At 41.3% G+C, this 72,089-nt stretch overlaps 1 protein-coding gene and 1 long non-coding RNA gene across 2 annotated transcripts; one reads left to right on the forward strand and one right to left on the reverse strand.

Annotated features, from left to right (window-relative positions):
- Window positions 1-41,238: 41,238 nt before the first annotated feature.
- Window positions 41,239-47,916, reverse strand: LOC138360180 (ring-infected erythrocyte surface antigen-like). Its single transcript, XM_069320125.1, has 2 exons — window positions 47,883-47,916; window positions 41,239-41,672 (listed from the first exon to the last, which is right to left on the reverse strand). The coding sequence occupies exons 1-2, from the start codon at window positions 47,914-47,916 to the stop codon at window positions 41,239-41,241; spliced, it is 468 nt and encodes a 155-aa protein (XP_069176226.1).
- A 1,136-nt stretch (window positions 47,917-49,052) lies between these two features.
- LOC123753063 (uncharacterized) lies at window positions 49,053-60,289 on the forward strand. Its single transcript, XR_011226232.1, has 3 exons — window positions 49,053-49,306; window positions 53,008-53,039; window positions 59,114-60,289. It is a non-coding gene; the product is annotated as an uncharacterized lncRNA (long non-coding RNA).
- Window positions 60,290-72,089: the final 11,800 nt, after the last annotated feature.

Below are 72,089 nucleotides of genomic sequence, written 5' to 3' on the forward strand. Positions count from 1 at the left end.
TGTGTGGGGGAGTGTGTTTAGTGGTCGCACTGTACTCACCTAGTTGTGCTTGCGGGGGTTGAGCTCTGGCTCTTTGGTCCCGCCTCTCAACCGTCAATCAACAGGTGTACAGTTTCCTGAGCCTATTGGGCTCTATCATATCTACACTTGAAACTGTGTATGGAGTCAGCCTCCACCACATTACTTCCTAATGCATTCCATTTGTCAACCACTCTGACACTAAAAAAGTTCTTTCTAATATCTCTGTGCCTCATTTGGGCACTCAGTTTCCACCTGTGTCCCCTAGTGCGTGTGCCCCTTGTGTTAAATAGCCTGTCTTTATCAACCCTGCCGATTCCCTTGAGAATCTTGAATCTGGTGATCATGTCCCCCCTAACTCTTCTGTCTTCCAACGAAGTGAGGTTCAATTCCCGTAGTCTCTCCTCGTAGCTCATACCTCTCAGCTCGGGTACTAGTCTGGTGGCAAACCTTTGAACCTTTTCCAGTTTAGTCTTGTGCTTGACTAGATATGGACTCCATGCTGGAGCTGCATACTCCAGGATTGGTCTGACATATGTGGTATATAATGTTCTGAAAGATTCCTTACACAAGTTTCTAAAGGCCTTTCTTATGTTAGCCAACCTGGCATATGCTGCTGATGTTATCCTCTTGATATGAGCTTCAGGGGACAGGTCTGGCGTGATATCAACCCCCAGGTCTTTCTCTCTCTCTGACTCTTGAAGTATTTCATCTCCCAAGTGATACCTTGTATCTGGTCTCCTGCTTCCAACCCCTATATTCATTACATTACATTTGCTTGGGTTAAACTCTAACATCCAGTTGTTCGACAATTCCTGCAGCTTGTCCAGGTCTTCTTGAAGCCTCATGCTGTCCTCCTCTGTCTTAATCCTTCTCATAATTTTGGCGTCGTCAGCAAACATTGAGAGGAATGAGTCTATACCCTCTGGGAGATCATTTACGTATATCAGAAACAGGATAGGTCCAAGCACAGAGCCCTGTGGGACTCCACTGGTGACGCCAGTCTGAGGTCTCACCCCTCACTATAACTCTCTGCTTCCTATTGCTTAGGTACTCCCTTATCCACTGGAGCGCCCTACCAGTTACTCCTGCCTGTTTCTCCAGCTTATGCATCAACCTTTTATGGGGTACTGTGTCAAAGGCTTTCCGACAGTCCAAAAAAATGCAGTCCGCCCATCCTTCTCTTTCTTGCTTAATCTTTGTCACCTGATCATAGAATTCTATCAAGCCTGTAAGGCAAGATTTACCCTCCCTGAACCCATGTTGATGGGTTGTCACGAAGTCTCTTCTCTCCAGATGTGTTACAAGGTTTTTTCTCACAATCTTCTCCATCACCTTGCATGGTATACAAGTTAAGGACACTGGCCTGTAGTTCAGTGCCTCTTGTCTGTCACCCGTTTTAAATATTGGTACTACATTAGCAGTCTTCCATACTTCAGGTAGGTCTCCCGTTTCCAGTGACCTACTATACACTATGGATAGTGGCAAGCAAAGTGCTCCTGCACACTCTTTCAATACCCATGGTGAGATTCCATCCGGCCCAACAGCTTTTCTCACATCCAGCTCCAATAGGTGCTTCTTGACCTCATCTCTTGTAATTTCGAACGTTTCCAAGGTCACCTGGTTTGCTGCCACCTCTCCTAGCGCCGTGACTTCTCCCTGTTCTATTGTAAAGACCTCCTGGAACCTTTTGTTGAGTTCTTCACAAACCTCTTTGTCATTCTCTGTGTACCTGTCCTCGCCCACCCTGAGTTTCATCACCTGTTCCTTCACTGTTGTCTTCCTCCTGATGTGACTATGTAGTAGCTTTGGTTCGGTCTTGGCTTTATTAGCTATATCATTTTCATACCTTTTCTCAGCTGCTCTTCTCACACTAACATACTCGTTCCTGGTTCTCTGGTATCTCTCTCTACTTTCTGGTGTTCTGTTATTACGGAAGGTCCTCCATGCGCTTTTTTTCAGCTCCTTTGCTTTCATATATTCCCTATTAAACCACGGATTATTCCTTTGCTTCTCTGTTTTTTCCTGTTGGGCTGGGACAAACCTGCTTACAGCCTCCTGACATTTTTGGGCACATAGTCCATCATGTCTTGTACGGACTTGGTTCCGAGTTCTGTGTCCCAATGTATATCCCATAGGAATTTATTCATCTCATAGTTTCCCTTTCGGTACGCCAGCCCTTTGTTTCCCAGTTCTCTTTTGGGGGTGATAATTCCTAGCTCAACCAGGTACTCAAAGCTCAATACACTATGATCACTCATTCCCAAGGGGGCTTCCAACTGAACTTCCCTTATATCCGACTCATTTAGGGTAAATATCAGATCAAGCAAGGCTGGTTCATCCCCTCCTCTCGTTCTTGTCGGTCCCTTGACGTGTTGACTTAGAAAGTTTCTTGTTGCCACATCCAGCAGCTTAGCTCTCCATGTGTCTGGGCCACCATGTGGGTCTCTGTTTCCCGAATCTATCTTTCCATGGTTGAAGTCTCTCATGATTAGTAGCCTGGATCCGTTCCTGCTAGCCAGAGAAGCTGCTCTCTCTATTATATTGATGGTGGCCAAGTTGTTTCTATCATATTCCTGTCTGGGTCTTCTGACATTCGGCGGGGGGTTATATATGACTACTACTATAATTTTCTGTCCTCCAGTTGCTATGGTGCCTGATATGTAGTCACTGAAACCTTCACAGTTCTGAATTACAATCTCTTCGAAACTCCAACCTTCTCTTAGTAGCAAAGCTACACCACCTCCTCCTCTCCCTTCTCCCTCTTTCCTCACTACATAGTAGCCCTGTGGAAACACTGTGTTTGTTATGGTGTTTGTTAGCTTTGTTTCTGTGAGTGCTATTATGTATGGGTTTTCTTCTAGTGCCCATTCTCCGAGTTCACTTGTTTTATTAGTAATTCCATCTATGTTAGTGTACATTGCCTTGAAGCTCACTTTCTTCAGTTCATTTTCTTGACAGGAGGGGTGTGGGTTATGGAGATAGGGGGGACATGGAGGATACGGGGTGAGGAGGGATAGGGAGGGTATGGGATGAAGGGGGAGGGGGGACAGGGGGGAAAAGGTGGAAGGGGGGGACATGATGGGAATGGGGAAGGGATGACAGGGTAAGAATGGGGTGGGGGGGGGGGGAGGGAGGGTTGGGTGGGGGCAGGTAGGGTGAGGGGAAGGGAGGGTTTCTATGCAGAGGGGGGTTGTGTGGTTGCCCTCCCCTCTGGTGTTGCTGGGATGCTGGTTTTGGGTTCGCCTCTTGTCTCTAGGACTGTTGTGTTGGGGCTGTGATTTCCTGGTTTGCTTCCTTCCTGCGGAAGGTCTTTTTATTTTTTTATAGTCGAAGGATGGTCGGTCTTTTTATTTTTTTCTGTGAGGGATTTGATCTCCTCCCTTGCTGATGTCAGCTCACTTTGCAGGTTGTTAATTGTAATCCTCATTTCCTGCATCTCCTTCCTGAATTCCTCCAGAACGTGGGTTAACATGTCCCTCGTTTGATCAATTTGGCTGTTCCCTGTGTGTGTCCCTGTTGCGTCCACCTGCCATTTTGCCCTTGTCAAGAGAGAGAGAGCAAGAATAGTCCTAGTGTGAGTGGGTGTGGTGGTGGGAGGGGGGGGGGAGTGTTTTGGGTGATTGGGAGTGGTGGTGGGGGGGAGTGTGATGGGAGAGTGAGATGGGGGGTTAAGTGATGGGTGAGGTGTAGTCTTCAGATTACGGCGGGAGGGGGAGGATTAGCGGCTTATCTGGGTTCCCAATGAGCTCACAGTTGTTGTCCCTGTTACCTGTCTACCACGATTGTATTATTACGATTGTATTATTGAATGGAATGCAATAGTGTCTATGATATGATATTATATAAACCTTGTACACTGTTGGAGACTTATGAGAGACACTTACCAGCCAGCCCCCCACAAGCACTCTAGGTGAATACACGGCGTGACGTCGGTAATCCTGTGAGGTCTTCAGGTCTCCACATGGGTCCCAGCTGATGCGACTGATGCTTCCTCAAGAAGTCGATCTTCACTAACTATCTTCTCTAAATTCACTAAGATAATTCACCACGAGATGTGATCAATGTGTTGCATTACAATGCCACTGTTCAATTTACACTGTCCCGATTCTCACTGCACAGTACACCCGCTCCCTTCAACCCTATTGTTCCCTGGTTAACGCGGACCGCTGACCCTACACGTCTGCTCACGATCAAAGCTGACCCAAGACTCAGTGCGAGTGTCCGGGTGAGTGTGTGTCCGTTTATACCTGTAGGTCCACGAGGCCATCTATGTCCCCTCAAATGATCTCCATTATCACAGTTTGTGTCTATGAATGTGTGTGTCCGTGTGTGTGTGTGGGGGGGGGGGGGGTGTATCAATGTGTCAGTGTCTTTGTGTCCGGGTGAGTGTGTGTTCATTTATGTGTGGTTTGAGTTCTGGAATCATTTGTTCCCCCCCCCCAATTCATCCCTAATCCCCACCGTGGGTTCGAATCCCAGGTGCAAAGACCTGCCCTAGGTCTATTGAGCCAAGATAACCATTCGTGGGCCCAACGGATTTCACCCTGATTTGATTGATTGTTGCCGCCGAAGGCGGCTAGTTTATTGTGCACCCCATACTCATCCTGTGAGCGGTAGCGCAAAAAAGCATTACAGAGGGCACAAAAGGTCTTTATCAGACCTCATCTTAGATTATTACATAAACAATTTCATCTATCCTTCATACCTTATAGTTACAATGTCAGCTAGTTACAGAGAACGTGCTATTTCAAGAGCTATATATTTACAGTAAGTCATTATATATTAATGGTTGGTCTTATCGCAAATACATAATAGTTGGACCAATGAAGATAGTTATAGGGTAACTTCTGTTTATTATTAGTCTTCACAATACACTCTTGTTTCTTCATATCATATGTCGTTTATCTACAGGAAGCGAAATATGAATACAGTGCAAGGATTTCAGGAAATTTATCCACGGTAATAAGACAGGTTGCCATATCATACAGAGTGAGCTTAGATTTATCTCTAAATGGTTCAATTTTACTACAATCCAAGATATAGTGTTCGAGTGTGTGTCCCTGTCTTTGTCCACACACTTTACACTTTACTTCATCTAGATCCCTATACAAGCCGAACTGCCAGAGATACTTGTAGCCAAGTCTTATACTAGCTGTGACAACATCTGTTAGTCTACTTACTTTGTTACTTGCCCCATACACATATTTTACTTCACAAATTTCATTGTGATGAACAATGGACCTGATAGTTCCAGTTTGCACAGTTCTACTTTCTTCAAATCCATCCAGGAGTTCTCGTCTAATGACATTTTTAAGGGACCTATTTGATAACTCAAAATTCCGTTCAATACTGTCTTTATGTACTGCAACCTTAGCAAGAGCGTCAACTTTGTCATGTTCCTGCAAGCCAATGTGAGAAGGAATCCACAACATTTTTATATTTACTCTCTTGCTAAGTATTCTTATATATCTACGTCTAGCTTCCAAGACAGGCACGTTATTACTTGATTGCAAACTGTTTATTGCTCGTAGTGAAGAAAGGGAGTCGGAAATAATTAAGCTGTCTACTTCAGTGTTGTCAATAATTTCGAGTGCTACCAACTCGGCTTGCATTATGGATGCCCAGTTACTAATTCGGATATTCCATTGAATTGTGCTGCCATCGGGCTGATGAGCAATAACAGCACTTCCTGCCCTCCATGTAGCTGTATTGAGTGATCCGTCAGTGTATATGGTCTGTGCTATGTTGTTTTCAGCTTGTATATTGTGAATGCGTTCTATGGTGCTTAATTTAGCAGCAAGCTGAGCATGAGGGTTGTTTGTGATTAGTTTCTTGAAGGGGTATGCAGGGGTCAGGATGTCAAAGGGTACTATCTGCCAGGGTGGAAGGAAGTGCTGTACTCTTTCATCTGTATATACATCGTGCAGTCCCATCATTTTAATAAGAGTGGCTGTTCTTTGAATCCATTTAGACTCGCTGGTGCCATTTCGTACGTGTTCTAACAGTTCAACTGACACAATGTTGTTTTTGTTATCACGCAGAAGCTTTAGTCCCATCATAAGATTAATTTCAAATATTATGTCTCGAATGCTAAGGATGTTTAATTCTTTCTGCATGTTGAGAACTTTAGTAGTTATAGGACAGCCAAGTATAATTCTGAGTGCTTCATTTTACATTTTTTCTAGTCTATCAATACTTTTGCCATTTTGCAGGACCAAAGCTGGTGCATGATAGTCTATCAGAGACCTTATATATAGAGACCTTATATGCCGCTGATGATATCCTTTTGATATGATACGATGTGATATCAACCCTCAGATCTTTCTCTCTAATTGACTCATTCAGAATTTCACTTCCCAGATGGTACCATGTGTTCAGCCTTCTGCTCCCATCGCCTAATTTCATTACTTTATACTTTCCTGAGTTGAACTTTTGTAGCCATTTTCTAGACCATTTCTCCAGTTTGTCCAGGTGGTCCTGTAGTCTGGCTATCTTCATCTGTATTGATTCTTCTCATAATTTTTGTATCATCATCAAACATTGAGAGGAATGAGTTTATACCCTCTGGAAGATTATTTACATATATTAAAAAGAGGATGGGTCCAAGTTCAGAGCCCTGTGGGACTCTGCTGGTGACATCCTGCCACTCTGAAGTTTGCCTCCTCACAGTTACTCACTATTTCCGTTTCTTAGATTCTCCCTTATCCACTCGAGCACCTTACCTTTCACTCCTGCCTGTTGCTCCATCTTTTGTAACAGCCTTTTATTGGATACTGTGTCATAGGCTTTCTGACAATCCAAGAAAATGCAGTCTGCCCAATTCTCTCTTTCTTTCCAAATTGTTCTTGCTTGGACATAGAATTCTTTTAAACCGGTGAGGCAGGATTTACCCTCTATGAACCCATGCTGGTGATGTGTTACTAAGCTATTTCCCTCCAGATACTCTATGAGCCTTTTCTTCACGATCTTCTCCATCACCTTGCATGGTATACAGGTTAGGAAACTGGTCTATAGTTCAGTGCCTCTTGCCTGTCACCCCTTTTTCTTAATTTGGACTATATTAGCTGTTTTCCAGCTTTCTGGTACATCTCCTTGTTACGGCCCTCTCGGGACGCAACGGGGTCCTTACTCTGATGTTGTTAGAGGAAGATATATGTATCCGTTCCCAAGCCAGTATTGGCTATCAAGGGATGAGATCCGTGACGCAAGTAACTTAAAGGGAGTAGGGAAAGAAAGCTAAGAACTTAATATTATATAATGTCCGTCACCAATAAATAATATATAAAACGGTTACACAAGGGGGGGGGGTATTAACACTATACAAGGGGATTAATCCATAATCGTGGTCTTCTGCTGAAGACGCTGGTGCCACACCACTTGGTGCTGAGTCCTTGGTGCTTTCTTCGTGGCCTCACGACGTGTCCTCTGAGAATGCCGAGCCTACCCGGGCCACAGGTCAGCCAAAACGCAGGTCCACTGGGGGCACCGTCGTGGAGGCCGTCAACCACACGTCCAGCTGGTCTGCTGGCAGGTACTGAGCCACCAAGGCTGGTACGGCCACTCCACGAACGATATAAGGGGTACGCCCTAGACAGGAGTCTCGTGTGATATCACAAATCACCCTCCTGTCCTCAATACCCCAGTGGATGATCGTCTCCAACAGTCGGTCCCGGGTAAATCCTTTCACTGCCACTCCACTGGCAGGCTAACACACAACAGTGTTTTTCCGGGGGGACGACGTCACAACAGCTGCAGCAAACTTCACAGTATGGAGACTGGCTGCCTCGGGTAGACTGACTCAACCTTCAACACAGTGGTCCCAGGTCGACTCTGTAAACAGACACGTCATCAATAACTGGGACACTAAAACACCTCACTTACGGGTTCGGGCGCAAACACCTGACGTATCCAGTCCATAGATGGCGCTGTCGTCGGAGCACCACCTCACCAGAGGTCAAGAGCGGCTGTGTTGTGAGCTGCACAGGACTGGAAACTGGCCCTTGTGGCCGATATTCGCCGTCCTCATCCGGTGTCGTCGTTTGTTTGGCGGGGGTTTCGGGAGCTGACCCACAGATGGCGTAGTCGTTACTACTCCGTGCTCGGATGCTGGATCCGGGTTCGTAACACTCCTGTTTCCAGTAACCTGTTATACACCATAGAGAGTGGCACTCTTACTGTTTCTGCACCTTCTATTAGTACCCATGGTATGATTCTGAAAGGCCCAACAGCCTTTGTCACATTCTGCTCCAACAGATTTATTTTGACCTCATCACTGGTGAGGCCAAATTCCTACAAGGTTTCTTGGTTTGCCTCTTCCTCATTTAGTGCACTGGCTTCTCCTTGTTCTATTGTGAAGACCTCCTGGAATCTCTAGTTGAGTTCTTCACACACCTCCTTGTCACTCTCTGTGTATCTGAACCCATGTCAATATGGGTTAAAACAATTAGGTGTTTGCAAGTGAAACTGTTTTCACAGTTTCATCACTTGTTCCTTCCATGCTGTTTTCCTCGTGGTGTGGTTTTGGAGCAGTTTTGGTTGGGTCTTGACTTTACTTATGATGTCATTTTCATACTGTCTCTGCTTCTCTCCTCACTCTGAAGTACTCATTTCTTGCCCTCTGGTATCTCTCCCTGCTCTCTGTTGTTCTGTTATGTGTAGTTTCTCCATGTTCTTGTACTCAATTGCTTCGCTACCTTACATACCTGATTAAACCATGGATTCTTCTTTTGCTTATAATTTTTTTTTTTTGGCCAGGATAAATGTGTCTGCAGCCTCCTGGTACTTCTGGATTATATAATCCATTATATTTTGTACAGTTTTCTCTTTGAGTTATGTTTCCAATGGTATTCCCATTAGAAAATTCCTCGTCTCGTCATGTTTGCCTCTTCGGTAATTTAGTCTTTTCCCCTCCAATCCCATCCTTGGATAGGTTATCCTTGTCTCTACCATATACTCAAATGTCAATATACTGTGGGCACTCAATCTCATAGTGGCTTCAAATTTGACTTCTCTTATTTCTGACTTATTCAAGGTGAATATCAGGTCGAGTCTAGATGGTTTGTCAGTCTTGTGGGTTCCCTGACATGTTGGCCCAGAAAGTTCCTTGTTGCCTCTTCCAAGAGTTTACCTCTCAAAGTATCTGCACTTCCAAGTGATCCCCATTCTCCCAGTCTATCTTTCCATGGTTGAAATCGCCCATGATTAATAGTCTGGATCCATTCCTGCAGGCACCTGAAGCTGCTCTCTCCATTATATTATTGATTGCCATGTTATTCTTATCGAACTCCTGTCTAGGTCTTCTGTCATTCAGTGGAGGGTTGTAAATGACTGTTATTGTTATGTTAGGTCCACCCATTGTCATAGATCCTGTTATGTAGCCTCTGACTAATTCACGGCCCGGAATTTCCATCTCTACAAAACTCCAGTCATTCCTTATCAGCAAGGCCACTCATCTTCTTCTCCCTTCCCTCTCTTTCCTTACTATATAGTAGTCCTTTGGAAACACAGCGTTTGTCATGACTCCTGACAATTTTGTTTCTGCGAGTCCTATTACATCTGTGTTTTCTTCCTGCGCCTTTTCCGCCAATTCACTTGGTTTATTGGTAATCCCATCGATGTTTGAGTACATTACCTTGAAGCTCACTTTCATATATCCATTTTCATCCACCCTCCCCAGTAGTGTAGGAAGCCATTCCATGGGCATGGTTACTTGGGTAAGCTGATCCTCCTGTGGGGTAGTTACCAAGGGTTCAGGGGAGTGGGCAGTGGTGTATGGATGTAGGGCTTAGATCTTGCCCAGGCCTGCTTGCGACAGGAAGAAGTTCTGGGGGTGGGGGAGCAGGGAGTGCTCGGGGTTGAGGGGCAGGCAGTGCTCGGGGTGAGTGTTCGTCCTCCTGTAATGTAGTTAACGGGGGCTTCAAGGGAGGTGGGGCGGGGGATGGAGGGCTTAGATCTTGCATGGGCCTGCTTGGAGCAGGAAGAAGACCAGGGGGATGGGAAGGCAGGAGATGCTTGGGGTATGGGGGGGGTAGAAGGATTTGGGTGTTATGGTGAGCATTGTGTAGGGGAAAGGGAAGATTTGTGCTTAGGGATGGGGTGGGTGGGAGCTCCTATTGGGTGGGGAAGTTCCAGTCCAGTCTGGGTTTCCTGAAAAACTGGATTGAGGTTCCCCATTCTCCTCTGGGATTGCTGGGTTGGAGGCTGAGGTTCACTGGCTCCCTTCCCTCAGCCTGCACCGTTTCCTTACAATTGCGGCTGGTATTATCTCATCCCTTGTCATGTCCCTCTGAAGGAATAGCTTGTTGTATTTCCTTACATTTTTCAGTTTGCTCTTCTTTACTAGAAGGTCCTATTTGGTGGCCTCGTTCCTGAAAACTTCCTTGATCAATCGATTTTTGTCTTTGTTGTACTGGGCAACCCTGATTTTTTTTTGTATGTCTTGTTGAGCACCTACCATTCCTATCTCCTTTAGTATCCCTGACATTGCAGCTTAGTCAATAGCCCTCCATTCCTCCTGCTTGGGACCTTCTTGTTCCTTAATACCTACCATGACTACAGCTCTTTTTCCTTTCCATTAGCTGGCTCGTGCATCTTGCTGCCTCCTGTGAAGTTACTACTTTCATTGCATCTTCTTTGATTGTAGACATGGCTCTTGGGCACTTCCCCAGCATTTCAGCAAAGGTGGCCCCCCCATTGTAGAGGCCACTGTTACATCCCCTGCTACCTGGGGGTTGGTTGGCTGGGCCAGAGTCGGAGGAGGGCTTGTTTTTATTTTTTTTATTTATCTCCTCTTGTGCTGTACTGAGTTCCATCTGCAGTTAATTAAGGTTTCCCTCATGTCTTTCAATTCCTCACTGATTTCCCTCCATACACGAGCAGTCATCTCCATGCATGACCAAGAAAACAGGAACTGTTTTCTTACTATCTTGCTTTATCCCTTTTTTGTTCCCCAGGGTTAGTGTTAATCTACAATGATCAGTGTGTGTATTCACCTAGTTGTGCTTGTGGGGGTTGAGCTCTGCTCTTTCGGCTCGCCTCTCAACTGTCACTAACTATTAACTATTTAATTTCCCCCCCCCCCCCCACACACACACCCCACCCAAGAAGCAGCCAGAAACAGCTGTCTAACTCCCAAGAACCTATTTGCTGCTAAGAAACAGAACAGGGGCATCAGGGTGAAAGAAACTCTGTCCATTTTGTTTCTGCCATCACCGGGGATCGAACCCAGACCATAGGATTATATGTACAGCGTGCTATCTACGCAGCCACCGGCGCCCACAGGTATTCACCTAGTTGTATTCACCTAGTTGTATTCACCTAGCTGTGTTTGCAGGGGTTGAGCTTTGCTCTTTCGGCCCGCCTCTCAACTGTCAATCAACTGTTTACTAACTACTTTTTTTTCACACCACACGCACACACACCCCAGGAAGCAGCCCGCTGACTAACTCCCAGGTACCTATTTACTGCTAGGTAACAGGGGCATTCAGGGTGAAAGAAACTTTGCCAATTTGTTTCTGCCTCGTGCGGAGATCGAACCCGCGCCACAGAATTACGAGTTCTGCGTGCTATCCACCAGGCTACGAGGCCCACAGGTGAGTGTGTGTGTGTGTGTGTGTGTGTGTGTGTGTGTGTGTGTGTGTGTGTGTGTGTGTGTGTGTGTGTGTGTGTGTGTGTGTGTGTGTGTGTGTGTGTGTGTGTGTGTGTGTGTGTGTGTGTGTGTGTGTGTGTGTGTGTGTGTGTGTGTGTGTGTGTGTACTCACCTAGTTGTACTCACCTAGTTTTGTTTGCGAGGGTTGAGCTCTGTCTCTTTGGTCTCGCCTCTCAACCGTCAATCAACAGGTGTACAGATTCCTGAGCCTATCGGGCTCTATCATATCTACACTTGAAACTGTGTATGGAGTCAGCCTCCACCACATCTCTTCCTAATGCATTCCATTTGTCCACCACTCTGACACTAAAAAAGTTCTTTCTAATATCTCTGTGGCTCTGTGTGTGTGTGTGTGTGTGTGTGTGTGTTTGTGTGTGTGTACTTACCTAGTTGTACTTGCAAAGGTTGAGCTCTGGCTCTTTGGTCCCACCTCTCAACTGTCAATCAACTGATAGTAGTTGAAAGGGCCCCGTAGACCGGCAATATTAATTTTTTTTTTCCACTGTCGGTCTATGGCGCAGTGGTTATCTTGAGTTGATTTCGGGGCTTTTAGTGTCCCCGCGGCCCGGTCCTTGACCAGGCCTCCACCCCCAGGAAGCAGCCCGTGACAGCTGACTAACACCCAGGTACCTATTTACTGCTAGGTAACAGGGGCATTCACGGTGAAAGAAACTTTGCCCATTTGTTTCTGCCTCGTGCGGGAATCGAACCCGCGCCACAGAATTACGAGTCCTGCGCGCTATCCACCAGGCTACGAGGCCCCCCTGAGGTGGTGTTTTCGATTTTTTCCCCTGCCAGTCTATCGATTTTTTTCCCTGCTGGTCTATGGCGCAGGGGTGTTTTCACATTTTTTCCCCTCTGCCAGGCATTCGCCCGTGGGGTGTTTTCATATTTTCATATCAGTTATTAATCTCTTCCTTCAGTCATATATTATTTTCTAAAATGGGAATGGAAAGGTACCCTCCTACTCTCTGCCGTTTCGCTCAAGGGGATTAAAAAGGTAGCTTCTGTCGCACTTCAATTTCGTTACCTCGGTGACCCTGCACAGACATGGCTAATGGTCAATGACGTCAGTCAATTTTCATCTCCCCTGGATAAGTCCGTTTTCTGTTATTGTATAGTTAAAACCATTTTCTTAATGTTTCCCTAGTTCAAAGTTCAATTTCTAGATAAGATAGCATATTAAACATAAGAAATGAAATTTGCAGAAGGCCTTTTGCAGGATCTCCTATTTACTTTTCCAATCTATGTTAACTAAAACACCAACTGCTGCTATTATATGACCTGCAGTAGGTCTATTCCTACTAGGAAGGTAGCATTGGAATGAATGAAATCCACCATCACTCATTCGTATGAAACAAGGGGAGCAACACAGAGCATGAACTAACATGTATCACAGCGTTCATCCCTGTTACCGAACCAGTATATATCCAGGTTTTTTTCTTAAATTTAAACTTATTCAATTTATACCTATTGTCTCGTCTTCTGTCTCATGTTTATAGGCTTAATATCCCCTTTGTTATGTCCAATCATCCACTTGCATACCTTTATCATGTCACCCCTTAATTCTTTGCCTTTCTAGAGAATGTAGTTTAAGCTTTGCCAATCTTTCTTCAAGGCTCCCCAAACAAGGGGAGCAACACAGGGCATGAACTAATATGCATCTCACATGGGACAGCGTTAAAATAACGTAAAAAATCAGCCATAGGAACACTACGGAAACCCCAACTGGAGTTGTGGGGAATTCTGGCTCCAGTATAATACTAATAAAATGTATAATTTTAAGAATGCAAAATAATGATTAATTCTAAGATAGCTCGAAGGACCAGAATGAGTAATAAAATGAGAAAATCAGTGGTTTATAGATCTATGATTATATGTGAATATATTCTATTAAGCAATGACTGTAAATTATATAATTCTAGAGCCAGCCTCCCTTGACACATTTTGGGGGGTATTCTATAAGATTAATCTATGTGTAACATATATTATGCAATAATAATAATGAGTATAATATGCACACACATAGATAATGAGTAAATCATGGAATGTAAGAAATACTACTGCCGTGGAAAGATTAATAATGCAGTAATAAAAAAGCAGTATCAGATATATATATATATATATGGACTCTGAATAATAAGGTACTATCTACAATGAAAACTGATTAAATCTCAGCTGTAACAGAGGGACGTAGATGCAGTGCACTGTACGCCAGTCTGGAAACAGTTTGAGATAGTGATACTTGGAGCACGTGAGGTTATGGCGGTCACACGCTTCCTCAGGGGTGTTGCACCATGCTGCAATAATGATAATTCCGTAATTTCCACCTCAAACTAGTATTCACACACATATAAAGTAATATCTAGATGTTTGGAGGGGAAGAATTGCACTCACGTTGGAATTTTTGGTACGCCCGCAGCGTAACGACATGGCTACCTATATTAATCATATTTAAGAGTTCTATAAATATTAATAAAAGGTAAAATGCCTGCCGAACTGGTGTCCGTGATTCTGGTAAGCTGCGTCCTCAATCTGGCATCTAAGGATGTTCGGATGCCGTCTGGATGATAAGATTTGTTGGACCGCTTCGGAACACCTTCACGCTTCTTTATCGAATATGGCGAGAGTCCTCTCTCCTCCTCCTTCCCGAAAGTCGCGCATGCCCAAAAGCTCACCGTGAGGATTCGAGCATAAATTATATTTACTTATTAAAGCTAAATAGGGAAGGAGGCGTTTAGGAACACTTCTGATGGTTTAGATAAATTCTATATGTGGTGATGTTTTAATTCTCACAGTGTAAGTCAGTTAATATAGACTGCACATATAACTTTGTTGTCGAAATAATTTTAGATTATGATGTTATTTACTGGAACAGCGATCAAGCTGGTTACAGGAATTCCAGTAAACTGTTGTATACTAAAAGTAAACCTTTCACTAAATAATTATTCCTAATAAAGGAAAGTAAATGATTACATCTGTGTTAGATCTACAGGTATGTGTAAATTTCGTCTCCGAGTGGCTGATGCAACACTACACAATTCTAGGAGAAATTACATGATATTCCACAACCTAATACAGTAAATTCTTTAATACTAAACTACATATTAGTAGTGTTAGTAAATGATTACGCTTAATACAGGAAATACATCCTGTGGTATTAAGGATTAATAAATGAATATTAGATGTGTATGAAGCCTAATACAGGAAATACATCCTGTTGTATTAGGTATGAGAATAACTGTTCGAAATTTCCAACGGGAGTCTCCAGCTACATGCGAATATTTTTGGTATAACATAATTTTAAAAAACAAGCTATAACATTACTCAGACATTTTCATTTATTCCTCCCATACTGCTAATCCCATGTATGTCTCATTAATGCTCAAAAAACACCTCACACCTCAACGCCTGTAGCATATATCCAATCAAAATACTCATTTAGTGTACATATATATGAACTCGATTGAGTAGAAGCTGCTTCGTAAGTTTAAAATAGGCCTTCTGCAGTTACCCTCATCCCCCAATGCGGTCTAATCCACCAATGGGGTACGCTACTTTTAGCCTCCATAATGACGCAAGTGGTTCCAAGGAGGGACCCAACCCCTCATTAGCACATTCCCTTAATCTCTTAATAGCTCAACTGTTCTCGGGAAGTGCCATCACAGGCTATGCCATGATGCGTTATATCCACTCATATCTTAGCTCATTGTATCATTGTTCTTATTTTTCTGTTATTCAATTCATCGACCCTACCAAACATCCTAGCCTAACCTATAATAAACAAATACATCCTACAGTAATAGGATCTGTTGCTTTAGCAATGCATGATGTCACAAAAGCGGGTTCAGTTAAGAATTAATATTGCCTCACATTAACAAATGTGTGACAGGCTCACAGCGACCTGACTCTTCAACTTTGTGTGACGTCACAAGATGTGCAATGAGGCCTTAGCATCCTACTTATTTATGTAGTGTATTTAATGTTATTATTAAAAAATGGCTAGAATATCCATCCCCAACCTGACCTAACCTCATCACATGTTTGAGAATATACATTTTATACATTCTTATTATTTTATTTGTAATAAAAGTTTACATTCTAGTCTTAACAAAAAAATACAATGGGGGGACGAGCATAATATTTCAGATGTTGGTCATAGCAATCCTAGTGCTTGCTAATTTGCAAGGGAGACTAACTCCTCTACCATATCATATCAGAGTAATTTCCAGACAGCAGCAGCGATTATTTATCACTGTAGATGAATTGTACACTATACTCCATAGGTGGTTATCATACATCTAGCAACTCAGCATTCAAATACCTGTATTCATATGCTAGTCATCTACAACTGTAATCATCCATTATGCAGTGTTAAGTTCAAAAGAAAAATTGCTGCCCAAATGTCGTACAGCAAATGAAGCAGAATTGTACATCAGGCAGGTCAGCGAATTCGTGTCTGTGTTCATAGGTTAGGAAACTGTCCTCATATCCATCAAATAGCTGTCCAAATGTCGAACCGCAATTCATCCATCTAGCAACTCAGCTGGATGCTAGGCACTATATTCATAGGCTAATCATTTCTAGACCTCAAAAATTGTTAATCTTAATACGCAAATCAGCTGACTTGTTTCTAAACCAACAGTCACAAATACATACATACATATATACATACATACATACATACACACATACATACATACATACATACATACATCCATACATACATACATACATACATACATACATACATACATACATACATACATACATACATACATACATACATACATACGTACGTACATACGTACATACATACTTACATACATACATACATACATACATACATACATACATACATACATACATACATACATACATACATACATACATACATACATACATACATACACATACTAACAACCAATACATGCATAGGCAATAGCCTGTTTATACCACCATTGCCCCATTAATCAGATGTAATTTATGCCATATGAATCCTTAAAATGTATTAGGAACAAGATTTCATTAACCTCACAGCTCATTCGCCCAAGGTAATCATAATTATTTGTACTGTTAATTCATATTAATGCATACCAATCAGCCAAGTTATTCATATTATTCCAACAAGTTCAAAGTATTATTAAATACCCTGTTATATTAAAACACATCGTATATTATAATTACATGAAAAAATACCTACCTACTTACTACTCAAATGGATAAACCAGGGTGTATATGTCCCATTGAAATATGTATATATTAGTAATTATTAAGAAAAAACTAAGATTGTGATTAGGTGCACTAAAATTTATTATTAAAATTTTTTAAAGTAACATCATTCACACAAAATGCAACACTTGTACTTACACTAAAAATACACCAAATCAAAAACACGCAGTATAAAACACATACACATTTACACTTAATATAGCATTTAAGCACAAAGCATTTCCACACACATATTCCATTTACACAAGAAATACATCATTTACACACCAGATATTACATTTATGCACAAAATATATTATTTACACACAAAATATATTATTTACACACAAAATATATTATTTACACACAAAATATATCATTCATACACAAAATATGCCATTTAGACAAAATATATCATTCATACACAAAATATGCCATTTAGACAAAATATGTCATTTACATACAAAATATATCAGTTCCACACAAAATAAACCATTTACACAAATATTGCATATACACTCAAAGTATAACATTTGCACAAAGTATGGTATATGCATATATATAACAAATTGCATATATGCTCATAAAATCAAAATGTGTTTTCAGCAAAATTTAACAATTCCATAAACATAATTTTCACAAAATACCCACACATTGTCTCATAAACCAAATACACTTTCACACTTGCACATGAAGATCGTTTTTCAGATAACATATACAGAACTTACACAAATACACAATTCGGAAAAAAATACAGTTGTACCAGTTACACTTCAGAAATTAAAAACACAATCAATACACTATTCGCACAAAGCGAGTATAAAACATGGACAAATATTACACAAATTGTCTAATTAATACACATCTCTGCACAGTTAATACAAGCAAACTTGTTATATAATTACACAACTTTCACAATGGTATAAATAAACAATTCGTCCATATACAATTACACAACATACACTATTAATACACACCTTGCACAATTATTAAACATCTTTCATAATTATTACACAACTTGCATAATTATACTCAAATACATATCTAGCACAAATACAATATATAACTAGCCCAAATATGTAAATACGCAGTCAGTACAAATAGATAGTTCACACAAATACAATTACAACATATAAACAAATAATACACAACTTTCACAAAATATAATCAATACACATCTAGCCCAAATATGAACTATATATAACTAGTCCATATACATTAAATACACAACTACACAATTCCACAAATACACATACAAAAACATGTGCAATTAACACACAACTTGCACAAACAATATACAATTTGAGGGAATATAATGGATACATAATTGCAATCATCATACAACTTATGCAAAATACATAACCAGCACAATTAATGCACAACTTGTAGAACTATATTAATTGTGCTCCTAGTACAAATACAATCACAGCCAACTAGGTCAAACAATACGCAATTCGCATAATTTTTTCTAGGTATATTTAGGACATTATTTATAATATTCTGAGTTTAACCAACTCCCCAAAAGTCAAAATTTCATATGAATGAATGGTATGTCCGCCATCCTATGAGCTCAATATGAAAGCACATACATTTTCCATTAATGTTTCAACATAATTAGTGCTAAACTATTCATGTAACTTATGTCCATTGTTTTAATGGACATAAGTTATTAATACCCCTCTTGTTACATCCTCTTCAATTATGTCACCCATATTTATTTAGGCTAACCATCCAACAGAATTACTGGTTCTAGCCTTAATTATGTTAGGGACAGGTGGGGTTAGGTGAAGTTTGTAATTTCTATGACAACTTAAGCAAATATACTATATCCTATCACAAATGCAATCAATTAGAACCAAAATTCATCTAAATTTAGGAAAAATTATACTTCACAAATTTAACCAAATTCAACCAAGCAAAAGCTAAACTAACTAAACATAAGCATCCCATATCCTCACATACAAGCCTATGTCACCTCAGTCCATCCATTACATGACCTAGCTACAGCTCGAACCCAAATAGGAAAATTTACACTATTTTATGAACATGCTAGTTCATTATTCCAAAGATATTATATATTCTACCCATACACAACTCCACCTAACCTGACCTAGCACATCCAAAGCTATACTTAACTTAATTTGACCAAATTTAAGCTATCCCACCTAATTTAATACAATTTCCATCAAATTTGCACAAATATACCTGAATTTACCAAATTTAAGACAATTTCCAACAAATTTATCCTATCATAGCCCAACTTAAAGCCCAATTTATCCAAGTTTGACCTATGTCATCTGAATTTAATGTATGTTTCCAAATATCCAACATCCAGTCTTGACATAACATACCCCATTCCCAAGTCCACAGCGCCCATATGCTCACATACATTCCTATGTAGCCTCTACCTATCCATTACAAATGCTAGGTATGGCTCTAACCCTAATAGGGTAATTTACTCTATATTCTGAACAAGTTAGATCATTACCATTAAGATATTATATATCCTACCCTACACAATCCTAACTTAACCTGACCTAGCATATCCTAAGCAATATTTGATTAAAGTTGACATAATTTATGCTATCCCACCTAAATTCAACGTAATTTAAGACAATTTACACCAAATGTACCCAAAATGTTTTGTATCATAGCATAACCAAAGTTCATTTTACTTAAGTTTTCACCTATTCCATCCTACCCTATGCAATCTTATCTAAGCTGACCTATCATATTCAAAGCTAGATTTGATTAAAGTTAATATATAAAGCAAAATAAATGCTGGCCAACCAAAATTCAACCTAATTTAATACAATTTACAAAAAATATTCCTAAAATGTTTAGTATCATAGCACAGCCAAAGCAAATTTTACCCAAGTTTTCACTAATTCCATCTAAATTTAATGAATATTTCCGATATCCGAAATCCAGTTTAAGCACAACATACCTAGTTCCCAAAACCATTTCATAGAGCTAGTTCTGTGTCCATCTTGCTATTTCCAATATCCAGATGTGTTTTTTGTAGCATCAATTCTACCAAACCAGACCTAACCTAATAACTCTAACACAACATTAGCTAAATTCACCCAAATTATTGCAACCAAAACCCCAAATTCCAATATATGTACCTATGCGCATCACACACAGAGTGTGAGTTAACTGTTAAAGTTGTTAATGTATGCTCCCAACTTCCATTCCACTCTGGATTACAGGTAATTTAGCTAATATATTATTAATATGTTGTTACAAGGTATTTTCCTCATATTACCACAACTCAACCACCTTGGACCTAGCCTCTGATACGACATATACTCAAAAAACTATCTACCTCACAGTATCTCACCTCAAGAAAAAGTCTACCTCATTTTTGTTTTAGTGTAACTTTGGTAATTAACTATAGTGTAATTATTTTATTAAAGTAAGCTATTGTTTTACATAATTATCAAATGTTATTTGCTATTACTGTATCAATTCAGTGAATCTTCATTTCACTTTAGTTATTTCTGTTATATATATATATTTGCATATTTTTTTCTTTGTTTGCCATAAATAATTGTTATTTTTAGCAGATTAAGTATTTTACTGCTCTGTAATTGTTTACCTTATTGTACCTTGACTCCATTGCATCCACATGCAAACTGATATTTATCTGAACAAAATCTGCTATCTCAAATATACAATAACCAACTCATTGATCATCACCACTGCTGGTATTACACAGCAAACCAGGCAAAAAACAAACTCCGTAATAACACATCAGTTTTCAACCAAAATGTCAGGTCACTTGGAAAACATTTTGATGATATAAATGCACTACTCGCAGCGCTAGGTACTGAGCTATCATTCATTATTTTAACAGAAACCTGGCTAAGTAAAGACCATACACAACTTTTTAACTTAGCTGGTTATAGAGCTATTCGCAATGTAGGCCTAACAGAAAAAGGAGGTGGCACAGCTATATACTACCAAAATACCTTCATCTGCAATAGTGTCCTTAGTGATATAGATGACTACTGTGAATAAACCTTTGCTCAATTTTCCATTAAATCCCTTAAATCCTCCTTGACTATTGGAGTCATCTATCGATTTCCCAATACTAAAATAGCTGCATTCTCAGATGACTTAAAGACAGGTTCACACAGAGTCTACATGTGACGATTCGAGAAAGCGACCTGGGAATGGACGTAACACCTAATCAAATTCCTGAGGCACATATAAATAGGATAACGACAGCAGCGTACTCTAGACTGGCAAAAGTTAGAACATCATTCAAAAACCTAAGTAAGGAGGCATTAAGGGTGCTTTACACTGCCTACTTGAGACCAGTCTTAGCGTATGCCACGCCATCATTGAGTCCACCACCTAAAGAAACACATAAGGAAACTAGTAAAGGTCCAGATGTTTGCGACGAGGCTCGTCCCGGAGTTACGAGAGATGAGATATGAAAAGTGCCCGAAGGAACGCAACACTAGAAAAAAGAAGGGAGTTAGGGGGATATGGTAGGAACGTATAAAATACTCAGGGGAATTGACAGAGAGGAAATAGACGAAATATATACACGGAATACTCTAGACACAGGTACACACGGAGGCACATGTGCACCAAGGTACACACAGAGGCACATGAGTACACAGGTACACAAAGAGGCACATGTGCACACAGGTACACACACAGGCACATGTTCACACAGGTACTTACGGAGGCACACACGTGCACACAAGTACACACTATGGTCAGTGGTCACAGGTACACAGGTCAGTGTACTCACCTAATTGTACTCACAATTAGGTTAGTACAATTAGGTGAGTACACTGAGGCACATGTGCACACAGAGGTACATGTGCTCATAGATATACAGGGGCACATGTACACACGGGTACACACAGAGGCTCATGTGCACACAGGTTTACATAGAGGCACATGTGCACACAGGTACATACACACAGGCACGTGTGCACACACAGAGTCACATGAGAACACAGGATCACTAAAAGGCACTTGTAGACACAGGTACACACGGAGGCACATGTGGACACAGATACACACACAGGCACATGTGCACACAGGCACATGTGCATACAAGTAATTATGGAGGCACACGTACACACAGAGGCACATGTGCACACAGGTACACACAGAGGAACATGTGCACACTGTTACACCCATAGACACGTGTATTTACTACATAAGATAAATTCTTGGGGTTATATTACATGACCAGACGGTGGTGAGTTCCAGCACTGATTTAGTTACATTTCTCCTTTTAACTTCTTGTGGTATGTTACATTCTGACCAAGCTCTTAAATTTACAATTTTATTTGTTATCCATTCATTGAGTTTTACCTAACATCATTAACAAATATTTTGCCATTCACTTTGATGAGCCATGTTTGACATTTTCTGTGTTGGTTGGTATTATTTTTTTCTGTAAATTGTGTTTGATGCTAGGTGCGTCTCACTACAATCTACGGTCCCACGTACACTCCACTGTAATTACGATGACAAACGGTACTGTTCCCCCTTCCGGGTCAAATGGGGAGGCAACTCCGACCTTACTGAGTTCAACTCTGGAGATGACCACACCTCTCGTTGCTAGCGAGGCTCGACTGTCTGAGTCTTCGTTCAGCGAGGTAGAGACTAAGGCCAGAGCTCGATTTTCTGATCCATCTGGTGCCGATTATTGCTAGGTTCCTCTATTGACAGCACTCGAAGTGTTGCAAGAGCAGTAGTTGAAGAGAAAGGGACTGTTGGTATCCAGTCATAGGATATATTTAAAGATTTATTTCCGACTTAGGTTTGTTAATAAAAGGGATTTGAACCTGTATAGTTTGGTGGGAAAAATTACAAACGCCACCATTAAACCTGGAGAGTCTCTTAATGCATTTACTTGCCGGTTAGATCAGTACCATTATGCCCCTGGGACTGCACTTCGTAACTCAACATGATTGAATAAGGATCAGTTACTGACCGCAGTAGTGATTGCTAAGATGATAGCGTTTGGGATGGTACATCGGTTTGCCCCTGAGAACACTTTTCTTTAATATAAAAGGAAAATTTTGACCCCCGATAAGAAATCAGAGAGGTTTTCGAACCGTTTTCGAATTCGAAAAAAACCCGATTTGCCTAATAAGCCAAGTTTTCCTGAATTAATATATTTTCTCAATTTTTTTTCTTATGAAATGATAAAGCTACCCATTTCATTATGTATGAGAACAATTTTTTTTTATTGGAGTTAAAATTAACGTAGATATATGACCGAACCTAACCAACCTTACCTAACCTAACCTAACCTAACCTATCTTTATAGGTTAGGTTAGGTTAGGTAACCGAAAAAGTTAGGTTAGGTAGGTTAGGTAGTCGAAAAACAGTTAATTCATGAAAACTTGACTTATTAGGCAAATCGGGCCTTGCATAGTAGGCTGAGAAGTGCGTTCTGGCTACTAGGTACGACATATATATATATATATAAATATATTTGTATATATATATATTTATATATATATATATATATATATATATATATATATATATATATATATATATATATATATATATATATATATACATGTCGTACCTAGTAGCCAGAACGTCGTACTTGGCCTACTATGCAAGGCCCGATTTGCCTAATAAGCCAAGTTTTCCTGAATTAATATATTTTCTCAACTTTTTCTTATGAAATGATAAAGCTACCCATTTCATTATGTCTGAGGTGATTTTTTTTTATTGGAGTTAAAATTAACGTAGATATATGACCGAACCTAACCAACCCTACCTAACCTAACCTATCCTATCTTTACAGGTTAGGTTAGGTAGCCGAAGAGGTTAGGTTAGGCAGTCGAAAAACAATTAATTCATGAAAACTTGGCTTATTATGCAAATCGGGCCTTGCATAGTAGGCTGAGAAGTGCATTACGGCTACTAGGTACGACATATATATATATATATATATATGTCGTACCTAGTAACCAGAACGCACTTCTCAGCCTACTATGCAAGGCCCGATATGCCTAATAAGCTAAGTTTTCCTGAATTAATATATTTTCTCTATTTTTTTTCTTATAAAATGATAAAGCTACCCATTTCATTATGTATGAGGACAATTTTTTTTTATTGGATTTAAAATTAACGTAGATATATGACCGAACCTAACCAACCCTACCTAACCTAACCTAACCTATCTTTATAGGTTAGGTTAGGTTAGGTAGCCGAAAAAGTTAGGTTAGGTTAGGTTAGGTAGGTTAGGTAGTCGAAAAACAATTAATTCATGAAAACTTGGCTTATTAGGCAAATCGGGCCTTGCATAGTAGGCTGAGAAGTGCGTTTTGGCTACTAGGTACGACATATATATATATATATATATATATATATATATATATATATATATATATATATATATATATATGTCGTACCTAGTAGCCAGAACTCACTTTTTGGCCTACTATTCAAGGCCCGATTTGCCTAATAAGCCAAGTTTTCCTGAATTAATATATTTTTTCTAATTTTTTTCCTATGAAATGATAAAGCTACCCATTTCATTATGTATGAGGTCAATTTTTTTTTATTGGAGTTAAAATTAACGTAGATATATGACCGAACCTAACCAACCCTACCTAACCTAACCTAACCTATCTTTATAGGTTAGGTTTGGTTAGGTAGCCGAAAAAGTTAGGTTAGGTTAGGTTAGGTAGGTTAGGTAGTCGAAAAACAAATAATTCATGAAAACTTGGCTTATTAGGCAAATCGGGCATTGCATAGTAGGCTGAGAAGTGCGTTCTGGCTACTAGGTACGACATATATATATATATATATATATATATATATATATATATATATATATATATATATATATATATATATATATATATATATATATATATATATATATATATATATATATATATATATATACATATATATATATATATATGTATATATATATATATATATATATATATATATATATATATATATATATATATATATATATATATATATATATATATATATGTCGTACCTATTAGCTAGAACGCACTTATCAGCCTACTATGCAAGGCCCAATTTGCCCAATAAGCCAAGTTTTCATGAATTAATTGTTTTTCGACTTCCTAACCTACCGAACCTAACTTAACCTAACTTTTTCGACTTCCTAACATAACCTAACCTATAAAGATAGGTTAGGTTAGGTAGGGTTGGTTAGGTTCGGCCATATATCTACGTTAATTTTAAATTCAATAAAAAAAAATTGACCTCATACATAATATAACAGGTAGCTTTATCATTTCATAAGAAAAAAATTAGAGAAAATATATTAATTCAGGAAAACTTGGCTTATTAGTCAAATCGGGCCATGGATAGTAGGCCGAGAAGTGCATTCTGGCTACTAGGTACAACATATATATATATATATATATATATATATATATATATATATATATATATATATATATATATATATATGGAAGGGAGTACCACCTCTAGCTGGAAGAAGGGGGACCCATAGCCTCGGAGGAAACCACGCATAACGCATTAGAGGGAATGTTTATATATATATATATATATATATATATATATATATATATATATATATATATATATATATATATATATATATATATATATATATACATATATATATATATATATATATATATAGTTTATATATATATATATGTAGTTTATATGTAGTGCATATGTAGTTTATATATATATATATATATATATTAGTATATTTTGGTAGCAGTCTTTCCTGTAGACATATATTATTAAATATGACCGAAAAAGTAAGATTAATAATTCTAACACGAATTTTCTCAATCTTTCGTACATTACGCTACACTGTTGGAGGTAAATAAAAAATCACTTCACCAAAATTCATTTTTATTTCTAGTCTGACTCGACACGGGCGCGTTTCGTAAAACTTATTACATTTTCAAAGACTTCACAAATACACAACTGATTAGAACTTACGTATCTCTGATTTTATATCTACATTTGAGTGAGGTGGGAGGGGTGATGTGGCATTAACACAAGACAGAACAAGAGGGGATATTAATAGGGTATTAAAAGTATCAACACAAGACAGAACAGAAACAATGGGTATTGAATAGAAGTGTTTGTAGAAAGCCTATTGGTCCATATTTCTTGATGCTTCTATATTGGAGCGGAGTCTTGAGGTGGGTAGAATATAGTTGTGCAATAATTGGCTGTTGATTGCTGGTGTTGACTTCTTGATGTGTAGTGCCTCGCAAACGTCAAGCCGCCTGCTATCGCTGTATCTATCGATGATTTCTGTGTTGTTTACTAGGATTTCTCTGGCGATGGTTTGGTTATGGGAAGAGATTATATGTTCCTTAATGGAGCCCTGTTGCTTATGCATCGTTAAACGCCTAGAAAGAGATGTTGTTGTCTTGCCTATATACTGGGTTTTTTGGAGCTTACAGTCCCCAAGTGGGCATTTGAAGGCATAGACGACGTTAGTCTCTTTTAAAGCGTTCTGTTTTGTGTCTGGAGAGTTTCTCATGAGTAGGCTGGCCGTTTTTCTGGTTTTATAGTAAATCGTTAGTTGTATCCTCTGATTTTTGTCTGTAGGGATAACGTTTCTATTAACAATATCTTTCAGGACCCTTTCCTCCGTTTTATGAGCTGTGGAAAAGAAGTTCCTGTAAAATAGTCTAATAGGGTCCTATTAGACTATTTTACAGGAACTTCTTTTCCACAGCTCATAAAACGGAGGAAAGGGTCCTGAAAGATATTGTTAATAGAAACGTTATCCCTACAGACAAAAATCAGAGGATACAACTGACGATTTACTATAAAACCAGAAAAACGGCCAGCCTACTCATGAGAAACTCTCCAGACACAAAACAGAACGCTTTAAAAGAGACTAACGTCGTCTATGCCTTCAAATGCCCACTTGGGGACTGTAAGCTCCAAAAAACCCAGTATATAGGCAAGACAACAACATCTCTTTCTAGGCGTTTAACGATGCATAAGCAACAGGGCTCCATTAAGGAACATATAATCTCTTCCCATAACCAAACCATCGCCAGAGAAATCCTAGTAAACAACACAGAAATCATCGATAGATACAGCGATAGCAGGCGGCTTGACGTTTGCGAGGCACTACACATCAAGAAGTCAACACCAGCAATCAACAGCCAATTATTGCACAACTATATTCTACCCACCTCAAGACTCCGCTCCAATATAGAAGCATCAAGAAATATGGACCAATAGGCTTTCTACAAACACTTCTATTCAATACCCATTGTTTCTGTTCTGTCTTGTGTTGATACTTTTAATACCCTATTAATATCCCCTCTTGTTCTGTCTTGTGTTAATGCCACATCACCCCTCCCACCTCACTCAAATGTAGATATAAAATCAGAGATACGTAAGTTCTAATCAGTTGTGTATTTGTGAAGTCTTTGAAAATGTAATAAGTTTTACGAAACGCGCCCGTGTCGCGTCAGACTAGAAATAAAAATGAATTTTGGAGAAGTGATTTTTGATTTACCTCCAACAGTGAAGCGTAATGTACGAAAGATTGAGAAAATTCGTGTTAGAATTATTAATCTTACTTTTTCGGTCATATTTAATAATATATATATATATATATATATATATATATATATATATATATATATATATATATATATATATATATATATATATATATATATATATATATATATATATATATATGTATATATATATATATATATATATATATATATATATGTATATATATATATATATATATATATATATATATATATATATATATATATATATATATATATATATATATATATATATATATATATATATATATATATATATAGAAGCCTTACCACAGCCGGTTGTCCAGCAGAGAGAGAGCCCCGTTACCTAATGTCCCGCAACTCTGATGAGCCTGTCGGTCGCCCAGATGGAATCACGGTGAACCCCTGGAAGAATGGTAGACAGTTGGTGTGGGACTACACTTGCGTTTCAACTTTAGCCAATACCTATGTTGACTTCAGTGCTACACAAGCAGGAGGAGCTGCCAATCACCGGGAAGCGGCCAAGTCACGCAAATACAGAGACCTTGAGCACCACTACAATTTTGTCCCCATCGCCTCAGAGACACTTGGTGCCTGGGGTAAAAGTGCTGCTAGCTTTTTGAAGGAGTTGGGGTCTAAGCTAATCGAAACAACTAGAGACCCTAGAGCTGCCAGTTTTCTTTTTCAGCGCCTTAGTGTGGCCATCCAGAGAGGAAATGCTCACTGCATCCACGGTTCCTGCCCGCCATCTGAGGAGCTGGAGGAGCTTTTCAACTTGTGACAAGCAGCCTTGTACCCTGCATGTAATCAATATTGTAACCTTTTTTGTGTAATGACATTTTCAAATAAAGTTAGATAAATATACACACTTAACAAAAGAATAGGGGTGGTAGGAGAAGAAAATATCAATGTGTTCCGTGAGGATCCACAAGGTCTTCTCTGAGTACTCTTTATTTTCTTCTCCGAGGCTATGGGTCCCTACACTTGCACCAGAGGTGGTACCCCTTCTAGGTTTTATATATATATATATATATATATATATATATATATATATATATATATATATATATATATATATATATATATATATATATATATATATATATATATATATATATATATATATATATATATATATATATATATATATATATATATATGACCGAAAAAGTAAGATTAATAATTCTAACACGAATTTTCTCTATCTTTCTTATGTTTCTTTTCACTGTTGATGGTAATTCCAAGATCAATTCTCCAAAATTCATTTTTATTTCTAGTCTGACGCGACACTTGAGCGCGTTTCGTAAAACTTATTACATTTTCAAAGACTTTAGTTTACAAACACACAACTGAAACTGAATAGAGCTTACACATCTTCGAGGTTTTATATCTACATTTGGGTGAGGTGGATGAGGTGAAAAACGAACTTTCAACAATGGGTATTCAATGGGTATTAAATTCCAACAAAAAGACAGAACACGAAACAATGGGTATTGAATGAAAGTAATTGTAGAAAGCCTATTGGTCCATATTTCTTGATGCTTCTATATTGGAGCGGAGTCTTGAAGTGGATAGAATATAGTTGTGCATTAATTGGCTGTTGATTTCTGGTGTTGACTTCTTGATGTGTAGTGCCTCGCAGACGTCTAGCCGCCTGCTATCGCTGTATCTATTGATGATTTCTGTGTTGTTTGCTAAGATTTCTCTGGTGATGGTTTGTTTGTGGGAAGAGATTATATGTTCCTTAATGGAGCCCTGTTGTTTATGCATCGTTAAACGCCTGGAAAGAGATGTTGTTGTCTTGCCTATATACTGGGTTTTTTTAGGCTTACAGTCCCCAAGAGGGCATTTGAAGGCATAGACGACGTTGGTCTCTTTTAAAGCGTTCTGCTTTGTGTCTGGAGAGTTTCTCATGAGTAGGCTGGCCGTTTTTCTGGTTTTATAGTAAATCGTCAGTTGTATCTTCTAATTTTTGTCTGTAGGGATAACGTTTCTACTGACAATATCTTTCAGGACCCTTTCTTTCGTTTTATGGGCTGTGGAAAAGAAGTTCCTGTAAAATAGTCTAATAGGGGGTATAGGTGTTGTGTTAGTTGTCTCTTCAGAGGTTGCATGGCGTTTCACTTTCCTTCTTATGATGTCTTCGACGAAACCATTGGAGGAGCCATTGTTGACTAGAACCTGTCTTACCCTACAGAGTTCTTCGTCGACTTGCTTACATTCTGAGCTGTGGCTGAGAGCACGGTCGACATAACGCTTATGTTGTTTATGTAACGACATGTTGTTAACGCTTATGTCGACCGTGCTCTCAGCCACAGCTCAGAATGGAAGCAAGTCGACGAAGAACTCTGTAGGGTAAGGCAGGTCCTAGTCAATATATATATCGTACCTAGTAGCCAGAATGCACTTCTCGGCCTACTATGCAAGGCCCGATTTGCCTAATAAGCCAAGTTTTCATGAATTAATTGTTTTTCGACTACCTAACCTAACCTATAAAGATAGGTTAGGTTAGGTTAGGTAGGGTTGGTTAGGTTTGGTCATATATCTACGTTAATTTTAACTCAAATAAAAAAAATTGACCTCATATATAATGAAATGGGTAGCTTTATCATTTCATAAGAAAAAAAATAGAGAAAATATATTAATTCAGGAAAACTTGGCTTATTAGGCAAATCGGGCCTTGCATAGTAGGCTGAGAAGTGCGTTCTGGCTAGTAGGTACGACATATATATATATATATATATATATATATATATATATATATATATATATATATATATGCAGAATAACCACATATGAAAAATAGAAAATGCTTAACGCGTTTTCGGCTAATTCGCCTTCATCAGAGCAAAGTAGAATGAAGATAAGTTTGCTGATCAGACCTTTATATCCGCCTGGGCAGATCACCTGACCACCAAAAATAAGTGGAGGAAAGGAATTATAAGAAAGAAGGTAACTGCAGAAGGCCTATTGGCCCATACAAGGCAGCTCCTTTTAATATCTCCAAGTGCCATACGTGTTTAAATGATTGCTATATTGTTTTGACGTGCTATATTGAGGCTTAAATAGGGATCCAACTTGTACATACCGGGGCTCACATTAAGGCTGTTGTTACAATGTTTGATCAGAGCAGACTCGATCACGTTTCGTTCAACAAAATCCTTACTTTTAACAATACATTTTGCCCCTGTGAAGTCGATTTGCCCCTGTGAATTCTATCGACTTCACAGGGGCAAAATGTATTGTTAAAAGTAAGGATTTTGTTGAACGAAACGTGATCGAGTCTGCTCTGATCAAACATTGTAACAACAGCCTTAATGTGAGCCCCGGTATGTACAAGTTGGATCCCTATTTAAGCCTCAATATAGCACGTCAAAACAATATAGCAATCATTTAAACACGTATGGCACTTGGAGATATTAAAAGGAGCTGCCTTGTATGGGCCAATAGGCCTTCTGCAGTTACCTTCTTTCTTATAATTCCTTTCCTCCACTTATTTTTGGTGGTCAGGTGATCTGCCCAGGCGGATATAAAGGTCTGATCAGCAAACTTATCTTCATTCTACTTTGCTCTGATGAAGGCGAATTAGCCGAAAACGCGTTAAGCATTTTCTATTTTTCATATGTGGTTATTCTGCATACTTGGATCAGTGTTTTTGTGATCATTGTTGCATATATATATATATATATATATATATATATATATATATATATATATATATATATATATATATATATATGTCGTACCTAGTAGCCAGAACTCACTTTTTGGCCTACTATTCAAGGCCCGATTTGCCTAATAAGCCAAGTTTTCCTGAATTAATATATTTTTTCTAATTTTATTCTTATGAAATGATAAAGCTACCTATTTCATTATGTATAAGGTCAATTTTTTTTTATTGGAGTTAAAATTAACGTAGATATATGACCGAACCTAACCAACCCTACCTAACCTAACCTAACCTATCTTTATAGGTTAGGTTTGGTTAGGTAGCCGAAAAAGTTAGGTTAGGTTAGGTTAGGTAGGTTAGGTAGTCGAAAAACAATTAATTCATGAAAACTTGGCTTAGTAGGCAAATCGGGCCTTGCATAGTTGGCCGAGAAGTGCGTTCTGGCTACTAGGTACGACATATATATATATATATATATATATATATATATATTTTGGTAGCAGTCTTTCCTGTAGACATATATTATTAAATATGACCGAAAAAGTAAGATTAATAATTCTAACATGAATTTTCTCAATCTTTCGTACATTACGCTTCACTGTTGGAGGTAAATCAAAAATCACTTCTCCAAAATTCATTTTTATTTCTAGTCTGACGCGACACGGGCGCATTTCATAAAACTTATTACATTTTCAAAGACTTCACAAATACACAACTGATTAGAACTTACGTATCTCTGATTTTATATCTACATTTGAGTGAGGTGGGATGGGTGATGTGGCATTAACACAAGACAGAACAACAGGGGATATTAATAGGGTATTAAAAGTATCAACACAAGACAGAACAGAAACAATGGGTATTGAATAGAAGTGTTTGTAGAAAGCCTATTGGTCCATATTTCTTGATGCTTCTATATTGGAGCGGAGTCTTGAGGTGGGTAGAATATAGTTGTGCAATAATTGGCTGTTGATTGCTGGTGTTGACTTCTTGATGTGTAGTGCCTCGCAAACGTCAAGCCGCCTGCTATCGCTGTATCTATCGATGATTTCTGTGTTGTTACTAGGATTTCTCTGGCGATGGTTTGGTTATGGGAAGAGATTATATGTTCCTTAATGGAGCCCTGTTGCTTATGCATCGTTAAACGCCTAGAAAGAGATGTTGTTGTCTTGCCTATATACTGGGTTTTTTGGAGCTTACAGTCCCCAAGTGGGCATTTGAAGGCATAAACGACGTTAGTCTCTTTTAAAGCGTTCTGTTTTGTGTCTGGAGAGTTTCTCATGAGTAGGCTGGCCGTTTTTCTGGTTTTATAGTAAATCGTCAGTTGTATCCTCTGATTTTTGTCTGTAGGGATAACGTTTCTATTAACAATATCTTTCAGGACCCTTTCCTCCGTTTTATGAGCTGTGGAAAAGAAGTTCCTGTAAAATAGTCTAATAGGGGGTATAGGTGTTGTGTTAGTTGTCTCTTCAGAGGTTGCATGGCTTTTCACTTTCCTTCTTATGATGTCTTCGATGAAACCATTGGAGAAGCCGTTATTGACTAGGACCTGCCTTACCCTACAGAGTTCTTCTACTCTGAGTTCTTCTTACCCTACAGAGTTCTGAAGAACTCTGTAGGGTAAGGCAGGTCCTAGTCAATAACGGCTTCTCCAATGGTTTCATCGAAGACATCATAAGAAGGAAAGTGAATAGCCATGCAACCTCAAAGGCAAACCTTTGAACCTTTCCCAGTTTAGTCTTATGCTTGACTACATATGTTCTCCATGCTGGAGCCGCATACTCCAGGATTGGTCTGACATATGTAGTATATAATGTTCTGAAAGATTCCTTACACAAGTTTCTAAATGCCGTTTTTATGTTAGCCAACCTGGCATATGCCGCTGATGTTATCCTCCTGATATGAGCTTCAGAGAACAGGTCTGGCGTGATATCAACCTCCAAGTCTTTTTCTTTCTCTGACTCCTGAAGAAATTCCTGTTCCAGATGATACCTTGTATCTGGTGGCCTTCTTTCCACCCCTATCTTCATTACATTACATTTGCTTGGGGTAAACTCTAACAGCCATTTATTCGACCGTTCCTGCAGCTTGTCTAGGTCTTTTTGAAGCCTCAAACAGTCCTCTTCTGTTTTAATCCTTCTCATAATTTTGGCATCGTCAGCAAACATTGAGAGAAATGAATCGATACCCTCCGGGAGATCATATACATATATCAGAAACAAGATAGGACCGAGTACAGAGTCCTGTGGGACTCCACTGGTGACTTCACGCCAATCGGAGGTCTCACCCCTCACCGTAACTCTCTGCTTCCTATTGCTTAGATACTCCCTTATCCACTGGAGCACCTTACCAGCTACACCTGCCTGTCTCTCCAGCTTATGTACCAGCCTCTTATGCGGTACTGTGTCAAAGGCTTTCCGACAATCCAAGAAAATACAGTCTGCCCAGCCCTCTCTTTCTTGCTTAATCTTTGTCACCTGATCGTAGAATTCTATCAAGCCTGTAAGGCATGATTTACCCTCCCTGAACCCACGTTGGCGATTTGTCACGATGTCCCTTCTCTCCAGATGTGTTACCAGGTTTTTTCTCACGATCTTCTCCATCACCTTGCATGGTATACAAGTCAAGGACACTGGCCTGTAGTTCAGTGCCTCTTATCTGTCGCCCTTTTTGTATATTGGGACCACATTCGCCGTCTTCCATATTTCTGGTAGGTCTCCCGTCTCCAGTGACTTACTATACACTATGGAGAGTGGCAAGCAAAGTGCCTCTGCACACTCTTTCAGTACCCATGGTGAGATCCCATCTGGACCAACAGCCTTTCTAACATCCAGATCCAGCAGGTGTCTCTTGATCTCCTCTCTCGTAATTTCGAACTCTTCCAAGGCCGCCTGGTTTACCTCCCTTTCTCCTAGCACAGTGATCTCACCTTGTTCTATTGTGAAGACCTCCTGGAACCTCTTGTTGAGTTCCTCACACACCTCTCTGTCATTCTCTGTATACCTGTCCTCGCCTGTTCGAAGTTTCAATACCTGTTCTTTCACTGTTGTTTTCCTTCTGATGTGACTGTGGAGTAGCTTTGGTTCGGTCTTGGCTTTCTCTGCTATAGCATTTTCAAAATTTTTCTCTGCTTCTCTTCTCACCCTGACGTACTGATTCCTGGTTCTCTGGTATCTCTCTCTGCTTTCTGGTGTTCTGTTATTCCGGAAGTTCCTCCACGCCTTTTTGTTCAGTTTCTTCGCTTCCATACATGCCCTATTATACCATGGATTCTTCTGTTGCTTCTCGGATTTTTCCCTTTGGGCCGGGATGAACCTGTTTACTGCCTCCTGACACTTTTGGGTAACATAGTCCATCATACCCTGTACAGACCTGTCTCTGAGGTCTGTGTCCCAAGGTATTTCACTTAGGAAACTTCTCATCTGTTCATAATTCCCCTTTCGGTATGCCAGCCTTTTGATTCCTAGTTCTTTTTGGGGGGAGATAAGTCCTAGCTCTACCAGGTACTCAAAGTTCAATACACTGTGGTCACTCATTCCCAAGGGCGCTTCCATCTTAACTTCCCTTATATCCCACTCATTTAGGGTAAATATCAAATCGAGCATTGCTGGTTCATCTTCTCCTCTCATTCTTGTTGGTTCTTTGATGTGCTAGCTTAGAAAGTTTCTTGTTGCCACGTCCAGCAGCTTAGCTCTCCATGTTTCTGGTCCTCCATGCGGGTCTCTGTTCTTCCAATCTATCTTCCCATGGTTGAAGTCTCCCATAATTAGTAGTCCAGATCCATTCCTGCTAGCAACAGAAGCTACTCTTTCTATTATGTTAATGGTGGCCATGTTGTTTCTATCATATTCATGTCTAGGTCTTCTGTCATTTGGTGGTGGATTATATATGGCTACGACTATAATTTTTTCCCTCCATTTGTTACAGTACCTGCTATGTAGTCATTGAAACTTTCACAGCCCTGAATATCCATCTCCTCAAAATCCCAGCCTTTTCTTACCAGCATAGCTACACCACCCCCACCTCTTCCTTCCCTCTCTTTCCTCATAACATAATAGTCCTGTGGGAACACTGCATTTGTTATCGTTTTCGTGATCTTTGTTTCTGTGAGGGCTATTATGTCTGGGTTTTCCTCTAGTACCAGTTCTCCAAGCTCATTTGCTTTATTTGTAATTCCATCTATGTTAGTGTACATCGCTTTGAGGCTCACTTTCTTCTGTCCCTTCTCAAATCGCCTCCTTGGTGAGTGTTCTGCTGGTGGGGGAGGCTGTTCCATGGGTGTGAGGACCCGTGAGGTGGATAACAGGGTCTCAGAGGATACTGGGATGAGGGGCGGGGGATCCAGTGAAGGGGGAGGGACAGGGAGGGAATGGGGTGAAAGGGGAGGGAGGACGGGAAGGAAAGGGGGGGAGGGAGGACTCGGGAGGAGGGGAGGGGTAGAAGGGTGGGGACTGGGTGTGAGGGAAGGGAGATTTGGCTGAACATTTGAGTGGGGGCAGGGAGGGTTTGGGGTAGGGGGGTTTTCTATGCAGAGGAGGGGGGCGGGGTTGTCCTCCCTTCTGGTGTTACTGGGTAGCTGGTTGTGGGTTCCCCCCTCACCTCTGGGGGTGTTGTGTTGGGAGCTGTGACTTCCTGGTTTTCCCCTCTCGCCCTGCGCCTCTTCCTTGCTTCTGCCGCCACGGCTCTCTCCTCCCTTGTCATGTCTCTCTGGAGGAATACATTTTTGAATTATCCCACGTTTTTCAGGGAGCTCTTCCTTGATAGGATCTTCTCCTTTGTGTTCTCGTTTGCAAACACTATCTTTATCATTCGGTCTCGGTCTTTGTTGTACCAGCCTAGCCTGAAAACCTTCTCAATGCTATGCTCAGCCCCTTCCATGTCTAGTGCCTTTAGTACTTCATTCACTGCTGCTTTGTCCTTGTCATTCCACTCTGTCCTATTAGATCCTTCCTGCTCTTTAATACCCACAGCAACCACTGATCTGTTCCTTTCCAGCAGTTGGCTAGTGGAGCGTGCCGCCTCCTGTGAGGTGGCTGCTTTCATGGCCACCTCCATCACTGCAGTCATTACTTCAGAGTTATTTTTTTTAGTATTTCCGGTAAAAAAAATAACTCTGAAGTAATGACTGCATTGATGGAGGTGGCCATGAAAGCAGCCACCTCACAGGAAGCGGCACGCTCCACTAGCCAACTGCTGGAAAGGACACACACACACACAGTGTGTGTGTGTGTGTGTGTGTGTGTGTGTGTGTGTGTGTGTGTGTGTGTGTGTGTGTGTGTGTGTGTGTGTGTGTGTGTGTGTGTGTGTGTACTCACCTAGTTGTGTTTGCGGGGGTTGAGCTCTGGCTCTTTGGTCCTGCCATTCAACCGTCAATCAACAGGTGTACAGATTCCTGAGCCTATCGGGTTCTGTCCTATCTACACTTGAAACTGTGTATGGAGCCAGCCTCCACCACATCACCCCCTAATGCCTTCCATTTGTCAACCACTCTGACACTAAAAAAGTTCTTTCTAATATCTCTGTGGCTCATTTGGGCACTCAGTTTCCACCTGTGTCCCCTTGTGCGTGTTCCCCTTGTGTTAAATAGACTGTCTTTATCAACCCTATCAATCCCCTTCAGAATCTTGAATGTGGTGATCATGTCCCCCCTAACTCTTCTGTCTTCCAGCGAAGTGAGGTTTAATTCCCGTAGTCTCTCCTCGTAGCTCATACCTCTCAGCTCGGGTACTAGTCTGGTGGCAAACCTTTGAACCTTTTACAGTTTAGTCTTATCTTAGTTTAGTCTTATAGTGTGTGTGTGTGTGTGTATGTGTGTGTGTGTGTGTGTGTGTGTGTGTGTGTGTGTGTGTGTGTGTGTGTGTGTGTGTGTGTGTGTGTGTGTGTGTGTGTGTGTTTGTGCATGCCTTTGCATACCTGGTACCTTAACCACTCGACCCCACCATGACAGTGCAAATGTCGTTGGTAGCCTTGGCAATATCCACAACAGCCAGACAGTACTTGGCGGTGAGCTTGGGCATAGATATTTCATCCAATAACCTCACTTTGTGTTACCATGTGAGCAACACAAGTGCGAACAAGCTTGAATGGTTCCTGTTCTGCTATGAACCTTGGCATACCAGGTACGCCAAGGTGCATAGTGCTTTTGGCCGTCTGGATTCGAATCCTTCTGGGGTGTGGAGTTTTCAGTTGCATATTGGCTTGAGGACCATTCAAGCATGTTCATATTTGTGTTGTTCACATGGCCCCACAAAGTGAGATGATTCGGTGAAATATCTATGCCCAAGCTTACCACCAAGTGCTGTTAGGTTGTTGGGGATATATCCTCAGCTACCAATGACTTTTGTACTGTGGACTGAAGATTTCCTCCTAGACCAGCAATAACACTAGAGTAGTCATCATGTGGGTTATGCAGTAAATGTTGACTCCGGGTCACTGCGTCCAGTACTCCAGGCCAAAACTCCAATATGTTGAAACCGGTAGAACCCTCTCCTACGTCCCCAATGTAGATCTACCGGGGAATTACACTGTACCAACTGCAACAGTCTAATATATTAATAATATAGCATAGGAAATTATACCTAAGGAAATGAGAGAGGCTTTCTGGGATTTTCAGTAAATTATGCCTCTTATCTCGGTTGAAATTCTAATGTTAGGAGCTCACAACAAAAGAAATAATTTTTAGATACAACCGGGACGCGTCCTTGGAGAATGCAACAGCTCGATATGTAGCAATTCGTTTGACGGCACGACTCTGCTGTACAATTTGCACCTCTGAGTGAGACAATTCTGCGGTTATAAGCACAAATATGGCGTCAATCTGGAGAGCACAGTGATGCATATGTCTCTCGTACCAGGAGCTCAGGAACTCCGCCCCATGGCGGGGCGCTCCTCCCCCTCTCATCAGCTGGTAGTCACTGCACACATTTTCGGTGCAAATTCAAACCTTGTCCTTTCCTGACATTCTCACTCCCTAAGATTCTAACTCCCCAACACTCTCACTAATATTCACATTCGCTAACATTATACCGGGGGTCGGAAAATGAATGATGAAATGAAAAGAATAATAAAGTAATGGGTGGATGTTTGGGGCGAGGGAGGAAGAGAAATGATGAGGGAGGTAAGAGGAAGGAGTATGGGAGTAGCGAGGAGTGGTCAGGTAGAGAGGTAGGAGGGAGGAGAAAGGAAGGAGTGGTCAGGGGAAAGGGAAAGTTTGAGAGAGGAAGAGAATGGGATCACTAAGGGAAGTAGAAGGTACATAGTTAGAAGTAGTAGTTGAAGAAAGTAGCTGCCACCATCCATTCTAAACTTAGTACAAATTAGACAAGGAATGGAACTTGTTTGTACTTTAAGCTGTTATTAACTGTTGGGAATGTATCAAAGACATCAGCTGTAAGCATATACCCATAATCTTTAAACCGGTAAGATCAGAGTGCTCCAAACTCTAGTTTGCAATATATCAGAAAACTCCAAGATCTATGGAACACAATTAAAGTCAGATTAAAAAGTAAGTTAATCAAGTACTTATTTAACACTAGCTGTACCCGGCCACACATTGCTGTGGCTCAGCAATGCATGTGCGTTACTTAGCCACAGCAACCTTTCCCTGTCTCCCAGTCCTCCCCACCATTTCCCCTCCCTCGTTCCCTCGCCCTTCCAACAATTCCTCACTCCCCCATCCCCGCGTCCTCTCAACCAGTTCCCACTCCCCTGTCCCCTCGTCCTCCCCACCATCCCCTACTCATCTGTCCCCTTGTCCCCCCTTCCCCACCATTCACCATTCCCCTGTCCGAATGGTGACAGGCGACTGGCGACTACTCCGTTGTGAACCCTGGCTGGAATATTTCCCGTCCTCCCTCCTTAATTATCACTCCCTAACATTCTCCCTACCTAATTATCACTCCCTAACATTCTCCCTCCCTAATTATCATTCCCTAACATTCTCCCTCCCTATCATTCTCACTCCTAAATAGTCTCACTTCCTAACATTCTCCTTCCTAAACATTTTCACTCCCAAAACATTCTCACTCTCCCAACATTCTCTCTCACTAACATTCTAACTCCCAAACTTTCTGCCTCCCTAACATTCTCCCTCCTGTTACTAACCCGACCCCATCGTCGGAGCATGGAGCAGCGACGTCAACGCCATCTGTGAGTCCGCTCCCGAAACCCCCACAAAATTGACGGCGCCAACTGGCGGTGGCAGAATGATACCTGAAAGAGACTCTAGATTCCTGCCCTGGTCAGCCCGTAGAGTCGCTGTAGCTGACTTTTGGTGAGGTGGCGCCTCGAAATAAGCGCCATCTGTTATGATATCAGTTGCATGTCAATGTCAGAGTCCGTAAGTGGCATGTCCTAGTTTCACAAGTACCGGCCAGTTTACTGATGACGTGTCAGTATCCACAGAGGCGACGTTGTTGTTGTTGTTGATTTAGGGGCGACGACGGTCGTGGGATCGGATGCGCCCTGGCGTACCCGTGATGGGTGAATCGCGAAGCCAAATCGCAAAACAAGTGACGCCAAACACTATAAACTAATACGGCATATAAACGCACAGACAGGCAGATGATTGGGGAGCCCCAGGAGTCCCTCAGGGTGACAAGCTCCGGCCCCGCCCCACACAGAGAACAACAGGTAGCAAAACCAAAACTCGGCCCCCAACTAAAATGCAAAAAGTCATCCAGTGTCCTTCGGCAGAGCAGAAGCCGGCCGCCCACCACGACTGAGGGCACACCAGGAACCAACCAAGACCCGCCAACCCCCGGCACCTCTCGGCCAAGCCGGCCCCCGAACACCGTCACCCCGCCGGGAGAACCAGCCAAACACACACACACAAAAAAAATCTATCAACAATCCCGTGACCCAAGGCGATATGTGCGCCAGGCGTCGCACAATTGGACTGGTGAAAAGGGATGCCAAACGGCAGTAACAAAGCCAAAACGCGGAAACAGGACGTTAAGTGGCGGCTCCCAGGCGGAGGTGTTCAGACATCCGCTCGTCGTCAAGGTTGAACCATGAGTCCACAGAGGCGACATAGGGCTGCAGTGGTACGAAGACAATGAGTCTACCCTATTATATCTCTACTCCATTCTGCTTTACGTGAACAGTGAGCTGCCGCCGAAGAGGAACTGAGTAGTTTTTGCTGTCTGCCTGTGAAGTGGCAGTGACAGAATTCGGCGTATCCCAGGACTGGCTAGAGGAAGAGACGACCGACAGTGAGGTGCTACGGAGGAGTGTAACTAGCTAGTTGCAAGAAGCTCATGCCAGGGGTTTGCTACCCTTGTATTTGTTCGTGTAGAGGCCCAGCAGCGCGAGGCTGATATTCTCTGCCAGCACCAGGCTGGAGAGTGATTGTGGGCATTCACAAGGAGCACCTAGTGATACTGTAGATAGGCTGGCCCGTGGCTAGGGTAGACTCGTTGGTGTTTCCCAGTACTGGTTGAGGACGGTACTGTGTGTTGAGCTAACACGGAAGTTGACAAGGCTGCATTGTATGAGCATCGAGGAGCGCTTAGTGTCCTATGAGAGCGACACATGTGTATATATCAGTGTAGTAATACTTCGTTTATGATTCTATTTAAGGTGATGGGAAAGTGATAATATGTGAATATATTGATAAAGGATGAACTGTCATATTCCTTTCAACTCCCCCCTTGTTTTTTTTTTACTTGCATTACCAAGCTCACTCCTTGAAAGCCACTACTGACTTGGGGTCGGATACTTTGGTTCCTCCAGCAAAGAACCCGGTTGTGACCCATAGTGGCCGTAACACTCCCAAACATTCTGCCTACCAAACATTTTCACTCCCAAATCATTCTCACTCCTTAACGTTCTCCCTACATAACATGCTCCCACACTAATATTCTCACTACATAACATTCTCTCTCCTCAATATTCTCATTCCCTAACATTCTCTTTCCTGGCATTCTCTCTCCCGAACATTCTCACTCCCTAAGATTCTCACTCCCCAACATTCTCACTTCCTAGCATTCTCTTTCCTAACGTTCTCTTTCCTAAAATTCTCCCTCCCTAACATTTTCATTCCCAGCATTCTCACTTGGTTATTCTCAATGTTCCTCTTGGTTATCTGTGCTGTGTTCCTCTTGGTTATCTGTGCTGTGTTCCTATTGGTTATCTGTGCTGTGTTCCTATTGGTTATCTGCACTGTGTTCCTGTTGGTTATCTGCGCTGTGTTCCTCTTGGTTATCTGCACTGTGTTCCTCTTGGTTATCTGCACTGTGTTCCTCTTGGTTATCTGCACTGTGTTCCTCTTGGTTATCTGCACTGTGTTCCTCCTGGTTATCTGTACTGTGTTCCTCTTGGTTATCTGTGCTGTGTTCCTCTTGGTTATCTGTGCTGTGTTCCACTTGGTTATCTGTGCTGTGTTCCTGTTGGTTATCTGCACTGTGTTCCTCTTGGTTATCTGCGCTGTGTTCCTCTTGGTTATCTGCACTGTGTTCCTCCTGGTTATCTGCACTGTGTTCCTCCTGGTTATCTGTACTGTGTTCCTCTTGGTTATCTGTGCTGTGTTCCTCTTGGTTATCTGTGCTGTGTTCCTCTTGGTTCTCTGTGTTGTGTTCCTCTTATTTTGTGTGTGCCGTGTTCTACTTGGTTATATGTGCTGTGTTTCTCTTGGTTATCTATGCTGTGTTCCTTTTTTTTGTGCTGTTCGTCTTGTTATCTGTGCCGTTCCTCTTGGTTTTCTGTGCTGTGTTTCTCTTGGATATTTATGCTGCGTTCCTCTTGGTTATCTGTGCAGGGTTCCTCTTGGTTATCTGTGTTGTGTTTCTTTACGTTATCTGAGAAACACAGACGACAGATATAGACAATAGACATCAATTATACATCAGCGAAGCATTGTATATATCTCTAAATGATGGAATATCTGTATTTCTGTCTATTGTATACACCTAGTTGCATTCACCTAATTGTGCTTGCATGGGTGAAGCTCTGCTCTTTCGGCCCGCCTCTCAACTGTCAATCAATCAACTATTACTAACTACTAACTAGCTTTTTTCCACACACACACACACACACGGGCCAGTGGCCGAGCGGACAGCACGCTGGACATGTGATCCTGTGGAACCGGGTTCGATCCCGGGCGCCGGCGAGAAACAATGGGCAGTGCTTCTTTCACCCTAATGCGCCTGTTACCTAGCAGTAAATAGGTACCTGGGAGTTAGTCAGCTGTCACGGGCTGCTTCCTGGTGTGTGTGTGTGTGTGTGTGTTGTAGGAAAAATAAGTAGTTAGTAACAGTTGATTGACAGTTGAGAGGCGGGCCGAAAGAGCAGAGCTCAACCCCCGCAAACACAACTAGATGAATACAGACACACACACACACACACACTTTGCTTGCCACTCTCCATACTGGAGTCACTGGAGACGGGAGACCTACCAGAAATATGGAAGACGGCTAATTTGGTCCCAATATATAAAAAGGTGACAGACTACAGGCCAGTGTCCTTGACTTCTATACCATGCAAGGTGATGGAGAAGATCGTGAGAAAAAACCTAGTAACACATCTGGAGAGAAGGGACTTCGTGACAAATTGCCAACATGGGTTCAGGGAAGGTAAATCTTGCCTTATTGGCTTAATATAATTCTACGACCAGGTGACAAAGATTAAGCAAGAAAGAGAAGGATGGGGGGACTGCATTTTCTTGGACTGTCGGAAAACTTTTGACACAGTACCGCATAAGAGACTGGTACATAAGTTTTGAGAGAGAAGCAGGAGTGACTGGTAAGATGATTCAGTGGATAAGGGAGTACCTAGGCAAAAGGAAGCAGACAGTTAAAGTGAGGGGTGAGACCTCAGTTTGGCGTGAAGTCACCAGTGGAGTCCTAGAGGGCTCTGTACTCGGTCCAATCCTGTTTCTGATATACGTAAATGATCTCCTGGAGGGTATAGACTCCTTCCTCTCAATGTTTGCTGACGATGCCAAAATTATGAGAAGGAAGAGAAGGACAGAGGAGGAATGCTTGAGGCTTCAAGAAGACCTAGACAAACTGAATGAATGGTTGAACATTTGGTTGTTAGAATTTAACCCAAACAAATGTAATGTAAAAAAGATAGTTGTAAGAAGCAGGAGGCCAGATACAAGGTATCATTTGGGAGATGAAATTCTTCAAAGAGTCAGAGAGAGAGAGAAAGAAAGACTTGGGGGTTGATATCACGCCAGACCTGTCCCCCTGCAGAAGTACGTATAAAGAGGATAACATCAGCGGCATATTCCAGGTTGGCCAACATATGAACGGCATTTAGAAACTTGTATAAGGAATCATTCATAACTTTGTATACCACTGTTATGAAAAAGTTACTTGTTATGGGGGGTATGAGGTATTACTGAGAGGGCCAATAGCTAGAATCAAGATGTAACAAAAACAGTGGGGTAGATAGGCCCAGCCCTCAAGGAACATAGGTTCCTGCTAATGCTTCAAGGCTTTAGACTACAGGTCTGCTGTCTAGTATACAATCATCTACACCACTTCAACAGGATTAATGGATACACCTCAGAAAGTGTAACTTTCTGTATTAAACCCTCTAACAACCCCCCCATATATATACATTACTATAATAACAACACTTTACCACACTATCTTACGTTAACTACCTTGGTCCACATAGGCAGAATACAAGGCTTACACTTGGGCAAAACTAGGGTAAAGTCTACTTGAATATAGGCACATGAAAGGCTTGAAGCAGCCTGGGGTAGCTAAGCCCCACGTGGTACCCTAGTCACAACACAATACACTTAGGGATGCCCAAAACACTGGCTTAGAATACTCAATAACTACAACTTTTGCCAGAGACCGGTTACACAGGGTTATACTTACCTTAGAGAATCACTGTAGACTAAGGTAAGGGAAAGTGAGAAGGAGGAAGAGAATGGAGACAGAGCCACAAAGGAAAGATGTTGCCACAAGCACAGCCAGACCAGAGGAGGAGGAACCAGCACTTAGTCCTTGAGCTCTCTCATGGTGTTGTTGCCGGGAAGCTACCTAGTTGATCGTGCAGCTTCAAACAATACAAGTCTTCACTGGCCTTCGTTACTAGTTACTTTAATTGTTCTAAGAATAGCTGATAACTAGTTCATTATTATATTTAATCAACAACGAGCTCAGAGTCTGAATGTTTTGTGAGAAACAAGATTCATCTTACGTTTGGCAAGGGCGACGGGAATAAGGCATACCCCCGGTTTTAAGGAGCCATAATATAAATGTTATTGTAATTAAATATCCTTCTCACATGATCCAATTCTATGAATGTATAGTAATTATTTAGAGTTCACTTTAACCTCTGGTTTCCAACTAAGGAACCCAGGGTCGTAACAACCACATATGTCAGACCAATCCCGGAGTATGCAGCTCCAACATGGAGTCCATATTTAGTCAAGCATAAGACTAATCTGAAGAAGGTTCAAAGGTTTGCCACCAGACTAGTACCCGAGCTGAGAGGTATGAGCTATGAGGAGAGACTACAGGAATTAAACCTCACGTCGCTGGAAGACAGAAGGGTTAGGGGGACATGATCACCACGTACAAGATTCTCAAAGGAATTAATAGGGTAGATAAGAACATGCTATTTAACACAAGCACACGCACTAGGGGACTCAGGTGGAAATTGAGTGCCCAAATGAGCCACAGAGATATTAGAAAGAACTTTTTTAGTGGCAGAGTGGTTGACAAATGGAATGCATTAGGAAGTGATGTGGTGGAGGCAGCCTTCATATTCAGTTTTAAGTGTCAATATAATAGAGCCCAGTAGGCTCAGGAACCTATACACAGTTGATTGACAGTTGAGAGGCGGGACCAAAGAGCCAGAGATCAACCCCCATAAGCACAAATAGGTGAGTACACACATATCACCCAAATCCTCCCTCTCCTCCTTACCCCGAGTATCCTATACCTTCCCATCCCCTGGTCTTCTTCCTGCCACAAGCAGGCCCAGGCAAGAATTAGGCCCTCCATACCCCACCCCGCCTCCCCCCAAACCCCTGTTAACTACTCCATAGGAGGGCAGGCCCTCACCTCAATCCTTGCCCCCCAACCCCAAGTACTACTTTTCCCCTCCCCCTCAGGACTTCTGCCTGTCCCAAACAGACTAAGGCAAGACTTAAGCCTTTTGTTTTCCACCTCACCTCCTCCTGAACCACTGGCAACTTCTCTACAGGAGGAGGAGGACCCTACCCAAGTAGAAATGCCCGTGGATCATTTTCCTACACTTACAGGGAGGGAGGGTGAAAATGGATATAGGAAAGTAAGCTTCAAGGTAATGTACTCAAACATCGATTGGATTACCAATAAAGCAAGCGAACTGACGGAAAGGGTGCAGGAAAAAACCCAGATGCAATAGGATTCATGGAAACAAAATTGTCAGGAGTCATAACAGACGCTCTGTTTCCAAAGGACTACTATATTGTAAGGAAAGTTAGGGAAGGGAGAGGAGGTGGAGGAGTGGCCCAGCTGGACTGGAGCTTTGATGAGATGGAAATTCCGGGCTGTGACGGTTTCAGAGATTACATAACAGGAACTATGACAATGGGTGGACCGAGGATAATAGTGGCAGTCATTTACAACCTTCCATTGAATGACAGAAGACCCAGACATATGATGTTGTTGATGATGTTGTGTGATAGGAACAGCATGGCAACCAATAATATAATAGAGAGAGAAGCTTCAGTTGCCTGCAGGAATGGCTCCAGAGTCTTAATCATGAACAATTTCAACCATGGAAAGATAGACTGGAAGAATAAGGACCCACATGAATGTGCAGAAACATGGAGAGCTAAACTCTTGGAAGTAGCAACAAAGAACTTTCTGAGCCAGCATGTCAGGGAACCCACTAGAATAAGAGGCAATGGCAAACCAGCTACATTCGAATTGATATTCACCTTGAATAAGTCAGAAATAAGAGAAGTCAAATTTGTAGCCCCCATAGAAATGAGTGCCCACAGTATATTGACATTTGAGTATCTGGTGGAGGCGGATATCCTATCCAAGGATGGGATCGGAAGGGAAAAGACTGTATTACTGAAGAGGAAAATATGAAGATGAGGAACTTCCTAAGGGGGAATATCATGGAAAAGAGAACTCAGAGAGAAGAATATACAGGATATGATGGACTATGTCATACAGAAATACCAGGAAGCTGCAGATAGATTTATCCCGGTCTAAAAGGAGAAAAGCGAAGAGCAACAGAAGAATCCATGGTTCAACCAGGAATGTTAGGTAGCGAAGCAAGTGAGTAAAAGAAAATGGAGAAAGTACAGGAATAACAGAACACCAGAGAGCAGGGAGAGATACCAGAGGGCAAGAAATAAGTACCTCAGAGTGAGAGAGAGAAGTAGAGACAGTATGAAAATGACTACGCGAGTAAAGCTAAGACCCAACCAAAGCGGCTCTACAGCCACATCAGGAGGAAAACAGCGGTGAAGGAACAAGTGATGAAACTGAGAAAAGGGGAGAATAGATACACAGAGAATGACAAGGAGATGTGTGAAGAACTCAACAAAAGATTCCAGGAGGTCTTCACAAAAGAACAAGGAGAAGCCAATGCACTAAATGTGGAGGAGGAGGAAACCAAGCAGCCTTGGAGGATTTTGACCTCAATAGTGATGAGGTCAAAAGGAATCTGTTGGAGCTGAATGTGACAGAGGCTGTTGGGCCTGACAGAATCTCACCGTGGATACTAAAAGAAGGTGCAGAAGTCCTAAGCGTGCCACTCTCTATGGTGTATAACAAGTCACTGGAAACAGGAGACCTACCGGAAAGCTGGAAGAGAGCTAATGTAGTCCCAACATACAAAAAGGGTGACAGGCAAGAGGCACTGAATTACAGGCCAGCTTTCCCAACCTGTTTACCATGCAAGGTGATGGAGAAGATCGTGAGGAAAACGCTCGTAGAACATCAGGAGGGAAATAACTTTGTAATGTACCACCAGCATGGGTTCAGAAATGGTAAATCGTGCCTCACTGGGTTAATAGAATTCTATGACAAAACAACAAAAATTAGGCAAGAAAGAAAAGGGTGGGCAGACTGCATTTTCTTAGACTGTCAGAAAGCTTTTGACACAGTACCCAATAAAAGGCTGTTACGAAAGTTGGAGCAACAGGCAGAAGTAAAATGGAAGGTGCTCCAGTGGATAAGGGAGTATCTAAGCAACAGGAAACAACGAGTAACTGTGAGGGGGGGAAATCTATACTTGGACCCATCCTGTTTCTAATATATGTAAACGATCTTGCAAAGGGTATAGACTCAGTCTTCTTAATGTTTGCTGAGGAAGCAAAAATTATGAAAAGAATCAACACAGATGATGATAGACAGAGACTACAGGAGGACCTGGACAGCCTAGAGAAGTGGTCTAGAAAATGGCTATTAAAGTTCAACTCAGGAAAGTGCAAAGTAATGAAACTAGGTGAAGGGAGCAGAAGGCTGAACACACGGTACCATCAGGGAGGTGAAATCCTACAAGAGTCAAATAGGGAGAAGGATCTGGGGGTTGATATCCCACCGAACCTGTCCTCAGAGGCTCACATCAAAAGGATATCCTCAGCGGCACATGCTAGACTGGCCAACATAAGAAATGGCTTTAGAAACTTATGTTAGGAATCGTTCAGGCCCCTGTATACCACTTATGCCATATATATCCTGGAATATGCAGCTCCAGACTGGAGTCCATACCTAGTTAAACACAATACAAAGTTAGAGAAGATTCAGCGGTATGCCACCAGACTGGTCCCGGAACTGAGAGGTATGAGCTACGAGGAAAGGCTAGAGGAGCTGAAACTCACGTCCCTGGAAGACGTAATAGTAAGACGGAGACATGATAGTCTACTAAAAATTTCTCAGGGGAATTGTCAGTGTGGACAAAGATAAACTCTATAGCACGGGCGGTACACGAACAAGGGGACACAGGTGGAAGCTGAGTACCCAAATGAGCCACAGAGACATTACCTGGTTGATACCTGGTTGATGGGGTTCTGGGAGTTCTTCTACTCCCCAAGCCCGGCCCGAGGCCAGGCTCGACTTGTGAGAGTTTGGTCCACCAGGCTGTTGCTTGGAGCGGCCCGCAGGCCCACATACCCACCACAGCCCGGCTGGTCCGGCACTCCTTGGAGGAATAAATCTAGTTTCCTCTTGAAAATGTCCACGGTTGTTCCGGCAATATTTCTTATGCTTGCTGGGAGGACGTTGAACAACTGCGGACCTCTGATGTTTATACAGTGTTCTCTGATTGTGCCTATGGCACCTCTGCTCTTCATTTCAATTAGAAATTACATTAGAAAGAACTTTTTCAGTATCAGAGTAGTTAACAAATTGAAGGCATTAGGCAGTGATGTGGCGGAGGCTGACTCCATATACAGTATAATACAATTGTACACATACAATTGTATATATGGCAGAGCCCAGTAGGCTCAGAAACCTGTACATCAGTTGATAGACAGTTGATAGCCGGGACGAAAGAGCCAAAGCTCAACCCCCGCAAGCACAACTAGGTGAGTACAGCAATATGGACAATGTTAGGCTAACACTGATATATAAGCACTGTCATACAAAGAATGCTATAAGCACTGTTAGGGTATCACTGCTATATGCACTGTTAGGGTAACACTGCTATAAGTACTGTTAGGGTAACACTGCTATAAGCACTGTTAGGGTATCACTGCTATAAGCACTGTTAGGGTATCACTGCTATAAGCACTGTTAGGGTAACACTGCTATATGCACTGTTAGGGTAACACTGCTATAAGCACTGTTAGGGTAACACTGCTATATAAACAAAGTTAGGTAAGCAGTGTGAGGTAATCAGTGTTGTGAAAGAGGAACACGTTCAGGAGAGACTCAGCGGTGTTCCAGGAACCCAGAGGTTGCCAGGTCGACCAATGTGTTAAGGAAACGAGTCATAATATTCGTCGTCCTGGACTGGTTAGCTGCGGCTCCGGCTTGACAACACAGCTCCAGTTTTTACGCAGCGAGGACCCAGGAAACTGTGAGAGGTGCCAGCGCTCTCCTTGGGGAACATCTCTCAATACATCCTTAAGCGCCCGGGGAACCCCACACCAGCCACACGTGTCCCGCCAGCAACACCTACTGAACCATTCACCTGCCACAGGTCTTGGTCAGTATCACCTCCTCTCAAGCAGTCGTCAACACCTTCACCTCTCCAGCAGAAGTCACGATGAAGTTCTTGCTGCTCTTAGCTCTGTTGCTGACGGTGAGTGGAGCTTTTTAATACCTTGGTTCCAGTAGGACAAGGTCAGTATTCAATCACAATATGATTTAATAATAATGGTATAATAAGTATAAGTATAATGGAATGTTAAACATTCGAGAAATGCAGTGTTGCATTTCTTGAGAGTTTGCATTTCTTGGACTCCACCATCAGTGGAGTGCAAGAAATGTGTAAGTACTTTATTCACAATAATGAACTGCTGGGAATCTTAGCGAAGTATCCAAAATTTGCTTTCTGTAAGTGCAGCCTTCAAATGACTGTAAAGCTGTCGGCCAGTTGGGTGGGTGTGCAGCAAGACTAGTAACTGTGTGACTCACTTTAGATGTAAAGTTCTTTGTATAGTGACTATTGTGGGCCTCTTGTTGAATCACTTGTGATATAAAAACGATTATCGATGTGTATATGTATTAGTGTAAATGACTGAATATACGCGTATATATAACATTAACAATTGTGTAACTAGCTTCAAAAGATTGTCACTTGCTTAGCTAAATGAACTATGGTGTTCAGTTCCTGAACCCATTACGTGAATCTGTAACCCTTTCCACCACTGCCCACGGGATGGGTATGGGGGTACATAATAATGAAAGAATCAATCAATATAATTTAATATTGTTTGTTGACTTATGCATCCTATGAATCTTTTATTATGCATCCAATACCATCTTGTGGAGATGAGGAGTCATAATAACGCGGCTGAAATATTTAGATGACTTGAGAATGGCTTGAAAATGGTCCAGCACGGACCGAAATGTCGTTCCTTCACTTTCTAGTGTGTGGTTTGGTCAACCCATTCTGCGAGCGGTAGTGAACCCCCATACCCATCCTGCGAGCGGTAGTGAACCCCATACCCATCCTGCGAGCGGTAGTGAACCCCATACCCATCCTGCGAGCGGTAGTGAACCCCATATCCATCCTGCGACCGGTAGTGAATCTATACCAATCCTGCGACCGGCAGAGAACCCTATACCCATCCTGCGAGTGATAGTGAACCCTATACCCATCCTACGAGTGGTAGTGAACCCATACCCATCCTACGAGCGGTAGTGAATCTATACCAATCCTGCGACCGGCAGAGTACCCCATACCCATCCTGCGAGCGGTAGTGAACCCTATACCTATCCTGCGAGCAGTAGAGAACCCCATACCCATCCTGCGTGCAGTAATGAACCCCATACCCATCCTGCGTGCAGTAATGAACCCCATACCCATCCTGCGAGCAGTACTGAATTCCATACCAATCATGTGAGTGGCAGTGGTTTCTAAAACCATATTTTTGAGGGGATCCATACCCATTTCCCTTAAGTGGTTATAGATCCCCTATCCTTTCCCTATAAAGGAAAGGGTTACAGAGAAATATAATGGGTTCAGGAACTGAACACCATAGTTCATTTAGCTAAGCAAGTGGCAATCTTTTGAAGCTAGTTACACAATTGTTAATGTTATATATGTATATGTACATATTAGTATATTTTGGTAGCAGTCTTTTTTGTAAAGATATGTTGTAGAATATGACCGAAAGGGTTAGATTAATGATTCTAAGACGAATCTTCTCAATATTTGTTACGTTTTTCTTCACTGTCAAGGGTAATTGAAAAATTAACTCTCCAAAGTTCATTTTCACATTTTTATTTATGGTATTGAACCATAAATTGCATTGTGAATGGTAATGAACTTTGGAGAGGTAATTTCATAATTACCCTCGACAGTGAAGAAAAACTCTGATAGAAATCTGCAATTATTAATTCATGCAACTATTTACTTAACTAATATTCAATAATTATTCTGACGAATTACCAGCGTCGGAATAATACTAGGGATATATTTATCTTTTAGTATGTAACCTCGCAGATTTATGTGTTAAGGTAGCTCTTTAATTAATTATAACTACAGTTCATTTAATGCTCTCTTAATATTTTATTGAATTAATCTAGATCCTTAGGACACTGATTCCTGGATTATATTTTCAGATTCCTTTATTTATTTTTCCTCTTTTTTGTATAAAAAGAGGTGGTCCTTCGAAGCTATCGTTGTATTCAATTAAAATTGATTATTATTAATATTTAGAGCTAGGCTTTCCCACACCTATCCTGTGTGGCAGTGCATCCAATACTCTTTCTGTGACGACAGATTGAAAGAGTTGAATGGTACAGCAGTCAGCTCTCTGGAGCGAAGGATCAGTGGTACAGCAGTCAACCATTGTTGGGTGATGGCTCATTGGTACAGCAGCCAACCATTGTGGAGTGGTGGTTCATAGGTACAGCAGTCAACCATTGTGGAGTGGTGGTTCATTGGTACAGCAGCCAACCATTGTGGAGTGGTGGTTCATTGGTACAGCAGCCAACCATTGTGGAGTGGTGGTTCATTGGTACAGCAGCCAACCATTGTGGATTGATGGTTCAGTGGTACAGCAGCCAACCATTGTGGAGTGGTGGTTCATTGGTACAGCAGCCAACCATTGTGGATTGATGGTTCAGTGGTACAGCAGCCAACCATTGTGGAGTGATGGTTCATTGGTACAGCAGCCAACCATTGTGGAGTGATGGTTCAGTGGTACAGCAGCCAACCATTGTGGATTGATGGTTCAGTGGTACAGCAGCCAACCATTGTGGAGTGGTGGTTCATTGGTACAGCAGCCAACCATTGTGGAGTGTTGGTTCATTGGTACAGCAGCCAACCATTGTGGAGTGGTGGTTCAATGGTACAGCAGCCAACCATTGTGGAGTGATGGTTCAGTGGTACAGCAATCAACCACTGTGGAGTGGTGGTTCATTGGTACAGCAGCCAACCATTGTGGAGTGATGGTTCATTGGTACAGCAGCCAACTATTGTGGAGTGGTGGTTCAGTGGTACAGCAGCCAACCATTGTGGAGTGATGGTTCAGTCGAACAATACTCAAATTTGTGGTGTGATAGTTCAGTGGTACAGCACTATACCACTGAGAAAGCAAAAAAATATGCAAGAGATTGAGCCAAAGATTGGCCAGGAGATTGATCATCAGATTGAGCAGGAGATTGGTTGAAGTTATCGTGGAAGAGATTGATTACCCGATTGAACAAGAGATTGGATTATGCAAATGAGCAAGAAATTAGTTGAGAGACTGAGCTAGAGATTAAGAAATTTATTGGCAAGTGATTGAGCAAGACACTGGGTATAAAATTTTGCAAGAGACTGAGCCAACAGATTGAGTAATAGAATGAACAAAAGAGTGACAACAAATTGAGCAGGAGGTTGAGCCAGAGATTACGGAAAAGATTATTCAAGAGATTAGGTATGAAAGGGGACAAGAAAGTGAGGGAAAAGGTTATGCAAATGACCATGTAAAAGGTTATACAAAAGATTGTGCAAAAGATTGGACAAGAGATTCAGCAAGAGACTAAGTCAGTGGTTGGACAAGACATTGGGAGAGAGACTGGACTAGAGGTTGGAGAAGACATTGGGTGAGAGAATGGACTAGAGGTTGGACAAGACTTTGGGAGAGAGACTGGACTAGAGGTTGGACAATACACTGGGCGAGAGACTGGACTAGAGGTTGGACAAGACTTTGGGAGAGAGACTGGGTAAGTATGACCAGATGGACTTTGAAAACAATTAACAAATGTTAAAGTTATCAAATCATCTGAAATCACTTGCAGTTATACGAGACATATTAATTAATATTAAATGTTTTGTTGTTTTATCAGATTGTTGTTGTGGGAACAACCTCTCACCCTGGGTAAGTACACTGTTTGTATGTTGTTCTTGTTAGTGATCCTTGAGTGTCTGGTTGGTACGTAGTCCTTTTCAATGATCATTGAGTGACTGGTAGGTATGTTGCCCTTGTTAGTGTTCCTTGAGTGTCTGATTGGCACGTGGTCCGTGTTAGTGATCCTTGAGTGTCTGGTTGGTACGTGGTCCGTGTTAGTGATCCATGAGTGTCTGGTTGGTACGTGATCCGTGTTAGTGATCCTTGAGTGTCTGGTTGGTATGTTGCCCTTGTTAGTGATCTTTGAGTGTCTGGTTGGTACGTGGTCCTTGTTAGTGATCCTTGAGTGTCTGGTTGGTACGTTGCCCTTGTTAGTGATCCTTGAGTGTCTGGTTGGTATGTTGCCCTTGTTAGTGATGCTTGAGTGTCTGGTTGGTACGTTGCCCATGTTAGTGATGCTTGAGTGTCTGGTTGGTAGGTGGTCCGTGTTAGTGATCCTTGAGTGTCTGGTTGGTACGCTGCCCTTGTTAGTGATCCTTGAGTGTCTGGTTGGTACGTTGCCCATGTTAGTGATGCTTGAGTGTCTGGTTGGTAGGTGGTCCGTGTTAGTGATCCTTGAGTGTCTGGTTGGTATGTTGCCCATGTTAGTGATGCTTGAGTGTCTGGTTGGTACGTGGTCCGTGTTAGTGATCCTTGAGTTTCTGTTTGGTACGTTGTTCTCGTGTACTCACCTAGTTGTGCTTGCGGGGGTTAAGCTTTGGCTCTTTGGTCCCGCCTCTCAACCATCAATCAACTGGTGTACATATTCCTGAGCCTTCTGGGCTCTATCATATCTACATTTGAAACTGTGTATGGAGTCAGCCTCCACCACATTGTTTCCTAGTGCTTTCCATTTACTAACAACTCTGACACTAAAAACGTTTTTTCTAATGTCTCTGTAACTCTTTTGGGTACTCAGCTCCCACCTGTGTCCTCTTGTGCATGTACAACCCGTGTTAAATAATTCATCCTTGTACCCTGTCAATTCCCTTGAGAATTTTGTATGTGGTGATCATGTCTTTCCGAGTTCTTCTCTCTTTCAGCGAAGTGAGATGCAGTTCACTCAGCCTTTCCTCGTCACTCATGCCTCTTAGTTCTGGGACTAGCCTAGTGGCATACCTCTGAACATTTTCTTGCTTCGTCTTGTGCTTGAAAACGTTCGGGCTCCATGCTGGGGCCGCATACTCCAGGATTTGAGATGCTTATCCTTACATACGTGGTATACAAAGTTCTGAATGATTCCTTACTCAGATTTCCGAAGGAGGTTCTGATGTTAGCCAGCTTCGCATACGCCGCCGATGTTATTCTTTTGATGTGGTCTACAGGAGACAGGCTTGGCGTGATATCAACTCCTAGCTCTTTCTCTCTTTCCATTTCGTGAAGGACTTCATCTCCAATTCGGTATCCAGTGTCTGGCCTCCTATTTCCTCTGCCTAGTTTCATTACCTTACATTTACTTGGGTTGAACGCTAGTAGCCATTTGTTGGACCATTCCTTCAGTTTGTTTAGGTCATCTTGTAGCCTCCTACTATCATCCTGTCTTAATCCTCCTCATAATTTTTATCTTCATCAACAAACATTGAGAAGAACGAGTCTATTCCCTCTGGAAGATCATTTACCTATTTCAGGAACTGTATAGGTCCAAGAACTGATCCCTGAAGGACTCCACTGGTGACCCCACGCCACTCCGAGACCTGATCCCTCACAGTGGCTAGCTGTCTTCTGTTGCTTAGGTTCTCCCCTATCCAGTGGAGTACCTTTCCTTTCATCCTTCCTGCATCTCCAGTTTGTGCACAGGTCTCTTATAGGGTACTCTGTCAAAGGCTTTCTGGCAATCCAAACATATGCAATCTGCCCACCCCTCTCTTTCTTGCCTGATTTTAGTTGTCTGGTAATACAATTCAATCAATCCTGTAAGGCACGATCTGCCATTCCTGAACCCATGCTGATGTTGTTATACAAAGTTCGTCTGCTCTAGATGTTTCATCCGGGTGAGATTCCATCCGGGCCTAAAGCTAAGCCTTTGTCACTTCCAACTCTAGCAGATGCTTCCTCATCTTCCCACTGGTAATCATAAACTAATCTAGTGGTGTTTGGTTAGATATTCCCTCTCTTATCTCTAGGACGTCCCCTTGCTCTACTGTGAAAATCTCCTGGAATTCTTATTGAGTTCCTCGCACTCTTTCTTGTCATTTGTAATCAATTTGTCTACCCCTATCCTCAGTTTTATTACCTGTTCATTCACTGATGTTTTTCTACTGATGGGCTGTGCAGCAATTTAAGTTGAGTCTTTGCCTTGTTGCTATGTCATTTTCATATTGTTTTTCTGCCTCTCTTCTCACCCTAACGTATTCATTCATGGCGCTCTGGTATCTTTCAATGCTCACTAGTGTCCTATTATTTATACAGTTTCTCCACGCACTTGTACTTAGTTGCTTTGCTAGCTTACACCTCTGATTAAACCATGAGTTTCTTGTCTGCATTTCATTTCTTTGCTTTTGGATTGGGACGACTTGTCTGTTGCCTACTTACACTTTTGTGTGATGTAGTCCATCATGCCTTGGGCCGTCTTTCCTCTAAGATATGTTTCTCAAGTTATATCTGTTAGGAATTATCTCATCTTAGTTGCCCTTTCGGAATGCCATTCTTGTTTTTTGTTTTCTGGGCCCTTCCTTGGGTACATTAACCCTTCTTCGATCAAATACTCAAACAACATTACACAGTGATCGTTCATTCCCACGGGGGCTTTGAAACCGATTTCCTTATGTCGGAGACATTCAGAGTGAAGACTAGCTCGAGTCTCGCTGGTTCATCGTTGCCTCTCATTCTTGTGGGTCCCCTGACATGCTGACTTAAAACGCTTCTTGTCACCACTTGCAACAGTTTAGCTCTCCATGTTTCCTCATCCCCATGTGGTTCTTTGTTTCCCCAGTCTACCCTTCCATGATTGAAGTCCACCATGATGAGAAAATGGGAGCTATTTCTACAGGCAGCAGTGGATGCTCTCACAGTTATAGTGTTGACTGCCATGTTGTTTCTGTCATACTCTTGCCTGGGTCTTCTGTCGTTTGGTGGAGGGCTATATATCACTGCTAATACTACTCTTGGTCCTCCCATCTTCATGGTGCCTGTAATGTAGTCTCTGAACCGTGTGTGTTACCACTTGAGTGTTTGGTTGGTATTTTGTTCCTGAGCCCCTTGAGGGTCTGGTTCGTACTTTGTCCAATTGTGTTACTCCTTGAGTGTCTGTTTCTTACTTTGTTCTCCTGTTTGAGCCCTTGAGTGTCTGGTCGACCCTTTATCCTTTTGCGTGATCCCTTGAGTGTCTAGTTGGCACTTTGTATTAGTTAGAGTTCCCATGAGTGTCTTGTTGGTGGTACTTTGTCCCTTTGTATGACCCCTTGAGTGTTTGGTTGGTAATTTACCCCTGTGAGTGCCAGGTTTGTAGTTTGCTCCCGTGAGTACCTTGATACTTTCCTCCCGTGAGTACCTTGACACTTTCCTCCCGTGAGTACCTTGATACTTTGCTCCTGTGAGTACCTTGATACTTTGCTCCCGTGAGCACCTTAATACTTTCCTCCTGTGAGTACCTTGATACTTTCCTCCCGTGAGTACCTTGATACTTTCCTCCCGTGAGTACCTAGATACTTTCCTCCCGTGAGTACCTTGATACTTTCCTCCCGTGAGTACCTTGACACTTTCCTCCCGTGAGTACCTTGATACTTTCCTCCCGTGAGTACCTTGATACTTTCCTCCCGTGAGTACCTTGATACTTTCCTCCCGTGAGTACCTTGATACTTTCCTCCCGTGAGTACCTTGATACTTTCCTCCCGTGAGTACCTTGACACTTTCCTCCCGTGAGTACCTTGATACTTTCCTCCCGTGAGTACCTTGATACTTTCCTCCCGTGAGTACCTTGATACTTTCCTCCCGTGAGTTCCTTGATACTTTCCTCCCGTGAGTACCTTGACACTTTCCTCCCGTGAGTACCTTGATACTTTGCTCCCGTGAGTACCTTAATACTTTCCTCCCGTGAGTACCTTGATACTTTCCTCCCGTGAGTACCTAGATACTTTCCTCCCGTGAGTACCTTGATACTTTCCTCCCGTGAGTACCTTGACACTTTCCTCCCGTGAGTACCTTGATACTTTCCTCCCGTGAGTACCTTGATACTTTCCTCCCGTGAGTACCTAGATACTTTCCTCCCGTGAGTACCTAGATACTTTCCTCCCGTGAGTACCTTGATACTTTGCTCCCGTGAGTACCTTGATACTTTCCTCCCGTGAGTACCTTGATACTTTCCTCCCGTGAGTACCTAGATACTTTCCTCCCGTGAGTACCTTGATACTTTCCTCCCGTGAGTACCTTGACACTTTCCTCCCGTGAGTACCTTGATACTTTCCTCCCGTGAGTACCTTGATACTTTCCTCCCGTGAGTACCTTGATACTTTGCTCCCGATAATGCCTTGTTGGGAATTTACCCCAATGAGCGCCAGGTTTGTACTTTGCCACCATGAGTGCCTGATTTGTATTATGTACGCATGAATGCCTGGTTTGGTACTTTCTTCCAGTGAGTGCCAGGTGAGTACTTTGCCCCCCCCCCCCATAAGTGCCTGGCTGGTACTTAGTCCCCTTGAGTGCCTGGCTGGTACTTAGTCCCCTTGAGTGCCAGATGAGTACTTTGCCCCCCTGTGTGCCTGTTTTGTACTTTGGCCCCGTGAGTGTCTTCGTGAGTGTGCTCACCAAAGGAGCGGCTTTGTGATTCGATTAATTATAAAACATGAAATTCTTCTCTCTCCCGCTGGAGGTGGGTAAATGAGGATGGTTCGATGCCATTGTTCATTGTTCATCATTGTTCAAGGGGTGAACTAACGCTTAAACTGTGGATGATTTTATACTGTAACTATAGCTCAGCTTGTTAGTTTACAATCGTTCTACACGTCCAGGACGGAAACAGTTTCTCTCTGACCCTTGTTCAAACGTTAAGTCCTCTAGCTCTTTTGAGTATATATTATCTGGACAGTTAGTACATCCTGGGAGTAAGGGAGAGGTTGGGCTGGTTATAATACATGAATACAACTCACCAGAGTGTTTCACCTCTTTATTAAACACAATGTAATTAGTGTTACAACACACAAGTAATCACACATTAATATTGTGAGCATAATGTTGCAACTGGCGGCAGGTGGTGTCCGAGGATATTGGCACGTCCCAGAGTGCCACACCAGCCGACAGTAGACATTGTGGGTGACTCGCTTCACCACCCCGGGGGCGTCACGCCTGTGGCTCAGATAGTCTCGTTCTAACTATTATTTTAGTAATTTACATAAACTAAACCATAATTAAGTAATTATTAATTCACAAATAATATTTAACCCATTCAGTGACAATCATACATACAGGATGTAGGAGTCAATGGCAAAATGCTGATCCTTAAAACGTTAAATAACATTAGAGTTATCTTCGGTCAACTGAGCAGACAAAATACTTAAGTTTAGGTTTAATGAAACAATTCTGTACTGAATGGACTAATTCTAAATTAATAATATATGACACTAATAAATTAAAACCCTGTGGAGGTGAGTGGAACACATAACAAACCGTTTATTCAGTCCATTAAAGGTAAGATAAATTACTGAAATATTAACTTTACCCCACATAATCCCGCAAGGTCACCACAATAGCTTCCTGATGAACTAGCGAGTATAGTTTTGGTCTTATGGCCTATCAACCTCAGGAGGAGTATACAGTCCACCACAGTAAATAGTCCAAGTGACGACTATTTCCAGGCATATCCTATTTATATCCTCCCAAATACATTCATATGTATGTCTGACCTAAACTTGAAAGAATTCAACGATCACAAGTCCTTGTAATAACTTGATTTCCTTGCCAAATCTTCCAGCAGTGAATGTTCTATATTGGAGATGGCAACGCTTGAGAAAAAAATCATTAAACGCATTTCACTTATTCGCTCGATTAAGTATTAATTTAATGCAACCTAATTATCAGTTTCCATAACCCATTTTCTTCCATTTCCATCTTCTAATAAAAACTTCCCACAGGAAAAGCTGTCCGGATCCCAACTCGTTCGGAAGGGTCTGCACTCAATACCACGATGAGTGTCATTATGACCAGGAGTGTCGCAGGGGCAACAAGTGTTGTGTTGTTGGCTGTGTACATAGGTGCATAAGTGCATAAGGTGTGCATAAGTGCACAAGGAGTGCATAAACTAAGGTCAGGAGGAACAAAGGGTACGTTGGAAGAGGGGCAGAAGGGCATACTGCAGTAGGGCACGCAATAGAAGCATTATGTAAGAGCATTTTCATATTATCTATGAAATGATTTCAGCCAATAGAATTAGGGAATTATCAGGTGACAGTGCAAAGCTATTATGACTATATAGCACTTGGGTCAGAATATGGATTTGGGATGGGGCGGGGGAAATGGAATGGTGCCCATCCACCTGTACGGTCGGGGATCGAACGCCGACCCGCATGACGCGAGACCGTCGCTATACCGTCCAGCCCAAGTGGTTAGATCAGCCAAAGTACGCTGAGAGAGGCTGTGAGGCCTGTGAAACATTCCTTAACAAAACCAGCATTACACACGTCCAGAATATTTTCATCTATCAAGAGTGCTTGGAACCGGTGCAGGGAAAACACCCTAAGATGCTTCAGCTCACTTGGACGAGTTGACACCTTGACTCCACAGTGATCTCCCATCGACTATCAACCTCAAGATGGCCCAACTGACATGAACGTATCAAGATATGCAAAACAATGCACAAGACATGCAGAAAAAAGGCACAATAAATGGAGAACAGCCCACAATAAATGAAAAACAGCACACAATAAAGGTAGAACAGAACACCACCATAAGATAATCTTTTAAAAATTTGTGGAGTTTTTAGTTTGTGTATCCAAACCTTTAATTTTGTATAAAGATTAAGCTTGACATTTTCCTAGTAATACTATCACTTACATTATATATGTATTAAGAGAGAGCTTGACATATTCCTAGCGGTATTAACTCTTGCATTATACTTGTATTAATGTTAGGCTTGACGTTTTCATGGTGTTATATTGTCACTTTAGGTTATGCCTCAGCTTAGATCATAACATTTTGCTTGTAATATTTAGAGATTTCTATTTAATTTAAACTGGAAGATTAGTAACTATAAATAGATTTAAATGATGCTGTATTGTCAGTCCTGTTAACCAATATATTGAAGTTCTGCATATATAGTTATCATAGCCCTCGTCCTCTTCTGAACGAATCTGACCCAAGATCATTATCTATATAAATATAAATGGAAATGTTCGTTTGTAAATAACCGCTAATCTCCGAAAGTTCTTCACCGATTGCTTTGAAATTTTCACACAACGTTCCATTTGCATCCGAGTACGTTTTCATATACATACTAAATAGATGTCACGTCTGTGACGTTAAAAAAACATGCGTTTTCTGAAAAACTGTGTTTTTCATGTGAGGGAAATCTTCGAAACCTCTACCGATTGCTTTGAAATTTTGACACAACGTTGCATTCGAATAGGCGCATCTTTTTATATATCTACAATATACAATATCAATATTTCTTGTGACAGGAAAAAACACTATTTTTTTTTTAAACAGCGCCATCTGTTGAATGTAAGAGCAGCACACACTGTAATCTTCGAAAGTTCTTTACCGATTGCTTTGAAATTTGAACACAACGTTGCATTCGAAAAGGCGCGTCTTTTTATATACCTTCTATATAGATGCCACCCCTGAGACAGGCAAAAAACATGCGTTTTTGAAAAACAGTTCCATCTGTTGGACATTAGACCAACACATGCTAAACCAATTATGTTACGATTCCATTTCAGTGTTTCCTATTTCATTGATAAATTGAATTTTCATAGATTTTAATTTATTTTCATTTTGATTTAATTATTTTGTGTGACATTGCGTTGGAATTGAGCTGAACTTTGAATACTTTGAATACCTTTATATACACCAAAATGTTCCCTGAGCATCAGAGAACGTGCGGGTCGAAGAGATATGACTCTTTACGCCGGGATAGGAAAGATGTAGGGTGGGACAACGTCACAATATCCATCTATCTATCCATCAATTTATTCACCTATCTATCCATCCACCTATCTATCAATCGATATTTTCAGCTATCTATCCCTGCCTTTGAGTTAAATGGAAATATATCTAACTGGAGGAATGTAGTGAGTGGGGTGCCGCAAGGTTATTGGGGGTGAACCCCTTTTCTCATATTCATGAGTCACATAGACGAGAATATTACAAGCCACTTTATCATAATTGTAGATGACTTTTAAGTTTTATGTAGCCCATCCACCTGTTTAGATAGTACTTACAGTAACGACGAGGATAATTGTACATATTTTGACATACTGGACAGTTAGACAGTAAAATTTGGTACTACTAAATTTGTATAAGCAAAAAAAAAAAAAGGTTTCGTATTTGTGTTGCTAACAAAACGTAGTCTAACCTAACCATTCTAGGCCACATGCTGTAAGAGGTCTAATTGAGTAGATATATGTGTGATATACTAGGCCTAGGAATATTTTAGATTTGTATTTTAGTTTATTTTCTGGACTCTATAAAGTGAATTGTACCAAATTCTTTTACCTAATTGTCCAATGTGTTAATACAATATATATGGTGGTCCGCATAGTTACGACAACTACTATTTGAAGAGGATCATGGGTTGGACTTATAGAAATGAGGGAATTGAAAGTTAAATTGAGGCCTTACAAAAACCTTACAGAGATATACGTGAACTCCACAAATGATCGGAAGACTGGAAAATTCTTTTTAATATGAAATAGTGCAAGGCCTTGCATTTGGGGCATAAAAATGACCCCCGAAAATCTACTAAATCATCAATAGTACCTCCTTGCCGAAGATTGATTAAATCAAGGATCTTGGAGTCAGAATCCACTAGTCACTAAAAACCAACCAAACCCTAGGAATAGTCAAGAGCACCTTTGACATGAAGAAAAAGTAAGTAGTTCTATAACTGTTTAAGTCTCTGATGCTCATTTCAACTATTGTATCCAAACAGGGGACCTCATTTCCAGTAAACCGTTTCTGCTTTAGAGAAAGTTCAACACCAACAATAAAAATCATCCCAGAACTAGGTAGACTCTTAAACAACACTCCTCTCTTCAACTGGTGCTACACCTGAAAGGCCAGTTGAAAGAATTGTGATAACTATCGTAAACGGTTCAAGTCACTAACATTGTGTTCCTATACCTATAGAGCATCAAGAGAGAGAGGGGACCGGGAGAACACACTCAAGAGATCTTGATTCCGGGCGTCACACTGACAGTATACATTCAATGTGAAACACCGATACTACGCCACCATAATTCAAACAACCAAGCAGCTGACTCTTAAACCGCCACCTTCTGCATCACCACCATCTCCGCCCTTTACCCCACTTTGCACAACCACCACACCAGACCCTGAATCTGCTTTCCATCCATCCATATCAGCCTCTCCATCACCATAAAACCCTGAATAACGATATAGCACACCCTTCACTAACTTCCGGGAGCAATCCCCATAGACAATCAAAGAGCAATTCCGATAGACAATCACCGTGCAATCCCCACATAAACGCTCACTCACTCCAACCTCCCGACATATGTCAACCTCAAGTGCCTCAACATTAACCACAGCAGTGGACACACCTAACTTCTCACCCTCCCTTACTTCTAGAGGAGCCGGGAGGGACGAGAGTCTCTCTCTCTCCTGAACCAAGAGAGAGGGACCCTCTCTTCTTTTCTTGAACTTCTGAACCAAATCTCCCTCAGCACCTGAGCCCCCAGCCATATACTTTCTATTCTGTGGCATATTTTCGAGCGTCTCTCGTCGCAATTGTTCACTTTTTCGATGTTGCAATTCACCTCTAGAAAACAAAGTCACCATCTTGGTAACATCAACCTACCTTCATCACAACCAGCAAATATCACACCAGAGTGTCGGTACTACACACGAGTGTCGAGATTTATTCTCAACGATACCAGTGACTGGCGACTGGGCCGGCCTAAAAACTCTACCAACACAGCCCTCTTTCACAGGATCATTACCTGATTTCTTCACAGCTTCGCCAACCTTCCCATTATTATCTTGTGACCCAGTTCCTTTATCAGCGGAAAGTCATCTTCTGAAAACACATTCGCCCGATCTTCTGGGGCAACTCGACACAAAGCAGCCATGTCTCCGGGCATTCCGCCCTTAAAGCATGCCCGTTCCTGACCCTGGTAAAAAGTATGTACCATACAGCCAGCGATCTTCAGTGATGAAAGGATCCCCTCATTATTTTCATTACCACCATTCTCTGGCCCGTGAGAAGTCTTGCAGGCTCCGATGTAAACCAATGCAGATGAATATCTAGGACGCTACCATACTGGGAGAGTGCCACCTTCAGCACGCTATCTGCATCTCAAAGGGTCCATCTCATATTCAACGCTTAAGTGTACTTCCCAGCATCTCCAATTTTCACATTCCCTACTCTGCCAAGTACCGGCCTTTCCTACGTACATGCGACTCCATGAAGCATCGTAACATCGAGGAGTTCCCAATCTTCAAAATCACCCTTCCGTTCCGTAACTTCAAAATCACACAGAGGTAATCTATCTTGATATAGAAGTCATTGATAACGACTTCACACAGGCGTTGCAGAGTCCATCTGCCGAGCAAACTCCAAACATGCGGACAATGACCTCCGGCAAACCCCTTTCACACATGCCATCACAAAACTGCTGCAGCCGACAGCAACATAGAAGGCCAATCAGCCGCGCTTGAACAGAAAGGAGCCCTGCCACTTATCCAAAGGTTCACAGCACTAAGTCTTGGTGTCCGTCCCTATGCTAAATTCAAATAGACAATAGTCCGTCCCTTTGCTAAATTTAAGTTAAATATTCACTCCGACGGTTCGATTCTGGTCAAGTTCTACAACACCCCACCAAGCATTATCAATATCAACATTAACAAGATCTACACTTACAGGTTATTTTGTGTCTATGTACAAGTGCAGCAACTCCTCATTACCTTGTTGACGGTGAACCTCCACGTGAATCACATTCTCAATTCACATAGATTTGTGTATCGATGTGAATTGATTAAATTAATTCATTTTTATTATATTTTTAATTGTTAATTAATTAAATTATGTGAATCACATTCACATAGTTCACAAGACTTTGTGAATTGATCAAGGGTCCCGGTAGTGAAGGTGAATTAATGGTCCCGGTAGTGAAGGTGAATTAATGGTCCAGGTAGTACAGTCGGGTTCGTTCTCGACGCAAAATCGAGACTTTCTGGTTCGAATCCCGGGCGGGACAAAAATAGTTGGGCGCATACCCTTTCACCTTGGCACCTGGGCTGGACGGTAGAGCAACGATCTCGCTTTATGTAGGTCGGCGTTCAGTCTCAGACCGTCCCAGTTTTTTCTTTTAATTGTAAAACAAAAGTAAATGTAAAATAAAAGGCACCGAAGCACCAAATAAAACGAAGCAGAAGCTCCACACCACACATCAACAAACACCATAATACAGAAACACAACACAAAACATACAAAGTAACACAGCCCCCCCCAAAAAAAAAAAGTAACAATGAACCACAGAAAACATGGCGAACAGAGCAATACAACACAAATGTAAAAACGCAAACAAAACAGTATAAAGTTACACAGGAACACACACATGGAAAATCCCCGCACCACCCAGACGGGGCGTGCCAACAGGACACATAACAGAAAGCACATAAAACTAGCGAACCGACACACACTGCCATCATACAAAAGGCCACACACTCAACACAGCCGCACAGCACACAAACCCGACCCCCACATACAGAGGATGGGCCAGCTGCCAACAGAAAAAACACCTACACACACTGTAGCAACAAGAAAGAGATATACATACCACACATCTGCACCAGCACACGCATACCACAATACACACACTACACAAACACCTGCCACACAATCAGACAACCTAAGATACCAAAACACACACACAAAACCCCAAAGACAACACACGAGCACCCGCACACAACCCACCCCTAGACACACACAGACCCCCAAAAACACCCACCAGAGGGAACCCCCCCCAAAAAAAAAGAACATGCACAGACACACACACGCACACAGGGGATGAATAGATTCCTATGGGATATACATTGGGACACAGAACTCGGAACCAAGTCCGCACAAGACATGATGGACTATGTCAACCAAAAATGTAAGGAGGCTGTAAGCAGGTTTGTCTTAGCCCGACAGGAAAAAACAGAGAAGCAAAGGAAGAATCCGTGGTTTAATAGGGAATGTATGAAAGCAAAGGAGCTGAACAAAAGGCATGGAGGAACTTCCGTAATAACAGAACACCAGAAAGTAGAGAGAGAGATACCAGAGAACCAGGAACGAGTATGTTAGTGTGAGAAGAGCAGCTGAGAAAAGGTATGAAATGATATAGCTAATAAAGCCAAGACCGAACCAAAGCTACTACACAGTCACATCAGGAGGAAGACAACAGTGAAGGAACAGGTGATGAAACTTAGAGTGGGCGAGGACAGGTACACAGAGAATGACAAAGAGGTGTGTGAAGAATTCAACAAAAGGTTCCAGGAGGTCTTTACAATAGAACAAGGAGAAGTCATGGCGCTAGGAAAGGTGGCAGCAAACCAGGTGACCTTGGATAGGTTCGAAATTACAAGAGATGAGGTCAAGAAGCACCTATTGGAGCTGGATGTGAGAAAAGCTGTTGGGCCGGACGGAATCTCACCATGGGTATTGAAAGAGTGTGCAGGAGCACTTTGCTTGCAACTCTCCATAGTGTATAGTAGGTCACTGGAAACGGGAGACCTACCAGAAATATGGAAGACTGCTAATGTAGTACCAATATGCAAAAAGGGTGACAGACAAGAGGCACTGAACTACAGGCCAGTGTCCTTAACTTGCTTACCATGCAAGGTCATGGAGAAGATTGTGAGAAAAAACCTAGTAACACATCTGGAGAGAAGAGACTTCATGACAACTCATCAACATAGGTTCAGGGAGGGTAAATCTTGCCTTACAGGCTTGATAGAATTCTACGATCAGGTGACAAAGATTAAGCAAGAAAGAGAAGGATGGGCAGATTGAATTTTTTTGAACTGCCGGAAAGCCTTTGACACTGTACCCCATAAAAGGTTGATGCATAAGCTGGAGAAACAGGCAGGAGTAACTGGTAGGGCGCTCCAGTGGATAAGGGAGTACCTAAGCAATAGGAAGCAGAGAGATGCAGTGAGGGGTGAGACCTCAGAATGGCGTGAAGTCACCAGTGGAGTCCCACACGGCTCTGTACTTGGACTTATCCTGTTTCTGATATACGTAAATGATCTCCCAGAGGGTATAGACTCATTCCTCTCAATGTTTGCTGACGACGCCAAAATTATGAGAAGGATTAAGACAGAGGAGGACAGCTTGAGGCTTCAAGAAGACCTGGACAAGCTGCAGGAATGGTCGAACAAATAGCTGTTAGAGTTTAACCCAAGCAAATGTAATGTAATGAAGATAGGGGTAGGCAGCAGGAAACCAGATACAAGGTATCATCTGGGAGATGAAAAACTCCAAGAGTCAGAGAGAGAGAGAAAGACCTGGGGGTTGATGTCACGCCAGACCTGTCCCCTGAAGCTCATATCAAGAGGATAACATCAGCAGCATATGCCAGGTTGGCTAACATAAGAACGGCCTTTAGAAATTTGTGTAAGGAATCTTTCAGAACATTATATATACCACATATGTCAGACCAATCCTGGAGTATGCGGCTCCAGCATGGAGTCCATATCTAGTCAAGCATAAGACTAAGCTGGAAAAGGTTCAAAGGTTTGCCACCAGACTAGTACCCGAGCTGAGTTGTATGAGCTACGAGGAGAGACTACGGGAATTAAACCTCACTTCATTGGAAGATAGAAGAGTTGGGGGTACATGATCACCACATTCAAGATTCTCAAAGGAATCGGCAAGGTTGATAAAGACAGGCTATTTACCACAAGGGGCACACGCACTAGGGGACACAGGTGGAAACTGAGTGCCCAAATGAGCCACAGAGATATTAGAAAGAACTTTTTTAGTGTCAGAGTGGTTGACAAATGGAATGCATTAGGAAGTGATGTGGTGGAGGCTGACTCCATACACAGTTTCAAGTGTAGATATGATAGAGCCCAATAGGCTCAGGAACCTGTACACCTGTTTATTGACGGTTGAGAGGCTGGACCAAAGAGCCCGAGCTGAACCCCCGCAAGCACAACTAGGTTAGTACAACTAGGTGAGTACACACACAATCACACCCACCATTAACAAAGCACCTACACCAAAGCAGCACACCTGACATACTCCAGCGTAAACCAAGTACCTAAAATCCTTAAGAAAGGATCTATGTAACCACCACGCAGTATAAGACAGATGTACCCTCAAAAATCCTAAGCCCTTCCCCCTCCATACCCCTCCATCCTACCCAACCATAAGCAAAAAATATAGTCCACCAACAACACCCTGTGCGTGTTTCGCACATGCCTGGAACCCCGAAGAAACGAAAAAAAAACAGAAAACGTAAGAGTCTTCCTGTTGGAAAACACATGAGCCAAAAAAAGGAAGAAAAACCCTATAATTTTGTTTCTTTCCCCCATTCTTGAGTGTTAAAAGTGTTGGAAGTTTCGTTGAATTGCAGAGCCAGATGGAGATCGACGCGTATACTACGAACGAAGAGAACTTGAGAAGCCTAACCAAACCAATCCTCGACCTCGAAAGTGAGGAGGCCAGTGGAGGCCAAGTTAAGTGTCTCCGAATCCCTCCTGGAGGCAATTACAGAAGATCACAAGGATTCACTCTCTAGCACCTCCGAAGAGGAGTGGGAGTATGGAATACTTAAAATCCTACACAAATACAAACAGAGACCTCAACAGTAGTAGGGATGACCACATATCAACAAATGGATTTTTTTTCTGCCATTTGTCAATATGTGGTCAGGGTTTCCAGGTAGATTTCCCATTTGTCGATATGTCGTCATGGTTTCTAGGTGAATTTGGCCAGTCACTGATTTGGAATTAAGGAATTCTTATGAGAAAAATAATTTCCGAGATTTTAGAAGTTTGTTAAGAGTTCTTATGAGGAAAATAAGTGGAAAATCTTATAAAAAAATTCAGGAAAAAAATCCCCTTTAAGACACAGCATTTCTGGGTAAACTCTATGGACACCTTTTGCCCGTTTTCAAATCGCATATTTTTCAAAGAGAATATGTTCTGAGAATATGTTCACAGAAGTTTTGTTAAGGAAAACAAACATCTTTGCCAAGACATTTAAGACCGAAAATTCATCAGAGTCCAGTTTATGCCTGAAAATAATCAGAGTCGAGTTTTACCCTGAAAATTAACAGAGACCTGTTGTTAAACTAAATTATTCAGAGTCCACTTTGTGAGCAAAATTCTTCAGAGTCCAGTTTGTGCCCAAAAATATTCAGAGTCCTGTAATCTACGAAAATTAGTCAGAGTCATGTAATCTACGAAAATTATCCAGAGTCCAGTTTGTTCCCGAAAAAATTCAGAGTCCAGTTTATACCCCAAAATAATCAGAGTCCAGTTCATTACCCAAAATTAATCAGTCCAATTGAAGACCCAAATTTGTCAGAGACCAAATTTTCGCTACTAATAGCGCAATTTTAGTCTAATTTTAAACATCATATTTCTATTATCATATTTCTACGTCATATTTCAGACGTAGTAAATCAACCCAAATTCAGTAAGCAAGTTTTAGCTCCTGTTCCTGGCTTAACCCTCTATCATAACATCTTTACTAACAGTCCAATCCTCCTGAAATTTTAAAGTCATATTTCAGATGTAATAAATAAGATCCGAACAATTACCAAGTTCTAGCTCCTGTCCTCAGCCTTTATTCCCTCTCGTATCTTCGGTAATACCTAATCAAATTCCCTGAAATTTTAACCCCCTGTATTTCAGACACAGTAAATAAGATCAAGTCAGTTACCGAGCTCCAGTTCTTGTCCTCCACTGTAGTTCATTTGCACAAGTTCTTTAGTAACAGATAAATTTCCCTGAAATTTAAACCCGCTGTATTTCAGACACAGTAAATAAGATCAAGTCAGTTACTGAGCTCCAGCTCATGTTCCCCACCTTAGTTCATTTGTACAAGTTCTTTAGTAACTAACTAATTTTCCCTGAAATTTGTAACTGCTGTATTTTCAGACATAGTAAAATAGTTCCAAACAATTACCAAACTCTAGCTCACGTCCGCTGCCTTAGCTCATTTGTACATGTGCTTTATTATCAGACTAATTCCCCTGAAATTTTAAATCACTATATTTCTACATAGTGAAATAAATCAAGACATTAACCGAGTTTCAGCTCATGTCTTCCACCTTAGTTAAATGTTCATTAAATTATTTCAGATCAAGCCCCTCTCCAGTCTATCAAAGTAAACATCACTGCCTTTAATACTCTTTTTGTACTCAGCTATGTATTATTCACACAGTCATATAACACCTTACCTTCAATACCTTTTGTTTACCCAAGTAAGCAATAATCACACGGTCAAAAATCGCACCTTACCCTTTCCCTCCCTTACCTTCTAATCCCCAACTTATCCAAACCTTCAATAATCGTACTGTATTTGCATATTTTCTCTATATTCACTGTGGTCTTCGTATTCTCATCCATATTTTCCGTGTTCACTCCATGTTCTTCAAATGTTCACTCCATGTTCTTCAAATGTTCACAGCCCATTCAGTTCATATTTTCACAAGTATCTCCATTTTTTCTGTGATCTTTCTCTTAGTCTCATGATGTTCTCTACAAATTCTAGTCATATTTTCTATGTTTTCATACTCATCGCATGTTCTCTTTACAACGTTTATACTCAATATTCATGCTGTTTTCCATATTTTTGTGTTCTCTGTCAATATTCATGTTCCTCTACAAGTTCATGTTCCTCACAAGATCACTTCGTTTATCACCTTCACTTACACGTTTTCTACATTCTTTGTCATATTCTCTATGTTCTTCACAAGTTCATTGTTCATTCTTTGTATTTCCTATTCTCCTTATCATGTTTTCATGTTCTCTGTAAGTTCATATTCCCAGCATGTTCACTGTGTTCATCAACTTTTCTTACATGTTTTCTGTGTTGTCTGCCATGTTGCCCATATGTTTACTGTGTTCATTCCCTTGCATGTTATTTAACGTTCCTTAACTAAAACCTTTCGCCAATCAACTAAACATAGTCAATTTCGTCATTTCTCAACTAAACTTATTATCCAATCAACTGAAAATAGTCAGGATTAGCCTCGTTCAACACCGTTCTTAACTAAAATGACCTTTTTCTTAGCTAAAAAATTGTCAAAGGAAACTTTCCATCACTGTTCATAACTAACTTTATCCATCGTCAATCAACTAAAAAATAATCACTTTCATCATTTCTTAGCTAAACTTATTCCACAGTCAACAGAAAATAACTGTATTCATCAACTTTTTTTACATGTTTTCTGTGTTCTTTGCCGTGTTCCTCATATGTTCTCTGTGTTCATTCCCTTACATGTTATTTTACGTTCCTTAACTAAAATCTTTCGCCAATCAAATAAAAATAGCCACTTTTATCATTTTTCCTTGTCACTTTTTAACTGAAATATCACTTCTCTCAACTGAAAATAGTCAAGTGTAGCCTCTTTCCAACACTGTTCTTAACTAAAGTAACCTTTCACTTCGCTAAAAAATAGTCAAATGTAACTTTTTCAGCACTTTCGTAACTAAAATTATAAGTCGTTAGGTAAGAAATATAGTCAAAGACACTCTTCGAGACATCAAGGACATACTCAAAGACATCCTTTGAGACATCAAAGACATCCTTTAAGACATCCAAAGACACCTCTCGAGACATCAAAAACACTTTTCGAGACATCAAGGACACTCTCAAACACACCAAAGGTACTCTTCGAGATATCAAAGTTATTCTTCTAGACATCAAAGTTTTTCGGTAAGATATTTTCGTTCATCAAAGTTTTTCGGTAACATATCTTCGTTCATCAAAGTTTTTCGGTAAGATATCTTCGCTCATCAAACTTATTCTCAAAGACATCTAAAGATAATCTCCATCATCAAAGTTGTTCTCTACATCATAAAAGTTATTCGCTATGAAATCTTTCGTACGTCAGAGATGCTTTCTAAGACATCTTCGTCCATCAAAGTTATTCTCAGAGATATCTAAAGTTATTCTCAGAGACATCAGAGTTATTCTCAGAGACATCTAAAGTTAATCTTGGTCATCAAAGTTAATCTCTAAGTCACCTTCGTTATTCAGAGAAGCTTTCTGAGACATCCTCATTCAACAAAGCTGTCCTCAGAGCCATCAAAAAGTTAAATACAGTCATCAAAGTTAATCTCTAAGTAACCTTCAGTTCATCAGAGAAGTTTCTAAGATATCTTCATTCATCAAAGTTATTCTCAGAAACATCTAAAGTTATTCTCAGAGACATCAAAGTTATTCTCAGAGACATCAGAATCATCAAAACTTATTCACAGAGGTACCAAAAGTTATTCTCAGAGTCATCATAGGTGTTGCCAGAGTCATCAAAGGTATTCTCAGTCATCTAAGGTAATCTCTAACTCACTCTCGTTCGTCAAAAGTTGTTCTATAAGACATCAAAGTCATCAAAGGTTATTCTCTGAGCTATCAAAAAATACTACTCATGTTCTCAAAAGTTATTCTCAAAGTCATCAAAGATATTCTCAAAGTCATCAAAGGTAATCTCTAGCTCACCTTCGTTCATCATAGTCATTCTATGTCATCAAAGTTGTTCTCTAAGTTGCTCAACACATCAATGTTGTTCTTTAAGAAATCAAAGTAAATCTTAGAGTCGTGAAAAGTATTCTCAGAGTAATCAAAGTTATTCTCAGAGTAATCAAAGTTATTCTCAGAGCTAGCAAAAGTTAATCTCAGTCATCAAAGTTGTTCTCTAAGTCACCAAAGCT

Source organism: Procambarus clarkii, unplaced genomic scaffold (genome assembly GCF_040958095.1).
Source record: "Procambarus clarkii isolate CNS0578487 unplaced genomic scaffold, FALCON_Pclarkii_2.0 HiC_scaffold_99, whole genome shotgun sequence".
Lineage (NCBI taxonomy): Eukaryota > Metazoa > Arthropoda > Malacostraca > Decapoda > Cambaridae > Procambarus > Procambarus clarkii.

What these genes read in the sequence shown, in the direction of transcription:
- LOC138360180 (XM_069320125.1), bottom strand. Translation starts at nt 47,916, where the DNA reads ATGTCTCCGTCTTACTATTACGTCTTCCAGGGAC. An exon ending in CTATTACGTCTTCCAGGGAC is followed by an intron (nt 41,673 to 47,882) that starts GTGAGTTTCAGC and finishes ACACAAAATAAG; the next exon opens with AGGAACACAACACAGAGAAC.